This window comes from Dreissena polymorpha, chromosome 6 (assembly GCF_020536995.1).
Source record: "Dreissena polymorpha isolate Duluth1 chromosome 6, UMN_Dpol_1.0, whole genome shotgun sequence".
Classification (NCBI taxonomy): domain Eukaryota; kingdom Metazoa; phylum Mollusca; class Bivalvia; order Myida; family Dreissenidae; genus Dreissena; species Dreissena polymorpha.
The window spans coordinates 108,597,817-108,669,905 of record NC_068360.1 but is presented as its reverse complement, the minus strand read 5'-3'; the positions used below and the strand labels follow the sequence as shown (position 1 = coordinate 108,669,905).

The 72,089-nt window shown below is 32.0% G+C and overlaps 1 protein-coding gene across 1 annotated transcript; it reads left to right on the top strand.

The window, feature by feature from the left end:
* Positions 1-29,046: 29,046 nt before the first annotated feature.
* LOC127835351 (peroxidasin homolog) lies at positions 29,047-65,727 on the top strand. The gene is made up of 7 exons (XM_052361732.1): positions 29,047-29,559; positions 61,500-61,630; positions 62,633-62,852; positions 63,183-63,206; positions 63,353-63,652; positions 64,354-64,383; positions 64,942-65,727. The coding sequence occupies exons 1-7, from the start codon at positions 29,457-29,459 to the stop codon at positions 65,064-65,066; spliced, it is 933 nt and encodes a 310-aa protein (XP_052217692.1). The 5' UTR covers positions 29,047-29,456; the 3' UTR covers positions 65,067-65,727.
* The last annotated feature ends 6,362 nt before the right edge of the window (positions 65,728-72,089 follow it).

Genomic DNA, 72,089 nt, shown 5'->3' with positions numbered 1-72,089 from the left:
CAATATTACTGACAAGAAATTGCCATCACTTTACTGGATACCTAAATTACATAAGACGCCATATAAAAGTCGTTTTATCGCTAATTCAGTATCTTGTACCACCAAACAATTATCAGTGTATCTTACATCTGCATTGAGTGCTATTAGATATCATATAGCTAAATTTTGTAATAAAGTTTATGAAAATAGTAATATTAACCTATTTTGGTCAATAAAAAACACCTTAGAAGTTATTGATAAAATTGAAAATAAAAAATATAAGGTGTCACAGGTAAGTACTTATGATTTTTCGACACTATATACAACGCTTCCTCACGCTTTAATAAAATCCAAACTTGTTTATTTGATTGAAAAAACTTTTGCTAGAGAGAAATGTTTGTATCTAGCTTTAAACACTAAAACAGCTTTTTTTACTAATCAGATATTAGATAATTACATCATTTGGACTGGTCTTGACTTTTGTGCAGCACTTACTTTTCTTTTGGATAACTTGTTTGTTGAATTTAATGGTAAAATATTTAAACAAATTATTGGCGTTCCTATGTGTACTAATTGTGCGCCACTTATAGCTGACCTTTTTTTATATTGTTATGAAAGCGAATTTATGTTAGAATAATCTAAAACTAAGCATGTAGATTTGATTAATTGTTTTAACCTTACTAGTAGATACATTGATGACATACTTAATTTAGATAATCCATTATTTGAACAATATATTCACAAAATCTACCCAAAAGAACTTGTCTTAAATAGATCATGTATATCCAATACAGACGCTGCGTATTTAGACTTACATTTAACTATTAATAATAATTTGATCAAAACTAGTTTATACGACAAACGGAACGATTTTAACTTTGAAATTGTGAATTTTCCGTTTCTAGATGGCAACATCCCTAAAGGACCTTCCTATGGTATTTACATTTCGCAGTTGGTACGTTATGCCAGAGCATGTTCGTGTATTAAAGATTTTAATGATCGTAATCTAATATTAACTAAAAAATTGCTAAAACAAGGCTTTTTGTATCATAAACTAAGAAATAAATTTGCTAGATTTTACTCTAAGTATGGTGATTTAATTTCTAAATATAATGTTTCTTTAAAATGGCATTTAAATAATGGAATTTCCCATCCATCATTTTACGGAGATGTTTTGAAGCGTGTCCGCAAATTAAAATATGTTAAACCAAATGTTCATATTAAACTTTCCTATTTAATTAACTTGTTTTTATCAAAAGGATCCGATGCTTATGTACTTAAAAACTCGTGTTTGATGGTTTTCGATTCACTATATCTTTCTTCCCTTAAAATTTGGAATCATTAGTGATATTATAGGCATTTTTCACTGTTGAATAAAATTGTGTCATTGTGTCGTATGAACAAATCTGCATGAATACTACATTATAGGCATTTTTCACTGTTGAATAAAATTGTGTCATTGTGTCGTATGAACAAATCTGCACGTAAACTACATTTGGACTCAAATCGTACATCAAATCATTTCTGTCTTCAGTTGTCAAAACACCTATATACTGTTTGATTCCAATAATGTTGCTTTAATGGAATTACCACTTTTATTCATTTGCTTCTTAATATTAAATCAACTTGTTTTATTAGTAGCACAGCCCCATTAATATTTTTATTTAGTACTGCCCTTGGAATTTGTTTACGTCATTATGTCATTATGGATTTTTGTGACGTCATACGACCGACTTTCCTAGTTGTAATCTACATGCATAGGCCATTGGGTTTATAACGTTCCATTTTATTTATATTTTCTATTTGATAGTCCTTTCTTGTTTGATTTAATTATTTTTAATTTGTTTAGCAGTCACATAAACAGCCAAGCTATGTAATATGGAATTTTTACACCCATTATTGCTGCTTCTTCCTGTATTTGCGCGATGATTATCTGAGATATTAATTCTATGATTCTATATTCTCAAATCTTTTCTATAAAGAAGGAATGTAGTTGACAATTGTTAATAGTTTTATTTGATCGTTCGTCAAAAAGTTGTAATTCTGTTACTCTTGTATCTTCAATGCAATTGAGTAATTAAATAGTAATTAAATTGAATGCGTTTTAATACCCTTTTATTATTGTTTAATTTGAGTTCCAATGCTATGACGTTAAATTTTATTTACACTTAAATGTATTATGAATATTGCTGGGCCAAGTGTGAGGTTGAGCGCTCTATAACCAGGTTTAAACCCCCAATGCTTTGCATTGACCGTTCCAAGGCGGTGACCCCAGCTTTATTCATATTTTGTGTTTATGTTGGTTTGTATTGTGCTGTTTTGTACTGTTTTGGCAATCGGTCACTTGCCTTAAATAAAGGACCAACTAATTGTTTTTAATGAAAATTCAATACTGCTCCAGCAGCTGGAGTTTCACTTCTTTATATTGCATTGCACAACAGTTTGATGTGTGCTGCGTGGATGCAGTAGCGTGTATCCCCGTACATATCTTCGATGTTGTTATATTTTCAGCCTTCAGACGCTGGTGGCGGTATTGTGTTTTTATTATTTTTTAAGAAACCTTGTTTAAGACCTTTCTTATACTTAGATTCTTATACATTCTCTGTACTTATAAAGTAAACGTGTATGTTCATCAATTGAGAGTTCTGCAGGTTATACTGAATTTTACAGATCATTATCTGACAAGCTGCCTCTTACTCTTTTATGTATGTTGACTTGGCAATGTGTATTAATGTGATTATAAGATTGGTGGTTTCGCCAAATAAATAACCTATGGACAGATTGATTACAAAAAACCCGAAAGTTGTTCTCTCACCATTGAGAATTCCGATTACACGTAGTATTCATTTGCCGTTAAATTATAGACAAATACTTTTTTATAAACCTACAGGCAAATTAAGTTTACTTCGAACATCTTTCATTGGAGGTACAATGCGGCTGGGTTCTAGTTCGCAGCGTTATTTAGCTCCGTGTAATCGGTATCCTACAATAAATAAGTGCAACTCCAGGAAGTGTTTATGTTGCAAGTTTTTAAATATGTCCTCTTTTATTCTTTCATCGGTTAATAACCGCAAATTTTCAGTTAATATTAAATCCGATGTCTCATGAAATTCTATGCATGTGGTTTATGTTATTGCTTGAAATGTACACTGTTGTGGTGCGCAATACGTTGGGCAGACGGGTAGATCACTTAAAACACGTTTTAGGGAACTTTTTTTTTTTAAATTAAAACAACAATAAATTTTATAACAGTTACTTCATTTACCAGCACTTTAATAAAACAGGTCATAGCGTAACAAATATTTCAATTCAACCTGTGGAGCAACTTATTTTTAATAATAGTACTTCAAGTCAGTGCCAATTAAAAGCAAGGTGCATGTCAGAATTTGAATGGATTAAACGTTTGCAATCAGCTTACCCGCTTGGATTAAATGATAATATTCTAAATGTTGGAACTATTTCTAAAAATAAATCGATTAACTCATTTTCTCTGTTTAGTAAACGTCTAAGAAATAAACGTTCACATGGCATTAGGAAAAATGGTAACTTTAGGCGTAAATTTAAACGTCTGCTTTCTTTAAATGATTGCTACACAGTATTACAAAATGGGGGTAAACATAAATTACTAAGTGCACTTTGCTCTCTTTCTGTTTCTTCGTTGGCACATATTGATAAGGAATGTAAACTTATTTTACTTCAATCTGACCCTCTATATGAATGTGCTTGTATTATTGAATCTTTCACTGACTACTATCTTAAACCTTTTATTGAAAATGTACTTAACAAAACTAGAAATCGTATCAAAATTGAGTTTTGTAACAAAGGTCTTGATTTAATTGACCTTCCTAAAATATTCAATGATAAAAATGAACGTCGGTTGATTCCCCCTTATTTCCGCAATACTGAATCACCACTTATTTGCTACAAATATAGTAAACCTGTAAGAAGTATCGTTTTTAATTATAATTCTATTTCCACAGATATAAATGTAATAAGAAATTGTCCTACATTATGTGACTGTACTAGTTCTAAATATATATATGGTCCAGTTGGACATGTTATTACTGGGGACCTTACTTTCATTCAAAATAAAAACCTTAGAAATTTGCTACGCAGAGGCCCTAAGTACAGACTGCATATTCCTGTTGATTTTGATGACTGCATTAAGAATATCGTAACATCCTTACATGATTATTGCACTAAATGGTGCAGGAAGGAAAATGCTGAAATTACTGCACTCAATGATTGGAAAACAAAAATATTTAGTATGGCCATGAATAAAATATGTTTTTATGATACACATCCTTTGGCCCTTCCACATTCACCTAAATTTAATAAACAAAATCTCTGTAAATTGCTTGAAGACTTAACATCTAAATTCGTCTTAGTTCCTGCTGATAAGGCTGCTAATAATGTTATCATAATATGACGAGTGTTTTATGTTCAAACTATTTCACAAGAACTTTCACAAACTACATCATATTGTGAGTACAATAAGCAACCTAATGAAATTTTTACCGACCATATTGCCCAATGCATAAAGTTAAATGTAATAGTCAATATTACTGACAAGAAATTGCCATCACTTTACTGGATACCTAAATTACATAAGACGCCATATAAAAGTCGTTTTATCGCTAATTCAGTGTCTTGTACCACCAAACAATTATCAGTGTATCTTACATCTGCATTGAGTGCTATTAGATATTATATAGCTAAATTTTGTAATAAAGTTTATGAAAATAGTAATATTAACCTATTTTGGTCAATAAAAAACACCTTAGAAGTTATTGATAAAATTGAAAATAAAAAATATAAGGTGTCACAGGTAAGTACTTATGATTTTTTGACACTATATACAACGCTTCCTCACGCTTTAATAAAATCCAAACTTGTTTCTTTGATTGAAAAAACTTTTGCAAGAGAGAAATGTTTGTATCTAGCTTTAAACACTAAAACAGCTTTTTTTACTAATCAGATATTAGATAATTACATCATTTGGACTGGTCTTGACTTTTGTGCAGCACTTACTTTTCTTTTGGATAACTTGTTTGTTGAATTTAATGGTAAAATATTTAATCAAATTATTGGCGTTCCTATGGGTACTAATTGTGCGCCACTTATAGCTGACCTTTTTTTATATTGTTATGAAAGCGAATTTATGTTAGAATTATTTAAAACTAAGCATGTATATTTGATTAATTGTTTTAACCTTACTAGTAGATACATTGATGACATACTTAATTTAGATAATCCATTATTTGAACAATATATTCACAAAATCTACCCAAAAGAACTTGTCTTAAATAGATCGTGTATATCCAATACAGACGCTGCGTATTTAGACTTACATTTAACTATTAATAATAATTTGATCAAAACTAGTTTATACGACAAACGGGACGATTTTAACTTTGAAATTGTGAATTTTCCGTTTCTAGATGGCAACATCCCTAAAGGACCTTCCTATGGTATTTACATTTCGCAGTTGGTACGTTATGCCAGAGCATGTTCGTGTATTAAAGATTTTAATGATCGTAATCTAATATTAACTAAAAAATTGCTAAACAAGGCTTTTTGTATCATAACCTAAATTAAAATATGTTAAACCAAATGTTCATATTAAACTTTTCAATTTAATTAACTTGTTTTTATCAAAAGGATACGATGCTTATGTACTTAAAAACACCTGTTTGATGGTTTTCGATTCACTATATCTTTCTTCCCTTAAAATTTGGAATCATAAGGGATATTATAGGCATTTTTCACTGTTGAATAAAATTGGTGTCATTGTGTCGTATGAACAAATCTGCATGAATACTACATTATAGGCATTTTTCACTGTTGAATATAATTGTGTCATTGTGTCGTATGAACAAATCTGCACGTAAACTACATTTGGACTCAAATCGTACATCAAATCATTTTCTGTCTTCAGTTGTCAAAACACCTATAGACTGTTTGATTCCAATAATGTCGCTTTAATAGAATTACCATTTTTATTCATTTGCTTCTTAATATTAAATCACCTCAACTTGTTTTATTAGTAGCACAGCCCCATTAATATTTTTATTTAGTACTGCCCTTGGAATTTGTTTACGTCATTATGTCATTATGGATTTTTGTGACGTCATACGACCGACTTTCCCAGTTGTAATCTACATGCATAGGTCATTGGGTTTATAACGTTCCATTTTATTTAAATTTTCTCTTTGATAGTTGTTTCTTAATTGATTTAATTATTTTTAATTTGTTTAGCAGTCACATAAACAACCAAGCTATGTAATATGAAATTTTTACACCCATTATTGTTGCTTCTTCCTGTATTTGCGCGATGATTATCTGAGATATTAACTCTATGATTCTATATTCTCAAATCTTTTCTATAAAGAAGGAATGTAGTTGACAATTGTTAATAGTTTTATTTGATCGTTCGTCAAAAAGTTGTAATTCTGTTACTCTTGTATCTTCAATGCAATTGAGTAATTAAATAGTAATTAAATTGAATGCGTTTTAATTCCCTTTTATTATTGTTTAATTTGAGTTACAATGCTATGACGTTCAATTTTATTTACACTTAAATGTATTATGAATATTGCTGGGCCAAGTGTGAGGTTGAGCGCTCTATAACCATGTTTAAACTCCCAATGCTTTGCATTGACCGTTCCAAGGCGGTGACCCCAGCTTTATTCATATTTTGTGTTTATGTTGGTTTGTATTGTGCTGTTTTGTACTGTTTTGGCAATCGGTCACTTGCCTTAAATAAAGGACCAACTAATTGTTTTTAATGAAAATTCAATACTGCTCCAGCAGCTGGAGTTTCACTTCTTTATAATGTATAAAATGTTGATAAACCATACTAAATTCAAGCAGTAAATTCAAGTAATCAATGCCTGACGTTGTAAAGGTATGTAAAATACAAAAGGGCTCTAAATAGTAGAAATAATAAACTGTAAACAAGACAATACGAGACTCGAGTAGTTGTTGTTAATAAATTGATAATGTTGTCGATACCCGATCAAACTTGTATGTTCATCGATAGGTAAAATATGTACTTCAATATCACATCATATTTCAAAACAAACACAGTTTCGGTGTTAATTTATTTGAAAACATTATTCATAGATGAGTTTTGTTATCCAAATTTGCATAACATATAGTGTATTATTAAAAATTTCGATAATTTGAAAATAGTATACGAACTAAAAATAATATTTTTCACTGTATATGTTTAAGTGCGTTAAATGTCGTCTCAGATTATTAAGAAAATCTGAATCGACACTTTTAAAGAATGTGTCATCGTATGAGAAGTTTTTTCTCAACACAAATCTAGTCAATTTTTATTTAAAGTGAATATCGTTTTCCTTAAAGCATTACCCTAGTTATGAACGTATTTTATGAAAACCAGGTACCTTACAGGTGAATTTGGGATTTGTTGTAAGTTATAAAACTCATTTTTTTAACTAAAATACGCTCAAATCGGTATTTCTTGAATAGATACCAATACTTAAATTAAAATATACACTTATGACATTAGTGTTTATAATTTCAATTACGTGTTGTGTACTTAAAGTGAATTAATTACACAAATACAACACAGTTCATACGCGCATAGTATTAGGATTGCAGTTATTTTACATTGTATAGGACTTTACTTTGAGTAAGTATAAGGCTTAAGGCATACCCTCGGAATAAACGATTCAGGTATCACAATTAATGATGTTTCCATGTGTTACTGTATTAACTAGATTATTAACTATTAAATTACAAATTATGTATTCATTAAATAATGCATATATATATATATATATATATATATATATATATATATATATATATATATATATATATATATATATATATATATATATATATATATATACTTTTCGGACCAAATACATTCATTTACAAATCGTTGTTTATGTTGTAGTTTGTAACTGCTATTGCGCCAAAAGCACGATTATAGTTAAATTTGGATGAGATAAGAATGGTTCATCCGTAGATAATGACATCATCATGGGTATTTTCATAGTGATAGGTCATCTAGCAGATTCTACTTTTATACCTTTTGTCACTAATTTTTTTTTTGAATTTAACTAATATTATTGCTATATATGAAATGAAATCGTGGTTATGAATTTACGTATATTTGCGTCTGAAAATGGAATATACCTGGTCCTTAAAATTATTACCTTACGTCAAAGCCAACGTATTGCTCGATACTTTTTAGCTACTGATAAGTGGAACATTTTGTTTTACAAATATGTATATAAATATGCACTCATAAATGTGCATTGTTTTTGTAAAACGTTTAATAGAACGCGGCGTTAAATAAACAACCTAGTGTAAACCTATAATGAAAATTAACAATGGGCACATTAATAATACACCAACATTATGTCAATAAATCTATTATATATCCTTACACTAATACACGTTTTATTTTAAATAATGATCAAGTGATTCAACCTATAGTTATCTTGATAATATATTATAACCCATTTGATAAGTTACGAATAAAAATCTATTTTAATACTAACAATAATTGAAGGAAACAAGTAATCATACGCGCATATGAACGCCAATAACGTACCTGATCTTATTGTAATGATTGCGCCATAGAACGGGTCGTTAACTCATATGAACAACCAATTACGGCTTACCTACATCGAGAATGATCTGAAGCAGGAAAATAGGGTCCATCGCTTGAATATTGTAAATAAGTAAAGTGAAGCATTTATTGTATAAGAGACACACATTTCTTCGCACAGTGATTATTATCAAGCCATACAGCACAGTTTATGCTCGATAATAAGTTAAAACCGATTTGATAAGTAACGATTGTAGATCCATTTTTAAAATAAAAAGACTACAAGAGACACATAGTAATAAACAAACGACACATCATTTGTGTATCATATTGCAAATAACGACGTCATGAAAATATTAGAACACATATCTAATGCGCTTTTGTATGCATCGTGTAGTAGATAACTAGAACACATGCGACAGCCTTGGTCATTCTTTGAAACATTCAAATGTATCCTTTATTACCGGAGAAGGTTGTTCACATCGGTTTGCAAAAACTGTCTGACTGGAGCAAATCGTTGACACCTGATGATTGCTATTAACGGATTAAGCGAGTGTTTTCTGAAAAAATGTCAATGAACCGAATCCGCTTGGCGTAAAATTTGAACACTAATTTCATCTTTCTTTGTTGAGTGTATTGTCTTAAATATATTTAGTTTTTTTAAGCAACGAATTATACTACAACTTCACAGCATATTGCACTTAAACTTAACTTATCATGCCACGTTTTGATATCATTTACTTATAATTACCATAGTGATGAAACATTTAATTATTGTTTCCAAATCATCGATATCTAAACCTCGAAAACACGAGACTTTAGATACCTAAAGCATTAACGTCTCCCTGACATTAATCCCTAGTTAAATAAGTTTAACTGTATTGTATCGTCTTTTTAAAATAATTTTACTAAACACATTGGTGTTGTTTTGCACTAACAGACCTAACAGCGGAAAGTCGTTCTTCTACAATGATTTAAAATGATTCGTTCTATACCCGCCATTCATGTAAGTTATTTATAATAACTGTAGCTTTCCTTGTGTATAGTATCCCAATCAAAACGAATACATGTCGCATGCACTTTATTCCCACTCTTAATTGATTATAAATAATTGTAATGCGTATGCTGTTTTTAAATGTGGAATAAAACAGTGTGGTATCATTGACCTTTACATTATCTGTTGTTTAACGTTTCTTTTATGTTGTGTCACGAATACGATATGGTAATATGGTTAATAACTTAATACATACATTTCGGGTCTTGACACAAATTGACACTGTGTATATATTTGGAGTTTCAATTATGTTATTTAGAGTATTCAATTATAATTCTACAATAAGGGATGTTACATAAGGATATATGTTATTACTTTAAAAGAATAAGACATGAAGTATTCGTTTACTGTGTACAATATATTTACATTAAGATGTTATCTTCAAATGTGTTATCCATATTTGTATATACAAAGAGTTTAACTTCAATGGTTGAATCAATAGACACGTTCAAATACCTTTTAGAAATGCAACGTCCACGCATAACGATCTTTGTTAAGCTACTCTATATTGTTATAAAGAATGATTTATTTGATTCTTTAACTTAATAAGCTTGGTCAGATAATCATACTTACATTAATATATACCTTTCACGTGGATTGAGGGGCTAACAAATATGCAATAAATACTCAACTGGTAAATAAAACCAGTCTTCAAATTGTAAAAGTAGTAGTTGTTGTTTTTGTGGTAGTTTTTGTAGTCGAAAAACATATTGACTAATGTAGCTTAAGTTATATCAGGACAGAATTTATTGTCATAATACGATAGTCCTTTACTTTATATAATTAACCAGTTATACTCAATACGCGTAATGCTATTAATGACCTCATTATACTCGGTATGTATATTTGTTAATAGGAAGTCAAATATATAATACAAGGATATATCAAATTATATGACTACGTAAAGATAATGACAAGTATAAGTATACCAATCCGCTACTCTTTAAGTGCATATAAGTAACATTTAACACTATCGATATGATTCTGGTCGTACGTATACTATATTATTTAATTATAAATTTAAGTAAAAATGAAAATGATACAAATGATAGGTTTATAAAATAAAATAGAATTATCGAATAAACAAGCCCGTTTACCCAAAGTGTATGTGACACACTTATACTTAACTATTCTCCAACCTAATTTAAGATCACATCGAACATCTAAATGAAAATGCAAAAATTATAACACGCAAATGGGATACATAAATTACTCGGTAATAGAAGACACACTCACAACCTTGTACTGTTGTACGAAAAATATTGCTCAAATAGAAGCAATCAAGCGCTAATGGAAAGCATAGAATAAATTGGAACACTTCGTAAAAAATATATATTACAGAAGAGCGTGAGTGACGTTATGATTTCCGAAGAGACACGTTACCTTGATAAAACTTTGCTTAGTTAAAAAAGGCCAGGTTAGCATTATGAACGACCCTTATTCAACGGAGGTCAAATGTCAGGTTGTTTTACTAAAAATAGAACAACGCTCTAAATTATTATTCTAAAAGACCATGAAATGAAACCTAGTGAACAGATTAAGCTATATATTTTCTTTTTATGTAAGCTGTAATTTAATCGGTTCGTCTGTGTGTTTTGCCACCCAAACACAAGATTCTTGGACAAAACTTGATCAAGGGCCATGTTAAAATTATGCAATTACGTTCTGTTTTGACCAGAGGTCAAAGGTCATAACATCGTAAGCTCAAATAGAACGAATGGTATGAACAATGCACGCGATTTATTCGCATTATTTACTTTCCTTCATACAATAACGCTCGTAAAAAATACTATGGTAAAATGGGTTTAATCGCAACATTGTAGCCATACATATTTTTATCGATTACACATACTCAGGTAAAAATAAGTTATTTATTGTTGGTCATATTTAACTGTACCTATTCAAAATACATGTGAATTATGAGAGGAAATGAAATATTTGACATACCATGTTGAGTATTTTTCTAATTGAATAACTTCTTATTTTGTTTAATTAAACGTATATTGTTTTTAAACAAAAACCGAGCTTATGTCGTTACGGTAGAGCTGAACGGCCTTATTCATGAAACAACAAAATAAAGCAGGTGACTGGGTGGAAATACATGAACTCTTGTGTACTTTTTAAAAATAACATCATTAGTACAGACATCCACTTTGCGTTATTACTACCGTTTTCAAATGATGGAATGCTTATTTAATGAGCATGAACACCATTACACCTAAATTTATTATTAGTTTTAGTGCAAGTTATCATGCAACGTATTTTATTCGTATACTATTGTTATTGAAGTCCATGCGTACATTGTTCAGGGCTACAAAAGTATGCTAAACATGTTGTCGAAATCTGCGGAATTTCAATCATTTTAGCTTTATTCGTTTGGTTTTAATAATTATCACACAGACACTATTTCTAAAAAAATTCCAGTTTAACGCCTTGATACCACCATAACACACACATTTACTGTATATAATCTATATAGAGAAATACCCAGGGGTTGAAACGTACGATGGGTTATAGAATTTTCGCGCCACAAACCACTTACTTGCGTCGGAATATTATCAGGTTGCATACTTGATATCTTAAAATCAGTGGCAAATGTTATTATTAAGAGAGCTTTCTATATCATCATGAAATGATTGCAAGTTAAAAACTGTAATTTTGCAAGAAGTCTTTACCGCGTTTTAAAGTTAATTATTCGCCTTGAAATAATTATACGTTCTCATTCCGGATATCGAAGATTATATTCTGGATGACGTAATATTATAATTTGAGTGCGCTCGTAAATGGTGTAAACGTTGTAACGGTGGCGGTGCTGTCGTGTACACTTCATTTACAAATAAAATACTTTGGTTAAAATTCGGTTAACGCTACACGATTTTAAATTATAGTTCAGTGTGCATAGTTTGTCACATATATATATATATATATATATATATATATATATATATATATATTACATTTTATATGAAGCATACCATATTTAAAATGATTATATTTGTTTCGTCCATAGAATTAGAATAAAAAGCACAATAATGTGAGGAAGGACAAACACAACATGTATTTAAATATTAAAATTCCAGAGTTCTACACTACGGTTTGATTGTTTTCCTTTATGTTTTTATCATTCGTTTCACATTATTTTAACTGGTGACATCTTTATTGTTTAAGGCTTATATATGAAGTCAGTGCTAACACTCGGAATGTATGGCACCTCAGTGGGAGAAAGTTATGACAAATATGCATCTATGCTGTATGTGTAAACATTTATATAATTTCATCATAAGCATCAACATTTAATTTACAAAATATGCACCAACTATTGGCATGCAATGTTTGTAAAGTATAAAAAGATTAATTGGTGAAAATGATGAATTTAAAAAATACATGTTTGTTTCTCTCAATATGACGCACATAATCTACATAATACTAACCAGCTTTTTCGGAACAGGACGTTAAACAATCGTATACTTCACACAGCTAACGATATATCGCACTGGCCTAATTTCTTATTCTTAACTGGGATGTATTCATCATGTGTATGAATTATTTACTTACTATTGACGTATTCAGAGGTGAATAAACGCATCTCGCATTAAATAGGATCTTTGAAATTTTGTTAAGAATTATATGTTATATCCTCCCGTAAGCTTTTCTGTGGTAAATGTCCAATTGGCAATATATCAGTTAATACAGAGAACAAACCATTTAATATTTGAATCGTTTTGGGTATTTTCTAACAATTATACAGAAAAAAAAATCAAGAATAATTATGTTTTGTGAGACTTTTAACCGTAAGAAATTTTGTCAATTAAAAACAAATGGTTGTTTGCTGAAACAATACAAGATAATCATACGATGCGTCATAATACATAAAACAATGATAAACGTTAGGTTGTAATATATCGCATTCTTTGTCTTATCCACCGCTTGTATAGAACACCGACTATGAACAGCATATGATAAAAACAGGGATCACCGCCTAGAAACGGTGAATGCGCTGTGTCGCGAATTTGAACTACTTAAAGTGTACAACACGAACGACACACTTATCAAAAGTTATCAGCACAAACAAAACGCACGTATAAAATGATCCCATTCAAGTATTTAATTATTTTGATAATTGAATCTAAAATTTTTCACTGCATTGTGTGCTTAGTTAAAGGTAAACGTAATGGACTTAAATTTATTTCTTTATCCATGAGTATATAGTTTATGTTTATTCAAGTCCGTTAAATGTGTGCGATTGAATTTCACCTTACATGATAATCACTGATTAACGTCCTAACTGGACAGGAAAACAAACATGTATTTGCGAAAGTCTGAATCGGCATGAGCGTTTTCTTCTGTGAATCGATTATATAACAAGTCTACATCCAATTCTATTTACCGCTTGTTTGTCATAAAATACAAGCAGCATAAAATGTAAGAAATATTTGTTTTGTGTGATGGCTACAATAGTCAACGATGCCATTATAGATATTGTGCGCAAGTAGATATTCAATTATTCTAACAGAACAACGTATTAAAACGATATTTGAGGATTTGGCAGTGCTCAATCGTATGCATTTTTGTGAACCTTCGCATTCAAACACAATCGGAAAACAAGACTGATAACGTTGTGGTCCGTTTTTAACGCATGCGCAATATTTTTATATACGATATTTGTATATTCAAAAGTACATAGTTTTCGACATGTCCCCGAAGTCATATCGTTGACAGTAGCATACAATATTGAATTTCTTGTCTATAGTGCGATATTAATTACGTATCATATCGTTCAGCTAGATATAGAATAAAACAATTCAACATTTTTTTAAAACTTCCATTTTATAAAAATACACATTTGTATATTAATAAAATCGGCTCAATTGTACTTTAACCAAAGTCTTGCTCAAATGTATTGTATCTTTGTAAACATAATGAAAATACAATTCTCGATACACGGCTATTGCTTGGGGATGTGTTATTCCCAGCAAATGTTTCTCCTAGTTTATTCACTCAATGTATTTTTTAAAACCGTCAAAAAAAGGAAAATTATTTCAGAAATGCTCCAACAGTAAAGTTACATGTCCAATGTCGGTTTTGTTAACCCGATTAAACATTTCACTGCGTATTTTTCTGTTATGAATGCGGAAGTAAAGCTGATGAAATATTTTACACAAATAAATGTTTCTCTAAGTGTTAATACATATATAGCAATTATAAAGCTCAAGCAACCTAATAATTCATTTACCAATATCTTGTACAAAATATAAAAATACATATATTACTTAAATAAACATAAACTTTCTTAGAGCCGGTGTAAGTCCTTTGATCGGTACATGTAAAGAATTTTAAACATGTACCAACGTTTATAATGCAACACTGATTGCATTTACAAATCATAAAACCGTATAAACGACTGTTTGGTTAACGTTCTACATGCTGCAAGCAGCGGTATATAACGATATCATGATATATGTTCTTGTTGCCAATGCGTAAATACAATTAATGACAAAATGAAAGGAACCGTAATAAGATGCAATTGAGTTGGAAGAAAACAGACAGTATAATTTCTGTAACATGGACCATTCATTTTGTATGAAATTTATCGAGCATACTTCCGATAGAAACACAGATTCCTTTGTATTTAAATTAGCCTCATTTCTTGAACATTTCTCGCTCGTATTTGTTGATCAGTTTCGAAAGAGTTATTGGTCGGGTGATACTTTTTTCTGGAGAACATGTATAATTTGGGAAGCTCTTTTCTTGACGGTAGAATTGTAACATAAAACAAGTTTGAATTTGATTGAATTAAAGTCAGTGTTCTGAATCATCATGTACGTTCTTTTGGTTAGATATATAGCCTATAGACACAATAACACAATTATCTAGCATTTCGAAATCATATCCAAAAGAAAGTGTATTGTAACTAACTTTATTCATGCATTATATTATGTTCTAACTTTTTATTATAGGAAAAACAGTCAAGAAGAAACTGGGGTATATAAGAAAATTAGAAAAAAGGGTCATTTTAAAGGGCCAATGCCACAGATGGAGTGCTTACAACTCACAGTTAAACTCGAAAAATGAAACTTTCATAGTAAACAGTATGAACGCTACACAAGAAACACAAAATTAAGGCTTTGACAATAGTAAACGGACTTATGTCCAGTTAGCGTATCAATATACAGAGTTTTTAACACTCACCAAAAAACCAATATCGGCCTTAACCTCTGGTGAAAATTGGTTTAAGATATTAACTATTGACTTGTTTATTAAGATCAATGATGACATATTTTGAATCGTTAGAAAATTTTATTATTTTGACAAAAAACAAGTTTTGGCTACATTGGACTTAACCGGTACGCAGTTGTTAACCACTAGTGCGCATGCCCGAAACAAATTTAGCAGGTGCGCGTTTCGTTGCTAAGAATAGGATAAACAAAAATTGACCGCCATTTTGTTTTATCGAGTCGATCAACAAAGCGGGAGTTTGGGGGCAGTAGCCCCCGATACTAAGGAAATAAATAGGATAAAAAGGATTTAAAAAAGGATTTTCTTACTTAGTCATCAAAAAAGAACGAGACTGGTGTCTGCGTTTTGATATTTTTCGCTTGACACCGGCTTGAGCGGCTTCCGACTTTGACAGTGATACACGCGTTATTAAACACAGGAACGCGTGAAATTTGTCCGAAACCAGCATGTACTTTTTTCGGATCACATATTCAACCTAATAGCTGTCGTATAGCTGCTTTTGCGTGCCTGAGTAAGGAAAGCTTTTTTACAGCGTGCCAGGTGCTTTTCACAAGGTTTGTACAGGCACCGGTTTCTGTTTTTTAACTCTTTGGAATGAGTAACTGTTACATGCGTATAACCCTCTTTTACCAATGAGCTGTAGGCTTCTTAACAGTCACTAATTATCCGAGTTCCTGGTGTTTGTATTTTTTTATTAGAGGAATTAATGTTTGCGCTGCAAATGCTACTCAAATCGTCGTAAACAAAAGACATTACTGCCAAAATAATACTTTGTTTACGTTTGATATGGTCGTTCTGCATATCATTAGACGTTAACCAATTAAATGCAACTATTTAGTCACGTGATAAGTCATATGGTACAGCGTCATCAAAATGGAATGTCATTAATAAAACGGATGTGATAGCAAGCAGGTTGGTTTAAATATCGTTTTCAGTTAATAACTTCGTTTTACGTGCCGGTAAAGTTCAATCGTCCCATTTTTACTCTTTCCTGATATAGTTTGCCTATTTTGCGTGTATTGACGTCAAAAAACTAATAAACAGGAAATAACGTCAAGACGTTAAAAAGGAATTGACGCAAATAAGCGCCAGAAGCATATGCTTATACAAAGTCACAGTTACCATAATAATGATAATGAAAATATAATTAGTTTTATTATTGGGTAAACTAGTTTTGAAAGCATAGATAATAATAATAAAAATAATATGTATTGAACCATTAACAAAATTTTCAACAAATGAAAAGCAATATTTTGAATATTTTTTATCATTCTAATCATATAGGAATGCTATCAAACACACAGAACGTGACATTACTTATTTTGTTAGTGATAACTAATCAATGGTGAAAGAAAGAACATAGACAGTTGAAAGAAAGAACACCGACAATAATTAACTATTTTGAAATACTTCAAAAATATTTTTATTTACTTTTTTAGTGTAGTTGTCAAAATTATTAAAGACAAATCATCGGTTGGATAGGAAAATAATTTATTTTACTAAACATGTTGCATCATACAATATTGATACACACAATAATCGACGTTCATACTATATCATTATTCAAGTTACCAAACACAAATCCACAGATGCCAAACATTTAGGTTTTAACGGATTTACAAGTGCACTACAAAATGTTTAAACTAATATTAGCCTTGTAAGGAAATTTTTATTTGCGATGGTATATATATATCTGTTCAATTATAAAAATATTCGACAATCAATACCATTAGGAGCTTGTTATCTGATGGGCTTATTTAAGCAGATTCCATGAACATTTGAACATGTCGTTTACACGTGGAACTAAGCTTATGTAAGCACGGAAACACTAAAACAATGCGTGTGAACCATTTGTTTTATGCTGGCAAGCTCTCGTATATTTGTACTCGGTTTTGGTTCGTCAGTATGCTTTTTCAAATATGAAGATATAAAAATAAGCGACATTGATATGTTATATATTTTAAGTATTCAATGTCGAAATTAATATATTACTGTTATTTTGAATTTCATTGATAAGGTCAGAGGCAGGTAAAGGTGTATATTCAAGGCAATATCAGTGCAAAATATCTTGTTTTTTAAAGGTCATTCGTTACGTGCTTAAAATAAAACCCTTGCTTACGGCAAACGTTTTCTTTCTGTTGACAAGTTTTATAAAAATCAATTATTTCAAAATGGCTAACATGCGTATTGTCATTAAGGTGTCAAAGTATGTTTTAATCAGTTTAAAGTGATATTATGGGCATTTTTCACTGTTGAATTGAGCTGAAAAGAATTAACAGGTCAAAAGAGATAGTAAAAATGTGGTTACTGACCAATTATGTGCAACTCATCTTGTTACCAGTTGTTTATAAAAATATATTTTAGATTCGATTTCTTACGTGACCCACCCAGTCCCGTAAGGCAAAATGATCCTTAAAACACAATTATGTCTTTGTGTCGTATGAACAAATCTACACTAAAACTAAATTTAGGTTCACATCGTATATGCATGACCAGTTGTCAAACGAAAGTACGGTTGATATTCAAATGCATTATTTTTCTCTTTCCGGGTTATTGTTTTAGTATGTTGATGCTGTATTAACAAATATGAGTGTATATGAAGTGAAAACACCAAAAATAAACAAAGGTTGCGATAGACACCTATAAGCTGTTAGATGCCCATAATATCACTTTAAGTCTACAAGTAGGCAAAAACGTACATGTAGGGATATTGGGTTAACAAAATAAAGTTTATGCTTATTAACGTTTAGTTTTGCAATTTAACTCGCTAAATTAAAAGCTAACGCATCCACACACTAGGACAATTCATTTTGAATAGTAAGCTTTTCATAAACGCGTTTAAGAGAAATTAATTGTTTGTATGTCTTTCTCATATCGCGTTTCATATGACTAGAAATTCCCAGAACGTTAAATTGTATCATTATCTAACACACATACGCAAAATGTTATGTTATTTTTGCGATTTACCCACACTACACTTGTAAGGACTTATACGTGTTTAATTGATACGCATATTCATGCATGATTTGATTGTTTGAGATTAAGTTTTGATTTTAAATGGTCATACTACTTAACTAATCGAAGGGTTTCGTGTTTTGTTTGATAACAGAAACAGTCTCGCCGACATGATAAATAGTCCTTTACATCCCAGGCAAAACACACTTATAAACAATCAATGTTTGGTTTCACTTCTTTATATTGTAAATAGATAAACGGAATTAAATACACCGATGCTTTTGATAATTTTGTTAAAGAGCAACCTATTACAGCCTTGCTGCCTTGCTCATATAATACTAGTGGTAGATGTATAGCTTTTAATACCACTACAAATTTCCGTATTCATATGTCAACATGTCTTCATCTGTGTTCGCCTGTCCGTGTTCCTGATTTTCCACTTTTTCGAGCGACAATTGTGCAATCAATTCGAACAAATTAATATTACAGATATTAATTTTTGCCTGCGCCACTAGAGTTAAAGTGAACATTCGGACACAAAGGTAATTTGTTGTGTCAAGAAGCTGCCAAAAGTCAATATCTCGATTGTATGTATGCCTGGTAACTTTTATTGCGTTTGAGGATTATAATATTAATTTGAAATTTTACTTCTTATGACCTGATGATTTCTCAATTAGATGTATTAGTGTCCTTCGTTATAGGTCGAAACACCATTTAATTTCAAGGTAAAGGCACTATTCAATTTATAAAGTATTAAATGAAACTTTCCGCTAGTTAACTTGTTATTATTAATTAGTTTACACCAACTTTGTAAGTCATTGAATAAGTGGTTTACTTCCCTCCTCATTTCGAAAAGCATGCACGTTGCTGAAATTTGGCATAATGGGATATACATTGTTGTTAAACGAAACGGATTATATAAAAGCAAAACTGTCAAATTTACAAAATTAATTTACTTTGATACGTTAAGATGCTTGAAAGAATGTCTGTTTCTTCTTTCTTAAAATTTGCGATTTTCACTGTTATATCAGCATTGTCAAAGCATATGTTGTTAGTTCGTTTGAGTATTTGTGTACTTATATATTGAGACTTCATCTGATTAATAATATGCGTTTTTCCAAAACATTTCGATATTCAAATAAATAAATAACAAACCATACATAAAGTGCTTCGTTGCAGAATACTTTATTTCCCTTTAGAGTGAAGCTTATGTTAACTTTCGTTTTGTACAAATAATGTATTACTTGTGAATGACCTTTCTGAACGATTATTAATATTTTGCCAGTTGAAGCTTATTTATGGTATCAGCACAACACATGCAATTAACAATATTTTTCACGTTTTCCGGAAGGCACAAGGGCTCTAATTTACTATATAAATCAAATGTTATATAATCGTCTGAGCTGTTGACATACTTGTATACCTAAGAGAATGTGAGTAAACGTTCAGTGTAAGGCGATGACGGATATATTTAAGTGCATTGACGCGTTCAACGTCTGCAATAGCCGGCGAATTAAATCATATAAGAGTGCATGACATTTCCTCTAATGCCATCTCATTCACTTCGGTTACATCTACACTGTATGCCCAGTTTCTCTCCTTTACGAATATCAAATAGAATACGATTTATTTTATTACTTATAGCAAATTAAGAAAACAAGACTTACATAAATTGCAATACATGTTCTTTAAAGCATCTGGACAGTCTGATGTCTACATCAAACTTGACACGCATCAACATGGTATAAAATTCAACAAATATATATAAACACAATTATTGTTATCTACATAAGAAAAATTGCATTTATGCACATGTACAATATCCGCCTATGTTGTGTTTTATCTATACGTCAATTAATGCTTAATTATTGACTAAATTAATTAATTAAATTCGAAAAAATATTCATACTGCAGAACTAGTTAAAATACAAAAAAAAGAACGAAAACAAACACAACCTTTACAGTGCGACTTTCCCAAGCTGAAAACCCTCAAGACACACCTAATTTTCTCGTGTACACATTCAATTTTATTGCTGTAATATGGACATTAAATAATGTATGATAGTTGTCAAGCATATTTTGGTGGAGACATGGATTCTCGTGTGTTTGAATAAGTCTCATTTATTGAACATCCGACGCTCAAACTATTTGTGGTTTGTTTTATGTGTTTTATAACTGAGAATATTTAAATGTTTGAAAGGTCCTGCTTTTGCTAACATAATATTATTGAACTGAATTTAGTGGACTGACCAGCCATATTCGTTCTTTTGTGCTCAGTATTGCTTATAAGCATCACTGTAAACTAACATACTATTTATGAATTATTTACAAAAAAAGCAAAGCATGTTAAAGCTTCCCGCAACTCTTGCATTTTAACACGGGTACGATTTAAATTGCCTACATTAAGTTGTAGTTAATGTAGGAACTGAGTAAAGTTGGTGTTACTGTAAATAGTTAATGCAAAGCAAAACGCTTGAAACTTCATCAATCACCGAAATTCATATTTTACAAGATAATCATGGTCGCTACACAAAATACACAAATAAGGCTATGACAGTGCAATACCTAAATCCTTCTCTAGTCGTGTGAAACCCCTCTCAGTTAAAATAATGTGAATTTTCTTCATATTTCCTGTTATTGACATTCTTAAAGATCCGTATACACTGCCTAATAACATTATGCTAAATAAAAACGCCCAACAACAAAATGCTTAAAGAAGGCTCATTACAAAAGGCAGATTCTGACACAAGTAAAATTGGTGAAAAAACGCTTTAAAACAGTATGCAGCTCTCAAGAATCTAAAAATCGTTTCACGATGTCACATTATTTCGTTTAACGGATAATATCGAGTCAGGATCGGATTGTGTCAGTTAGAGTTATTTGCATTATATGGATATCGCTTTATTTGATTTGGAAAACAAAATAATTTTCATTGCTATATTGCCAATGGTCAGATACTCTGAAAATATGTTTATCCGTGGTCGACAATTGTTTGTCAATTTGGCCTTACATTGACATTGGCTTAGGGAATGACAGCTTGTTGATACAAGGCAATGTATTTTTCAAACCGAAATGAATGAGAAATATTTATGTTTTGTTTATTTTTCTTGGATTTGTTATAATACGGAAAAACAGATTAAATTCCTTAAACTTTACATTAACACGTTTCAAAGGTATTTTACACCGATGAAAGTACATAAATACATAAACCGTAAACGAAAGGTCAGATAATCACGTTTTTGGTATTCTGTTCATAGCGTTTATGCTATATAATTTCTTTGTAGCAAATCGAGTACGAATAAGAAACCAGTAAATTAGGTTTATACTATGTTCAAACTATGTATTCAATGCAATTGGCGTTTGGAAATGCTGTGACTTTGTTTGATCGAGAGAAACTTTGATAGAACAGTTTTCAGGATGCATAGAGCGTGACGATTATGTTGTCCTTAACAACCTCACCCTTTATTTAACTAGGTGATGCATATAGTAGTATTATTAATTAAAGAATAAGCTACTTTCACCGCAATAAATATGCGTGCCGGATATATAGTTTTGCCGTTGTCATGTAAAGAGGACATTTTGAGAATTTATTTTATTTTACAGATATATTTCGCAAGTATACAATCATATGATAAATAGCTGAAAATTTATTTTGTACGTTATTCGAATTAGTATTTCAATTCAATAGTATTCGTACAATTACTTAAATGTCATAGTGTTTGAGCAACATTAAACGAATTAAGTATCCAATTTAATAAACAACAATATACTACTCTGTTTCGCCCATATAAGACTTTTACTAATCATCTCTGAACGTGGCATTCGGTCATGTCTAATATTGTTATGCATGTGGACATCTCTAACAAATGGAAACAGCTATACTGAGAAAGCAATTGAAAGATGTAAATAACGTAGAAATTACTGAGACACTCAGCACATGTATTTTTGGTCCGTTGGGAATATTGTCAAACGTGTCCTGTCAGTAGCAGGGTAGGATTGAATAAATCAACTGAACATGAGCATTTGTTAAGGTGTTTAATCAATTATTGAATTTCAATTTATAGTTGTGATGGTTAGGCACAAATAAAACCGGTTTTAACCTCAACACTTAACCTGGACCATTCCAGGGCGTTGTCCTAAGATATATTTATGTTTTTGTGTTTTCCTTCTTCTCTTGATTAGTTTCGCTTGATAGAAATAAAGGACTCGTCGCAAACACGCATTTCATCGTGATTGAACAAGCGTTTAACTTTGTTAATATTTTGTGAGAACACTCTTAATAGTTACGGAAGTGACTTGTTCTAAATAAATGCACATATTTATTCAACACATTACTTAAATAAACGGTGTGTCGTTTCTAGCATGCTTTGCTTCAATTGCAAATTATCGCTTTATCTCAATAAAAGGAGTGATTTACGATCGATTCACATGCTAACTGCGCAACTGATAATTCATGAACTATTCGTAAAATTATTTATTTATGAAAATCTTTTGTGCGATATTAAACAACGCAGAACAATGACAATACTATAGTCCCTCATCAATTACGTGGCAATTACTTCTAACTGATCACGTGAATTGTTGCTTGGTGGCAGTATTGCTACATGTAGAGGAGAAACAGTGTATCGTTTATTGGCATGCAGCATCAATTTAAGCATTAAAGAATGATGTTAACATACATGGCGTTATAGTAATTAATATGAACTGTGTATTAAATACAAAAGAAAACATTGTTGACAGAGAAACAAATCAATTAAAACTCATAATAATGATGTAGATATATATTATTTTATTGTCTTTTCAAAAATAATGTGGTAGGTATCATGGTTAACACTTCTTTACGTCACTTCCACCACCAACTGAATATAATTTTACACTTTACATTTTAATTTCTTAAATATGTTTTTTTAGACATATTAATTTAGTTTTCGAACATGACTCGTGTGTACCGTCCTGGTTTGTTATTGAAAACGCATTTTTTGGCTCACAAAGGAATTTAAATGAAAAATAAAGGGTTCGATCACCGTGATGGAATAATAGATTACTTCCACACCTGATAACGATATTTCATATCGTCTTAAAGTAAATACTTGATTATAACTGGTTATGTCATTTATATTTCGTATTGTTGTTACATGAGGAAAATAACTATTCCAATGTAAAATAAGTTTTCCCGGTAAACTTCTCTCCACATAATGTTGTGGAAACATGATGACGTTTGGACACGTTCTTGTTTAAGAAATGTTTAGCATTTGAAAAGGTAAATTTAAGGAACACGGAGGGAAGAAAAGCATACTTGTTTAAAGAAATATGTCTAATTGAATGGAATTACATGATTAAGACGAATCAACCAATTTGACTAGGAATTCGTAAATACATTTTAGAAACACAGTTGCACTTGCTTTGATAAAAAAGGCGCATACATTTTCACCGCAGATAAAAGTCAATTTTAACCGCGTTTCAATGGTGTTAGGTCTAGTGCATGTATTCATTTAAGGTTACATATTGCATAAGAATTACTTATTATGAAGTAATAAACAATAACACCAAAATGGTAACAATTCATTTTACTTGTATCAAGAAGACAATTAAACGACAATATTATGTTCATTAAGTTGTTCTAAACCGTAGAATAATTGCGTATTCGTGGAAATAAAAGTTCAGTTTGTTTAATATCAGTCATGTATAAAGCTACATAACGTTTTACTGGAACTGTCATTTCTTACATATATCAAAAATCCATTTCATGTATGTATAAGAAATCATTCGGCCTTCTCCCTTTTTAACAGGAACGTGCGCGACGCATTGACACAAGTGAATATTCCACGTCTGTAAATCAATGGCCATGGTAATCATGATGAACATCCCCACTGATCAATAATTGAATACTATCTCTGAAGCGCACGGTTCTCAAGGATTCATTGGCGATTTTACACGAGGCATTGTACGCCTTAACCTAATTCAAACGTTCTGCCGTCGAAACTTAATGATTCTATTCTGGAATAACTGCCGTGATAAAGATTTTATGTTGTCGTAATTTCAAACCTATATCGCTTTAATTAGAAATTAGTTGATTTCCGATATTTGGAGATCCAATTAGGAAGGCGAGATTGCTGTTTACACGATATTAAATTATTGTTAGGTCTCCCAGACAGACTTCAATTACAGCTAAAATGAATATATATATACGTAAATCCAGCTTATAAGTCTCACTGAACACAATGCCAACCGAAAAAGCGAATTCTACCTCTGCTGTAAATACGGTTAAACATATTCTTAATTAGGACTTCTTTTTGTGTACATCCGTGTCTATTCTAAAATCAATACGACCTGCTTTAAATGCGTATGAATATGCAATAGTAACATCATTGCTTCATTGACAAATATCAAACAAATCAAGAACTATGGCTGCGTTATAATCTATTTTTATTGTGAAACAATTGTAGCAAAGACTTCAAAGAAATGTGTCCACGGATAAACTAAGTAACAAAATGTTAACATAATGTAGTTTATCATTAAAGTGTTTATTTCACATGCATATACAGTTTTGCATGCTGGTATAATCTCCATCATTTTAACAATCGAAAGTATATATTACTGGAAATCATAAATGATGATTCGCCTTTGATATTCATTGATGACCGCTTATACTTTATGGTCGACAATTGATTTAACACTCTCTTCATCGTAGTGGATTTCCTGTGCAATGTGACACATGCTCCAGTGCATGATAAGTCAGAAAACGTAATCTAATGAAAATTTCACTATACATGTATTGATAATTTGTGTTTTTATATTCAAAACTCACATTTTATTGTATTTGAACATACAGGCGTGTTCTTTTTTTTAGCATCATCGCAAATCAGGTGCAAAGCTTAAGCCGTTATCGGCGAAACTTGATTAGTAATTCAAGAACACAACGAATAGTCTCTGTTCAGGCAAATAGTGTTTCACATCATCCATTGATTATCAGTTTTTTGTCTGTTTGTACAGTCACTATATTGAAATGGGCGTTAACAATAACAGTTAATAATCTTCACTGTCTTTATATTAAACTGAAATGATTTATAATAAAACACGGTTCCGCTTGGATATAAAGTTTGAAACGATTTGTTAAAAATTGTCAAACTGGAATAAGCATTGAGCATTTTTGCGCCTGTTTCTTGTTGACAAGGTTTAAAAGAGGTCAACTATTTCATGACGCACAGTAGGTTGCGGTTTTGTTTTGTATGCGTTCAACTTGCGATCGTGAGCCTATGTTTAGATAATATCAAAGGGTTTAAGGCTTTTTTTATGAAGTTTTTAGATCTATATTTAATATGGCAAATAAAGAAAATCAGAAACGCATTCCAGGAAAGAAATAGTAGTTTCAATGGTTCAACGACTTAAAACACTAAAATGAATCACACAGTAAACGGGCGTCTCGAAAAGACAATCAATTACGCCTTGTAATTGTGATAATTTATGACATATTGACATTTCAGTTACAGAATATACAACATGGAATTCGTTATATTAAGAAAGCTTTTGCAGACGTATAAAAGTTAATCTTACGAGTGAAAAAAGTAAGGCTTCGGATAAATTATAAGAAAAGCCATGTTGATACAACGATCAATAAGACGACTATCGAGTAGGCTGATTGATTGTGGTCCATTTGTATGGTCATTTTTAACGTGTTCTGCGTTGGCAATTAGTCATATGTGTTCGGAAAAAAACATTTGAATTCGTTCTAAACGCGTTCTTACTCAATCTTGTTGCAAATTATTACATAAATATGGTGCAGAAGATCTATTTTTGCAAGATTGTTAGACTTAAATGCATATTGTATCCGTTTGAATTATGTTTAGTGTTTCAATATTATTGCAAATATGATGTTTTAGGTAATTAAGGTAATTATGGTCGTCTGAAATGGACGTAAAGTGATTTTGAACGTTTGCACCAATAACATTTTATTCTTGTTTAGTTCGTATGGGATGTTCATAAATTGCAATGTTGACATACATTTAACCGTAATTAACATGTGGGTCGAAGTATAATTTCATTGTTGTACGCCTTGTGAGAAGGACATGTGCAATGGAGTGTCATGCTCGCATTCAATTAGAGTGACAAGCCACCCTCGTGCAGGCTCAGATTGGCCTTTTGGATGCTAATCTGGCCATGCATCTCCTTGCTCAAAAGAGAGCAAGGGGACGAAGGCAGCGCAGATGGTGGATCAGGGCTTGGCTGGGTCCCGAGCGGAGGCGTCAGTTCAACCTGTATGACCTACTTATGGTCGAACTACGACGAGAGGACCAACGCGCATTCATCAACATAATGAGAATGCCACCCATACGCTTGGTGCTATTGATGGCAAATGCCCACCAAGATCCGGGTCTATGTATTTTAACTACAAGAAGTACTTCTCCATTGCCCTGCTAGCTCTGGTGGATTCTGACTACAAGTTCGCCCGGGCTGACATTGGAGGCCGTAGTGCTGCACAGTTGTGGAACGAGTCAGACCTGAAGGCAGCAGCTGAAAACGGAGACATTGACCTGCTAGAACCTGAAGCTTTGCCACATGATATTGAGGATGTACCCTACTTTTTCATCGGAAAGATAATACCAAAGTGTTCGACCGGCCAAGATTTATTTATTTATTTATTTTATTGTTCGCGTAAGTGTACATAAACATTCATGATAAAGAAACAAACAAGCAAATGCATTAAAACAAAGTAAATAAAATTATGGTACTTTAAAAATATAAATAAAGCATGACATAAAATGACCGTTTTTGTACGTTGGTGTTCGGTACTTTCCGTTTGTCTCACGTTGGGAGAACGTTTTGTCCGGTACTAATGCGCTACACAGCCGTTTTATCCGGTAGAAGTCCGTTACTCGCACGGTAATATCCGTAAGCCGACCGTTGATTATCCGGTACATATCCGTTTAACGTACGTTTTTTTCCGTTACATCACCGGTACTTGTGCGGTTACTGTGTGTTTCCTACGCTTCACACACCGATTGCGAGCGTCTTGAGCGGCAGAGCAGGTCAATTTTATCACCGGATAACTACAGTCTGCATATTTTGTCCGTTTTCTCTCCGTTACATATTCGTTAGTCGGTCTGACCGGGCCTTTATGAACGAGTCTATTAATTCACAAGAGACACCGCAAAAACTAATTGCACAATTCACCATAACCGTAAATCATTAGCCGCGATTGCAGCGGTTATCCCTGTAAATCAAGAGTAAATCTAATATGGTGTGTGATAACAAGTATACGATCAAGGATCAAGTTTCCTTGCAATAGTAATAAAACGTTGTGCGGCGTTATGATCGTTCAATGCTATGTATTCAATAATGTTGACTATGCCCGTTTTGGTAAAAATGGATAGTATAGGAATCTATTTGTCTTGTTAAACACGCATTGGTATCGCTTTATGAACACATACATTATTACTATGTAACACTTAGTCAATTAATAGTTCAAAGAAAGAAAACATGCAGTTGAAAAATACCTACCATGAACGTTTGAATTCTATCAAGGTCTATACTGGGTTACTACTTTGCTTAAACCAGGTTTTACCTGTACGCTTCCAAGATATACAGAAATAGATTGTCGTTTGTAGTACGACCATAAACTCATACACTCACTTTGTTATGCTTTATTTGTAACGAAACGGATAAATGATCCCATTTTACCAGCAACTACCATGTATTTAGTTTATTGTTTCTGTTATTTGTATTTAAACGAATATTATAAATATTATCATTTACTTTTAATGCTCGCAGATAAACTATTAAATGATATGACACAAAGGACAAATGCGCACCGTAGCCGTGTAATATTCCATACGTCTTGAGTAGGTACATGCCTGAAATAAAAGACAATGTCGAATTAACAATTTTTATTTTTTCATATGTTTAATACAGTGCCATGCTTTTTCATTATTCATGTAAGTGTATTGACCGTATTTAAGGACTTCATCATTTACTCAAGATTATCCACAGTTTTATAAGGGCATTGTTTTTATATATTATTATCTGGCATTTAAGCGGAATATACATAATTTTGGTAGCAAGGCATTTACTTATTCTGCACGTCGCGAGTAAACATTATACAATTATATTGACAACTTTAAAGCGTAAAAAAATACTTCTATACCTGTTTTGTCGTTACAATGATCGAAAGCAGTTACTCTCACATGACCAACGTTTTATACTGGTCTTCTTTGCTTCATTTTTTGCAGCACGGCTTGAGTGAAAAGGGGAAGAACATCGGTAAAACATTGAAGCCTCGACTATCGATAATATATACTGCTGACGCTCTGACGTGCTTCATTTGCCGATCGCACAGACATCTGTGTTGGAACATATTGCTTCATATCGGAACTAGGTGGCGGCAACAGAGGATGTTACAGAGATAATTGCGTACTGATTACTGGAAGGCTCAGTACCGCGTATTTAAACATAGTAGATATATATAGTTTTGCTTGAATTATAAACTGGATATTTTCAAGGAATACACGATAAAAGTGAAATAAAATGATTCGCGATGATTCGGCTTGTACATATTTTGATCTTGACGTTTTATGAGAAAACGTACATGGTATAACATTTATACAATGGATATTTTTGTTCTAAAGTGCTAACATGTGATAAACCATGTACTTGCGATGGACAATTACCAGAGTGAAAATTAACGTGGAATTCTGTGTTGTGGTTGGCGTGTTGTTGTCTATGATAATGGATGCATACGGAATCACAGGTTAGATTAATTGTATTTCTCTTCATTGTGTGTTCTTTGATGTTTGTTTACACGTGGTTTATAAATAGAACGATATCCTTACAAAAGACTGTACTATTACTTGTGTAAATAACAACGTTTACAAATCATGGGAAAATTGCCGAACAAACGTTTTTCGCAATCTTAAACAATACCATTCTCTAGCCCAACAAGACCTCTGTAACTATTAAAGTTTTATAAAGGTATATATAGTTATTTCCGTTGGCTAGAAGGGTATAACAGAAACGCGTTCTACTTTTGTTTTATTAATGTTTATATTGATTACAAATATTTGAGAACGACCGACTCAATTGTATTTAGGTTATGTTAATACTACAGTAAATTTTTGTGTTTAAGACACTTCGTACGTAAAGACGAATAGTTTAATTAAAAGTTATACACATTTAAAGGTTTATGTATCCGTTAAAAGAAATAGGCTTGGGTCTTTATTTTAAAATTAATGGAACGAAACTCTTTGCTAAAATAACATGAATAAAAAAAAATTACTCTAAGATTCATTATAAAAAAATAACAGCTCTATTGTGCCGCGCCTAGATCCTTTGCTCATCGTTAATAACTAATCAAGTATCACATCGAACGGGGTCTGAAGAACCATTCATACTCAAAAGTAAATAAATCAACTATTACCAGTATATCGTGTTCAGGATCGCTACTTTAAGACAAATGGTAATGGAAATGGTAAAGCACGTGCATAAACACCTACTGCTTGTTTAAGGGACCTTTTCACAGATTTTGGCGTGTATTGAAGTTTGTCATTCAAAGCTTTATATTGATAAATGTAAACATTGTATCTTAAAAGCTCCAATAAAGAGCAAGAAAAACATTTAAGAAAGAAGAAAAGTAACCCTCAACTGGGCTCGAACCACTGAACCCTGTAGGAAAAGTAAAACGCTTAGACCACTCGGTCACCCTTGCTCATACAATGTATGTTGTATTTTATACTTTATATAAGCAATCCTCTTAGTGTCAAGAAATATTACGACAACAACAGAACTCTCCAAATTATTAAATCGTTTCGCGTTGCAAAGCTTTATACTTTTCATTTTTTAAATCGTCAAAATATGCATATAATGGATATTTAATAGCATGATAAATCCCCAGTATTACTGATTTCTCACAAATATTATTAACTACTACAACGAAAATTCGCGAATCTGAAACATATTTTTATTAATTTGTCAATTTACCAAAACGTGAAAAGGTCCCTTAAAGGAGAACATCTACCATATCCAGCCTTTATAAGTATGCAACTGCGGTATAGATTTTATTTTTATATGCGAGACAAATAAATCTCCTATACATAAACTCGCCGACTAGTTACAGAATTTAAATAACAATGGCGCCTTCGTTCCGAAACACTAACTGTTGATTCCTAAAAGAAGGAATATAATGCATTATGATTGCTGTACACAACGTGTTTTGTAAAGAATGGGAAATCAAACAAAGCCAAGCCACATGTACATGAGCTAATACAAACAACTCTACATTAAATATAATAATGTGCTTAACATATTATTTTAATATTAACCATGATTATTTGAGAACACATAATTAATCAATATTGTGAAAGTAAAAACCTATTTACTGGAGGTACGAAAATTTTAAATAAGGTTTAGACATGCACTCAATTATGTTTGTCCGGAATAAGTTTTTTTAATCTTAAAATATGGGTATTTAAATAGCATATACAATATAAATCGTCTTAATAATAATATAGTGTTTTTTTTCAGTTACTGCTTTTCAAAACGCCTTTTTAAAAATCCTGCCAAAAGTGTTGGTTAACAGTATACGTGTATATGTGTTCGTTAAAGTGAAGATTGCGTAAAAGCTGAATGTTAATATATGCATTATATGTAAATTTGATTTTGTTTTATTAAAATAATTAGTTGTAAATATACTAACTGTGTAATAGTTATCAGGTAATACACACTTGCTTTGTCCTAAATACTCGTTAGAGTACGATTTCCGAGTGAACAAGTGTACAAGACATAGATGAAGACGACCATTAATCAAATTGGCATTGTCCAACTGGGATGTCTGGTATTTTTAAATGCATAGCTAAACTATTGATTATGTATTCTGATGGATGCGATCTAAATGTTATCGCATAAGGGTTATTCGTCATGCAGATTAGTAATTACATCTCACTTGCGCCCATTTCTTGGAATATGTGTTGTAAAACGACATTTAAAAGTCAGAATTAAATTCAATTGGTTTCAGCATCTTGTTTTGTATTATATTTTTATATAAACACACGTATCTAATCGCTTTCAAAAAGATTTCTCTGACCAAAGCAGTTTACCTTGATGCATACATAAAATATTTTTATACCAATAAAAGACACAATCACAACACTGTTGCACATAATTAACTTCTTTTCATGACAATTTTAGCGCCTTATATTTACGATAGCTATCGTGCGATATGCATGTTTAAGGAATAATATGAAATATCAAATACAAAAACATCGTTAAAAATAATGGTAGTTGTTCACATAAGTCACCAGTACACACAAACACGATTCGCTTGTAACTTTGATTTTGCAAACCTGACCTAGGAAACTATAAACTCTAGCCACCCTATTTGTTTATCGCTTTGTAAAAAAATCACATTTACATAAATACATTAAATATACACATGGTATTATATCGACGGTATTTTATTCAACACATTTAGAATACATTAGGGCAATGCATGTTTTTTTTGCAAACATCTTAAAATCTAGAAACAATGTTATATTGATGACATCGTTATGAACAAGTATCAAAAGTGCCTAACAATATATGTTCGATAAACAGGCCTAATGGGATTCACGCCTTCCATAATTGCTTTCTTTAACGACAACATTACAACACTGACACCCCGTTTTCGATAGTGCGCATCTGTAGCCTTCATTTTAATTAAAATAACATTTCATAAAATTTACTACTGCTACGTATTATGCTGTGGCTGTTAAAAGTAAAGTGCCCAAGTTCATACAGTTGTGTTATAATCAGAATAATAATTTAAATCAGCCTGATATGAAGAAATATTGATATATTAATATTTTGAAAAAAATATACCGAATTAAACGCCTATGGTCGCCTTAAACCAAATAGCACCAACGTAGAGTGGTGCAAATACGATAGATACAGATTGACTTCTGTTTATCATCGAGTGCAATTGTTCGCTCTAGATACCCGATACAGTTTTCTAGTATTGCGTCATATGCCATATGCCTGCACGGCATTAGTCGTATTTCATTGCAGCTGAAATGCTGGTTTATCAGACAGACAGGCAGACAGACAGAATGTTTTATTGACGTAAACTTTACATTTTTTGTCATTTACAAATAGTTAAGTCATTTATCAACATAAACTGATGTCAACGTTAACATAATTGCATTAAAATATATATAATCTTGATCGCGTAAGGTTTATCACAAACATTATAATACATTTTGAGTGATTTTACACCAATAACAGAATATGCAACTGTTATAAAGAGTCTTGTTCGACTTATAAATGAAAAGTCAATTTTTGAATATATATACATGTAATAAATTCAACAAACACGTCTTTGCAAATTACAAAATATGCATCTACAATATCAAGGTTTTGCGCGACAAATAAACACATGTATAAATGCTGGAAGTGATGAATTTAATTCTTACATTGTACATAGAATTTAGAGGATGAAACCATAAACAAAGTACAAAATTAAAAATGAGTTATACAGCGTTTTGTCAGACAAACTAGTACACTAAAGAATAAATTGAGTTTAAATATTAGGTAGCACAAAAAATTGCGTTGATTTTTATGCGAATATACTATTCGATAGTTTCACAAAAATGACGGAGGATGAATACAGTTATAAGAACGCTAGACACGTGGAGTCGGTAAGAAAAAACAACAACAACACAACAATTACAGATGAAGAGGAAAAGATAGATTAATATTTGGGCAACTATGTCCAGGATGACTTATGTTGGATCATGTGCTAGGGCTCTACAGATATACTTGCTCAGGTTTTTCATTTGCTTTTTGTTTGACGAACCCATTAATTCAACAAATTTAAACATCCTTGGTTTTGAGAGGCAAAGTCGCAATTTCCTCGGCAAATAATCAAGATAAGGCTTCCAACGTGCATTTAAATAATTTGTAGGTCATTAATGACATTAATGTTTAAAAACATCTACAACAGTGGACTTAAAAACGATATGGAGGTATCGAGATTGACAGAAGAGCGATTGAGCCAAACGTATGAAAACCCATTTGAGTCCAGAAGTTTCTTCACATTTAACAATAGCAAATCTAATCAAGCGTATAATTATCCCGCTTAAGGCAACCCTCATGACACATTTGCATGGAAACCGTCGACGTCGTTTGACACAATCAAAGTTTATAGGACATGCAATGTAATTAACTATGGCAATCATCATTTCTTGAAAACGTTCTTCATCATTGAAATTCAAAATAAAAGATATTGCGAATTGATATAAAAAATACCAACGTTAGAGACAAAAAACATTATGTGAGGCAATGTTCAAAGCTCGTACGAATTTCATCATAATTAAATGGCTTAGTAAAGTGTGCTCGAAAATATGTATGATGTATACATGATTGTTTCATATTCATTTACGAGGAAGAAGCATAGAGCATATAGTATACCTAATGAATAGTTTTCTGTGTTATAAAACAACATGACACAAGACGCTTATACATTGATTGGGTATAGTTATGGATAAGAGTACGGGAATATCGGTGAACGTTATAAAACACTGGCTATATTTGTATCAAGCATCGTGTTACTTTTAATTTTCGAAACGCATACAAAAATGTTAGTTAAGGTATAAATAAAAACACATTCAAACATATCTGCAGCAGAGAAGATGTTTGTTACGACAACTCGCCCCGATTAAGCATGCCAATACTAAACTGAACATAATACTATTACAAAATTTAACATTCATAGCAGCGTACTAGTGGAGTTGAAGAACATTTGTAAACAACACAGTATAGCTATCGGTAAGCAAAGAGGTATGGCATCAAAGTCCATAAAAAACGTATAATCTTTGCTCTGAATTTCGATAGACATTATGCCTATACTACCAAGTGAACAATATCCATAAAAGTAGACCCCGCAAAAAAAACACAAGAAATACACATCAATATTCGTCGAATAACAGTGCGTGACAAAGCCTTCGCACGGTGAACGCGAAGAAATGTTGATTTTATTAGCATTAATGAATACGAAATAAAATGAAGTCCTAAAATCGTTATCAAATATATGTATGTGCAGCATTTTTAAAAATAAAGTACACTTGTTTTTATTTAACATACTTACTTAACTCCTATTTCATTACCATATTTAGTTTCGAGTGGAGATAATAACACATTGCGAGTTATTGCGTTCGTTGTATCGTATTATTTAATAAATTAATAATACCGCACGATATAATTTCCATTTGCAGCGCAAATACATTTCAACGGGATTTAATCAGCACTGTCCCATGACAATATCGTCCTCAACTGGATTAGCAAACTCGCCTGGAGATTTATTTTGAACAATGAAAAACCCATACTGAACCAAAGGAATAAAATGTAAGGAATATCTTCCTTAAATGTCATACCATTTTATTGAATTGTTCAGAATGACAATACTGTCGTTTCATTTAGATTAATACTGTCGTTTTATATAGACTAACTACGAATTATTCTGATAAATACATGCTAATGTTTATTTGTTCGGTAAAATAAAAGAAAATTTGTACCTTCTTTACGGCCACAAGGCGTTTTGTCAAAAGTCAATATACGCTCCCGTACGCGGCTAGACTATCGGTCGGCATTTTTTTTTAAACAACACAAAGTAACCCTCAAAGAAGTTGAACTTTTAAAACGGGAACGAAACAGAGGATACATTTGTATATTTGAAGTATGTTTTGTCCTTAATAAGTAATACACTCGTTTACGTATTTACAAATAGAAAGTCCACTTGTTGCGTATAACGACATAATCAAAACGTTTCGCCAGTGGCTATGTGTACGATTACCGTTGTTACTATTATTCAAACGTTTATAATAAAACGTAATTTAGAAAATAACATGTGTGATTGATTCAGGATTATTAATCACACTTACACGTACTGGATACACCATTTCTCGAAATTGAATTTGCTCCTGGTGTTATTTCTGGTATTGACAACCTAGTATGTGTGATACAGAAATATTTATAGCATGGCCTTATACTGAATGTCTTGAAACAGAAGTGTGCAATATAATAACAAGTCCTATGGGGAGTGCGACACAAGTATAACTGTATTATTTGTGTCGAACGTAAACTACGATTACTGGAAACATGCAAGCTTAAATCTACCACCCATATTTGTTCGCAGCCCTTATTAGGAGCTTCAATAAGCCATTCAAAATATGTAACCATTCATAAGAGGAGTGTGTCTGATGCCAGTTTTAAAATGCATGTAACGACGGGATGAACTCGACAATTAATATCAGCATTTATACGTGCTAGTATACAAGATATACCCATAGATTATTAAGATAGAGCATGATACAGATTGACATTTAATATGAAACTACAGAAACATGCATCAACAAGAACAACACGTTTGCAGTGCTAGTGCGACGTTATCATTCAACAGGGCCGATTTCCAAAATAAAGAGAGTGTAGCACCAATATATGTACAATGTGTTTTAAATCGTTAAATGTGTTTTGATTAATTAGTCGGTAAAATGTTTCAGACACATTATACATCTTTTTATTTATAAGCTGTTATACGATTTACCATAATTTCATATCATAGTTTCATAGTTTTTAATATCCCCGAGACAACTCACAAAGTTTATTTGCATCACTAACTATTGTACATTTATAAACTTAATTTAATCACGTTCTAATTTGTATATATGCTATACACAAAAGTTATCTGAATTATGAAGTTCAATATGTACTGAAATAAAAACCTGTATACGATGTTCATACCATTGCGAATAATTGCACCAGTAAAATTGTTTAAATAACTTTCCGATACTTTTGCAATAAGCTTATTACTATTTAATGGAAACGAAGATGTGATCCGTTTTATTAGTCGTATATTGAATGTTAATTTTAAATATAAATGTTAGTACTAAACTAGACATCATCTAAATCATAACAGTTGATCAAAGAAGTAAAATACAAGATTGTGTACAGAATATTTGTTTTACTGATAAAATGTATCCCTACTTGAGGAAAATGGGAGTGATTTAAAGTACTTATTTTCATACAGCATGCGAAAGTGATCTATGGTCAGTACATTGTTTTTTAGAGGTTCGTCAGTCGTAATATGTTACAATAGGAATTCAATATTTATATCAGTTCATTTTAAACAATGTTCACAATGTTGAGTGCATCTTACGACTTTGTTCCATAAAAGGAACATGGTAATGTTGCCATAAAGATCGTGATCCGTCAAGTATTATAAAGAATTGAAATAGTAAGGGTCAATTGGTATCAATACTCAATTCAAGTTAAGGTCAGTCAACATTTGTAATAATATATGCCATGTGAAACAAACATCATACGCTAAAATAACTTAAATGAATGCCTATTGGGTTATAAAAATACACCCGCGTATTAACTAATCAAATGGATTAAACACATTTATGGAAAAAAAGAGAGTGTCGCTTCACGCGTTCATTATACAACCGGGGTAATTGCAAAAATGTGTTCGATCAGAGGAATTAAGTTCTATTGGTGGCGCCCGGTTATTTTCCAATAATATGAATGGGGTTATTTAAAGATCGCCCAACCATTCCCTATGATAAAATAAAAAACACTTCTTCTTATAAAATGTTACTTTGTCAAACCGTTCAAGCTCGTGTTGAGTAATGCCTTTTTAGTCAATAACATCCAACAATTTTCACATTTTGACATCTTACACAACAGTCGTTCAAAATGCGTTTAGCAAGTTATTAATAATATAAATACAATAATACAATTACCTTATTTATTATGCGTACTCTCTGGACAAGTTAATTTACAGAGGTGCGTGCATTGAAATCATGGATTTTAGTATGGCATAATATTTATTAAAATGTGTTGTCGTTTAACTTTGTTAAACATTAAAAATGTTAAAGTTGAACATTTTAAACGTGTAAAACGTTTTTTAAGTGTATACTACATTATTGAACCTCGAATCTGCGTACATAAACATAAAAATTGATAGCATGAATCAACTATGTTGCGCTACATTGTTTGCATTACCCTTTTTTCTTGCAATGTTGTATCATCCTCCGGTGCCATTTTCTAACAAGTTTTAAATTGTATCAGAGCTGTTAAATGCCCATTATTATCAAAACAGTCAATGTATAATTCAAATGTATAATCCTTTCAAAAGTTGACATAATAATCATTTTAACTTTGCGATTGTTTTGTATTTGGCAATGACTCGAAATCGTTGTTGGAATTTCGGATAATGGTCTGCATAAATGTATTATATTTGATATTTCATTAATAAGTATAATTTAGCTTGGTGATTTAATAATTGTAATCCAGAATGAAAGCGTCCTCGCTTTTCAGTCAACATATACTTAAAAACGTCCAAGGTCGCTTAAGACTGCTCCATTTGATATCTATAATTATTAAGAACATTTCATGTATATTTACCAAATGAATGATGTTTATTTACTTGGAAGTTGATTCTATGAATTTGATTTTATATACACTTACATGTTATTTTTGTTAAGAACATGTGCGGTCCGAGGTTGCTAAAAAGCTAATTTTACTTTCCGTTGATGTTATTAGCAATAATTATTCCAAGGCGATAGACCCTTTTCATACATTGTGGCTGTTTAGTCCAAATCTGCCGATATTGAAGGTAATTTGTCAAATGCCATACAAATGACTTTGATGGTGAATCTTTTCTCCTGCTGTTGCAACTGATTACATATTTGTTTACTTTAAAATCAGGTGTGATGTCAGAAACAGACTATTAACAACGAAGTCTGACTAAAATCGACATTGTAAAGCTAACATAGACTGTATTATGAATGGCATCTGTAGTTAGACCGTGCTTATAGATTGGTTGGTCTGGTTAAGTCATTACTTAGTTAATTAGTTTCGACCGCAATTTGATTTACCGTTTGCCACGGTTAGTTTAGAAAACGTCTATTTTTTTGCTCATTCTCTTTTATTCGAGACAAACGTTTCTTTAACTGTCTATGGGTATGGGTACGTGTGCAAACTGTGTTAAAATATATTGTGCAATGCCCCATGTTAAATTCTTTCGTATAATAAACTATACATTGATAAACATAAATGTTCGTTATTTTTCAAAAGGTTATGCCAGTTAATTAGTATCAGTATATGTTATGCAATATGAAAAAACACACTAATTTTTAAGTTTTATTATTCGCTATAAAATGTTTTTTTTATCGGAAACTCAATTTCATTGCCTCCAAAATAAGAATTAATATTAATAATTAATTTAACATGTGTGTATAAGAAATAATTGTATAAATACATTTTAATATTCTTAGTTGATTACGAATAGAAAGATGTTTGTTATGCGCCTGGTAAATTTTGTTTAGAATGATTATCGTTTCGAAGCATATAAAACATGTTGTTTCTGACTGAAAGTTGGGTTTAAATAACTCTAGGGGGGCTTGTAAATATCAGTATATTTCAAACATGAACATACATTCACACACATCCGATATGTTGCTAGGTACATTAGTATCTGTCTTTCCGCAAAGGTTGTTCTTCAGCGCATTAGTAAAGGTGCAACCATCTTTTACTACAAGGAGCGTCTTGGAAAACACGTTTTGCACACTAGCCATTAATTATCGTTAACTATCCGGACCATTGTGCATACAAACGTTACAAGAATGATACAGATATTGATTGGTTGTTGAGTAACTTGCTAAACAAACGTTTTAATGACTATTACAATGTCGATGATAATGCAATGCTGTGATTAAAAGCTCTTGTTCAGGTTGACATGTCATTAAAAACTAGTGATAAACCCTGTGCATTTAACATAAAATCATATAGGACAATAAAGTACCAACATGCGTCTACAATGTAAATCTAAGACAGTTGTTTGAACTACGTATTAAATTACTCATGCACATGCACAAAACCCGGATTCTAACATTGCGGTGTTTAGTTTGATGCATATTAATATGATAATTATACAAAGAGATGTCTGCTAAAGGCGTGTTAATTATACTCTTTACCAAACAAGATTGATTACATTTTATAGCGTCTAAAGTGCTCTCAGTACGCGACAAGCGCCCTTTGTATACGGTTGTTTCTAACACATGACTATTTATTATATAAATAATCAATTAATCAAAACTAAAAAAAAATATTGAAATTCAATATATAAATATTTTTATATATTTATTTATATATTTATTAAATTTCATGTTGTTGTGAAAGTATAATAAATTAGAATACTTGGATATGACATTACGTAGATGACGATACAATTAAATCAAATAAACTTAGTATAACGTGTGTAAGTTTGCACAACCTTTCTATTTGATTTGTAATATAATATGGCATGATCACCCTTGATTTAGATAGTGAGCCATTTAAATTAATGATGTCGGGTAAAAACGGGAGTGCAGTGTTCGTGCTAGTTTTCGGACGGGCTTCATTTGCCAGTCTCATGGATAAACGAAGGCAGATAGTATTACCCTAAAATTTTAAAAACCATTTGGATGTTTGTTCAAGAGGCATGCATTTCAGTTCGTCCCAAGGGGTACTTATATGAAATACATTACAACTAAATACAATTTGTAAATACAGGTGAATTTATGATTTTAGATGATGTGTGTATTCTTGCAAGCGATATTAAATTGTTAGTAACATTAATTCATGACAAGGCGTTAACAAATAAAATAACTGATTATTTCAATTAGAATTTTGTAAAGTGTGCTATTTCGGATATGTGGACGTCAAGGGTAATTGATATTTACACAAACTCTTATAATATCAATATTTCCACAAAAAAACAAAGTTTGACAGAAGAAATATTGGATTCACGCATTCAGTCGGTCGGTTGGTTGGCTTGTCCATTTATGATTGATTTAAAACAAAGCTTAAACATTTAAATTGTGTTAACCATTTTACTGTTGGATATCGAAGTGTACTAAGTCAACGTATTATATAAATTTCTTGTTCAGACGTTGGCTTTATTTCAAGAGAACTCCAATTGATAAAAATTGGTCTGGGTTATCTAACACATATTGACAAGCAATTGTATATGTACAAAAGGCATCACTCGATAATAAATCAAATTCATTTTCTTGTTCTCATTTTCTGACATCTAAGGTGTTTTTATTTCTTGGTATCTATTATCAACATATTCACTTAGCAAAAATGTATAATTGGAATCGTCGTTGAGTTTTATGGGAAGCAATCGTCTTACAAACGTCTTACGAATGCATATATATTGCATTAATACCGTATTTAATCGTATTGAACCTGAGAAGACATTACTTGTTCTTCAGCTAGGGCTAGCCCATGGTACTATCAAAGCTTTATTGTCTTCTCATACTATCGTTGAACATAAGCTTTACCACAGGTATGGATGAGGTTTACCATTTATGTTTCAAGATTTGGCGATTTGATAAAAATTAAAAATGTGTTTGATCACTGATTCATTATTTGTCTGCTCGCGATCTTTAGTTGGGAGGACCGCCAGGTACATTACATAAATGTTTACAACGATAATGCGTTTCAAAATGTGTTAAGCTATTTTACACATGAAACAATGTGTTAAACAAAATAACATATGTCATTTACGAAACATTTACATTTTTTATAAAAAGAACAAATGCTGTGAACTTTGCTTGAAGGCCCGAGGACCTTTATATTTGTTTTGTAAAATGCATGACGCGTTACAAAGCCGATTTGCCTTGTTAACTAGTAAAATCTAGCCGATCATCATTCTTATCACGTAAGAACACATAAAATATATGACATGCAACATGCGTTTTTAACGGACGTGTTCACATATATTGGCATATTTTGAATTGTGTCCAATTAAACGAAATATATGTCTGTTATTTTTGCAATAACTATGAATATTATGTTTTGTATGAGTTAGTAAATATTTTGTATATTCATAGAATCCATTAACATATCTAAACTCGAGTTTTAAATACGGATGGGTATATATAACTTCCATCTCTGGGATCAACTGCATTAGCTTTTTACAAGGCTATGATGGTAAAACTTGAATCAGTCATTTTTTGTTTTTATTGTAGAGTATAGATATTTCGTTATTAGCCTTAAATATACTGGCTCAAAATAATTTGTATCTTGATAATGTTTCAAAAGTTTCATTATTTATGTATTGTGATTATGGGTACTACCTTGAATCAGTCAAACAAACTCCCCAGTTATCTTGTGGACGCAATACGTTGAACTTTCCCACCATATACAGTTAAAGCCAAACGTCCAAAACACTATGTTATATAATCATTAGCGTATGTAATTATAATCGTCATGCTTGGGAATTGAAATCAATCTTATCATGTTCGTAATACTAAGTCCTCGGATAATATATTCAAAGCACATGCTGCTGAATTGTCAGAGATATCCTAGAATATATTTTAGCCGCGCTCTTGAAAAAATACGGGCTAAAGAAAGTGCAACTTTGTTAATTATAGTCTAATATAAGTAAATGTGCATTCCGCACAGGCTATTGAGCTTTTATGAGATTGTAAATTTGCAAGAGGTATCGTCTTTACAAATTCCAGTATAGGATAAAAGTTTTGTCACATATTAGCCTGTGCAAACTGTTGTTTTGCATACAATGCATTTAAATGAAGTGAACTAATTACTGATCAAACAAATATACAAGTGAACAGAAGCTCTTTACAACAGATGAAAGCTGAATGAAATACACTGTTTATTTGATTAGAAAACAACAACGAAACAAAACATGGAGATCAGTCTCATGCGATTAGTGAACGTGGTATGCACCTGTTGTTCGATCTCATCTTCGCTGACAAAGCGAATTGCCAGATAGAAATGTTGATAAAAAATGAGTATAATGATCCGAGGAATATAAAAAAGATTGCGGTCAAATACTTGGATATACAATGGTTTTCCATATTTCAGACGAAAATACAACAACATTAAAGGTATGTTAGGAATCATTAATTTATTTAATAATCAGTTTGAATCTGCTCCACAATATAAATCTTCTTTTCACTTGCGTTTTTGTTTTACTCTAGGAGTATTACAATTATACAAATGCTAAACGTATCTTTGTTAACGATCTAATTCTTTTTGTCGTAAACAACCACACTACAAACAAATATATGAACTAAATACCAAAAACAAGTTTCTTAATGAACCTATACAAATATATAATTTTAGTATAATTTAAAACAAGTATATGTTCCTTTCCAACTAATTGCGAATTGTTTTTCTATCCTGATTTTTTCCAAATATGTACATTGCTATTGTTAAGTTTCAAAGCATAATGTATACCACTGAAAATGTAAAAAATAAAATGGTTGCAAGATTATTAATAATATTTAATAAACACTCCATTTTTATGACTTTAGGTTTTTCTCAGGGCAATATTTTTGTTATTGACATGACATAGAATAAAGGAACTGATACATTTCGATAGCAAACAATATTGCCTGATTCAATTTTCAAAGGGCTTATTTAATTAATTATTTATTTTCGTTCTATACAAAAACACGTTGTACAGAAACACCCGTTCATTACTTCCAGTGTGTGTTTCGTATTTCAATAAAAATACAAAACACGTATCATGTTAATATTAACGATTGGTGAAACTGTCTGCTAATGAAGGTTAAGGTAAAGGTTTTGAAATCAAGGGGTGTTACATACCATTGTTCTAAATACTACAGACATTTGCAATTCAGTGTGCAACCACTGTTTATTTGATAAGATTGCTAACTGGCAATATGTGGAAACAAATACTGTACGGAAAAAAACCCTTGCTTATATAACTCGCTATTTTCACAAGTTGATGATACATTAACCCCTATGCATGCTGGGAAATTTGTCGTCTGCTAAAATGTCGTCTGATGAATTTATAAAATTAGCATTTTCTTCGATTTTTTTTCAAAGAATACTATCAGAATAGCAAACAGTTTGGATCCTGATGAGACGCCACGTTCTGTGGCGTCTAATCTGGATCCAAACTGTTTGTTAAGGCCTTCACAATTCGGTTCCAGCACTGAAAGAGTTAAAACTGATTGGCTTATCTAACACTCAAATCTACCCCCTCTCGTGTGTTATCATCTGCGTTTGCGTTTTCACCAAACGATGATTGTATTTAAACGTGATATTATCTCAATGATAATAACGCTACCACTTTGTTGAGGCACTCATAACGATTTTTATATTATATTTCTCTGATACTGTTATTTTCTTTGGCGAAATGTTTAGGTGTTATTTATTGCTTCTCAGATATGAGGGTTTAATGGCACATATTATAGTATGTAAGAATTATTTTTCTGGATTAAAAAAAAATATCTTAACATCTCTTCCTTTATACTCAAACATGCAAATATTAATTGGTCCTTAAAGGAACTATTTGTGTTTATCAATATTTTTATTTTTAATTCTAAATTAAATCAAACTAGACCCATTCATAAAGCAGCAAAATGGTATCAGCCTTGAATTACCATGCGCTAAATGTAATTAAAAATTATTGTATTGACTGCTAAAGGCTAAGAAGCGGACCTAGTGTTACCTATTTTAAAATATGTGTGGTATTGGACTTATAGTTTCAATTATTTCAAATATTGTCCGTATTGTTATGTAAAAGCTGTTGATGGTAAATGCAATAAATGTCATTGATAAATGCATATAGTTATTGCAAATCTCTGCGGAATGTAGTTTAATGTTCTCGGATATTACATATCTATCTAATTGGAAAACAAACTTTATTAAGTGGCGACAACATACATTTTAGTCATTTTGAAGATAACATTATGCAATAATGTAGTGAACAAACATGTCTCGGAACCAATCTGCTCAGGTTCCGCTTCACAATTATCACAGAAGGAAACCGTTTCACATACTTGGGGTGTCATCTGAAATATTTTGTTTGAAGTTGCCATACCGGTCCGTTTGAGTATTTTTTTTCCGGGAAATGCGACTTTCCAACCACAGACCACGCTGATGCAAAACTTCAATGGCCTTTAAAGAAAATCAAAGATGTAATATAAAGCTTTTATTTACAACGTTGGTAAATGTAATATGTCACTAAGGTAATAGTGCTGGTATTACTTTTAAACTCGTTAAATACGAGATAATTCAACAAGGACATTACAATTGATCATACACTAGCGAAAAATTAGACCATGTATCAACTTATTTAATAAATCATTTTTGTTCTTATATTTAATCGTAATAGGCATATATCGCCAACTTCAATGAATGTTCGTTCCAATGTTTTACGGCTGTCGTTTTAGAAATGTGCGCTATTATTAGTATTTAGTAATTTATTTTGAATGATAAATCTGTGATTATGCAATTTGTTTTAAATTTGTGTTGTCCTTTTGAATAGAATTTTTATTTCACGTAAACATATAGCATTGACTTTTACCGGGTTAGGTTTTTAGTAGGTTTTACCGGATGATCTGGTCTTATGAATTAACGTTTCGGTAAAAAGTGTATTTAGAGCATTATTATATAAGATTTGTTCACATACTTCCAAACCACATTCGCAAAGATCTTAATCGAAACTTGTCAAACATAATCAGACGACTGGGCGTACTTCCAAAATATTGGAATTTTATCACGAGTGCCTTCGAGAGATTCGTGTTATTATACATTTAGTAGGTTCTCAAGTGATATGCATTTTTATACATATTTCAGAATGTTGTGTTTTTTTAAGTTCACAATTTGGATCAATTGATGTAAACCATCTTTATAAAATGAAGATGATTTTACTTTTTTTCATTTAAATGTAAACCAAACCAGCCCAAGAAAAATATTAAAAATTTCCTCAATAACAGCACTCAATATCCTTGAGAAAGAGTTTATGTTGTGAAAAAAGTTGCAGGTCAATGTTACTGGCTGAATTAACTCTTAGGTACAGAACTTTAGGCCAGGTCAACGCAAACACTGTTCTCCAGATGTGCAATTTGTTCACATGATAACTTCACAATTGGTTGCACAATACGAAAATACACCTAAAAATTAACTAAAATTTATCGACATGACTATGACTGCTGTTCAGTTTGGAAATCGAAAACATGATACCACATAATACATATTTGGGATTATTTGAAGCACTGGCTAAAACTCAAACCTGTAAGACATCTGGAGATAAAATGGCCCGACAAGAGGCTTTACATTCGGAAACATTACCACAATATGAAACTGGTATACCTAAATAACCGATAGCCCCTACCTTATCTTTAACATTAATGAAAAATGAAAACAGTAAATCACAAACCGGATTGAAAAGTTGCTTGATCAGATGAATGCCTCACATCTGTTACATATGGTTAAATCACAATCATTGACTGCATGATTGCCGCAAGGCAAGCTTAACTCCTAGTATTTGTATTTCCGGGCCAAACTGATACCTTACTTAATGAGTGGAGCAGTATTATACTACTTTGCAATGATGAAACAGTGGTCGAGACAGGAGTGTCGCATAATTGGTGTATTTAAGGTATATTCCTTGTTCGCTATAATGCAAACCCTGGGGCTACGTCAGTGTTGCTGGGGACTAATTAATTTGTTGACAGCAGGTACACGCTTTCCACTTGCTACAGTCCGTCTTAATTACATCACTATGGTCGAAACTCATTAATTTGTTGACAGTAGACGCACGGGTTCAGTCCGTTTAAAGTGTAGATCATGACAGGATTACTAGGTTAATGAATGTTGTTTCCGTATGTGCATTTCAACAAATTGGTTTGACCCATTAAATTGACATGTTTATGTAACGATTCATGTATATAAGCGATACGTTTTGAACACTAAAAATAAGAAGGATTTAAGACATAGGAGAAACTCTTCATGTTATTTTCAGAACCCAACCCCAAGTGGGGTGGGGTGGGGTCCTGTCTGGGTGGATTTGCACGGATTTTGTCAAGTCTTGGAAGCGTTGTTAGTTACTTTGAGAATTACATGGACTTGGAAGTTTTGCATTAACAAACTTATTTACAGAATTATATTGACTTGGAAACTTTATGTTAACAACTGAATAAAGAGTAAAGAACTATCCATCGAGTTTATTAGTTTGTGTTGCTACGGCACAGGAGGTTCAGAGCTGTATACCTACCTACATGGAGAAATATTTTCTTAAATTTATTCCAGGATCTAGTGACCAGAAAAAAATAACAACTAGTTCATGGCCACACATAACACGTTCACTTTGCATAACGTAATGGGCTGACTGACAACATTGATATTTCATTCTACCCTCTCCTCATTTCAGCCACATCATTAAACTATTAAACATCAGCTCCCTCGAGACTTAGATTTTATTATATGGCACCCTCTCACACCAACTATAGCGCGATTCAGCTGTCATAACACGCTACTTTGTCGTGCATGAGGTTGAATCAACACAGGTTCTGCAAAACATCATCCCTGGTTTGATGTGTATTCCTTTTAAATGAAGATGATGTCATGATCTAACTTACATGCCAGCTAAAGTGTTTCATAATTCCAAGACATTAAATACAATTCTAATAGGCAGACAACTTTAAAGATTGTATACATATGAACAGCATTGACATGTTTAAACAGAAAAAACATAACAGACAAAACAAGTGAAACACAATCAAAAGCAATAAACACATAATAAGATCTAGAAAAAAGACAGAACGAGCAGATAATCAAAACAAGACTAAACTTAACCAAATAGAAAGCTAGCAACAATTAGGTCTATCGTTCATTTCCCAACCACAGCCCTTTTTGTGAAAACCATGTCTGACAGGGTTGATGAAACAATTTTCCAATGAAGCTGTCATGCAATTGTGCTTCAATAACTTGTTAAATGGAAACAGTTTGACAATGTAACAACTCAGTACATCTTTATTGTGTACGCAAATATTATTTCTTAGAAGAGGATCAACATGTATGTATTAATGTTGCTTAAAAGCAGAATAAAAAATAATAAGAAGAATACACGTTACAATCAAGTTTACTAAATGGTCCAGTTTATATAGTACAAGTATGTGTTCTGTTATTCGTTTTAAGTTTTAAGTATTGGTCTATTGTAAAATAGGCCTTATGTAGACCGCAAAATAGATCCTCTTCTTCCTTTGGTACGACGTCATCGGACCTAGGCCAACCATGCGAATTAAAAAAACTGTTTACGTTTATTTGACACCGTCATCTTTTAGTATGGTTAAGCATAAAGCAAATGAACACAATTGAAATGGGTTGATATAGAATTTCGTAACAATTTATCGTGCGTTGATTCGCTGTTTTAGTCAGATATTATGTTAATTGTGTTGCTGGAATTCAATCCTGATGATCAATATTGTTGTAATCGGAAATGATTTTTACTTAAAACAGATTCTTTCGGTAAAATTTTCAAAATCAAAACGTTCTTACTTTAATATATTGGTCATCAAACGTGCATAATAATCATTTTAAGAAATGTCTAGTCATCACTTAATTTGGATTTCATAAGACAAATGCAATGCATAAGCAACATTTACACTATTGACAATTTCGTTCAATATGCGGCATGTTTAATATCACTATCCCAAGGCTCGGTAGTATGTTTTTAACTTACTTTTCCATTAACATAACCACACATGCTGTAATTGTTAATGCTTTTATGTTTCATGGGAGTGATTACTAAAAATATGAATTCAAGATGGCATTAACCAGGTATCACAGAGAGTTTTTGCATTGGACATGCTAACAAGCACACAAACGCACTTTATCAATTGAGTATGCTCAAAAAGTAAACATACTATTGGTATTTATGCAGAAAATGTAAACCCTTTAGGACCTAATTTAATTATAAGTCACAGACCGACCTTAAAACGTAACTGTTTTAAAACAGCGTAACAGGCGTTTGAATATGTGTATCTCATGCGTAAAACCTTGCTTGAAACAAAAACCGCTATTAAAAATATCGAATTTTCAAATTGAGGAATGTTGAAAAAAATGTGCATAAAACATTAATTTGATTCTCATTCAGATCGTGTAAAGGGTGTGTGTGTCAAACTTGCACTAAATTATCATCGGAACTATTTTTTTTTATGTTGGTTGTTTTTGTGTGCCATCCGCGACATCTGTAATAAGCATTCTATAGCATCAGCACGCTACAGGGAGTCGTAAATTACGCGGTAATGGCTGCTTAAATTAAATTCTTGTATTTTCGTTCTCGATTTATATACCTTTATGAAAAGCTACGCAGCGCTTATTGTGAGAACGTAATGAATAAATAACGCACATTAAAATGACATGATTACAAAACGTGAATGACTTTTAATTTCCTAGGAGGATAGTGTTTCCCGGCCGTGGTACCTGAAATGCAAAATTATACATGTGTATTATGAATCGCATTATAATTGTGTTTTAAGAGACATTCTTTAATTTGAATGAAAGCGTTCGATAATATTGCTTATAACAGTCTAGTTATCTTGAAAAATGTATAATTATTATAATAATAATAATAATAATTATTATTATTATTATAATAATAAAAAAAATAAAATAATAATAATAATAATAATAATAATAATAATAATAATAATAATATTATTATTATTATTATTATTATTATTATTATAAATAATGATGATGTTAATAATAATCATACTAATAATAAAAAAATTGCTTAAGTTTCGAAGGAAAATCCAATCAGAAACACATAACTTTTAAAATGTCATACAAACATGATAATTTTTTCGACATTGTCCATGTGAAGGCTTGTGATTTATTCGTGGTAATGTGTTAAGTTCAGTTACCCCCATATCTTTTTATAGTTCCAATGCTTTGTATGTATATCTCTCCATGGTGGTTGTTCCGGTGTTTATCGTTCTATTTTATAGAAGCGATGTTACAACATGAATTGTAATAACGACCTGAATTGTAAAAAACTTTATTACATTATTACAATTGCGTGACAACCAGAATTGTAATAACGCCCGATAAGTGTAATAAACTTTTCTCTTGGTTTAATATTGCATCTGATCGCATTTTTTCAACACAGATTATTACAAAGTATAATGCATACATGTATATAGAATGTATCTTAATAGGGCGATACGACCTATGAATGACAAAAAAGTTGGTCTCATACAACTTAAATTGTAATACAGTTATTGCATTATTACAATTGCTTGAAAACATGTACAATTCAAGTCGTTATTACAATTCAGGTTGTAACAAAGCGTTACTTTTATGTTATCGAGTAGTGGGAAAGAACGCGAACTTCACGACTAAACTTTCTAGAGTTTTAGCGTCATTATTTTATCCTTATGAACAAATCTACGCAGAATAATATGAATACAGTGTTTGTGTCTTGTTTGAATAAAGGAGATTCTGATATACTGGATATTTTTTTATCCTAGAGTTAAACTATGATTTTTTTCTTGTAAACTTCAATTATAGTATGTTTTATTCCACAATTGTTTAATTGCTTGGATCAAATAAGATAAGAATTATACACGTACTGTGTTCAATAACACTCGCTTGATGTTTTACCTAATATTCTGTTTATAATCTGTTTATACATTTTGCTACAAAAACTGTGTAACAGTTATGTTTTACGATATACATGAAACAAATTTTGCTTTTCACAACCAACTGTATGGATTCTTCTTGTTAGTGTAAGTCGATGTTCGGAATGTTTATTTAAGTGATAAAATGTCTCTGATATTAATAGTGAAGGCGAGATGTAGTACATACTTGTGTTTGTTCATTTACAATGTTATGACTATTTTGCAGGTTGATGACATAAACATGTAGCCAAAACCCCAGCAATCCAATCTATACTTATCGATTAACAAGATTTGTATTCAAAAGAACACAAACTTACAATCCTTCGATAACATCAATATTGGAGTAACCGAGTCAATAATCAGTAAATAACGCTGAACACGTTTAATCGTAAAGCACTTCCACTATTGTTACATCAGTGACAGGTTAAATGAATTTCCTTCACCACATTGAAAGCGTTCAATATTGGTCTGTATTATTTTATAGAATGCTTCGCAGCTTGAATGTAATGGAAAAGACCATCGGTAAAACGAGAGAAGCTTCCACTATCGATGATATATCCTGCTGATGTTTTGACGTGCACCATTTGCCGATCTCACTGACAATGTATTAGACCATATCTCAGCATGTCGAGACGGATCGTCAGAAGATCTGAGCTACTTTTTGTGGCACAGTTGAATTGTATAAGATAGTGTATCGAACTAGATTCCGCAAAGCGTAAATAACAATTATTGCACGGATACTTGTACGGATTTTTCGAAAAATGGATATTGGCATAGCAATACAACTATACACGCTAATTTAATTCTTTTTAAGATGTTTATTTTCGGATAACGCTGAAAACGGTGTACCAGAACGTAATGTTAATAACAATGTAATGCTTATTTTAGTGCGATAGTGATGAAAATATGATTAACCATGAACTTGAGATGGGCAATATATAAACTGAAAGCTAGCGCCGGATTTTATGTTGTCATTGGTTTATGGCTGTCAGTGATAATGGATATTTACGGATACACGGGTAATCGTATTAGAGTACATTTTAGTACATGAATTATTTCTGAAACTAAAACTGGTATAATCAGTTTCCGCACGAAAGTTTAAAATACACTGAATGCAAGTGATATGCACCATAATTATACATAATATACAATTCATTTTATTTAATTGAACGAACAGCATGAAACTGATCATAATTAAAACGTTGACACCCTCATAAAAAAGTATAGTTTTTATATTTGGAATAATAAAAACAAAACAAATAAGAAAATACGTGTAACAGTATATAAACACTTTGAAAAGATTATGTATAATGGACAGCTTACACAAAGGCCCCATGATTTGGTACAAACAACTGTTTTGGATCATCTGTGTCTGTAACTTATTGTATGTTTATACTAAGCCTCACCCTAAAATAAAAAGCAAACAATAAAAAACAACTACAAAAGAGCACAAGCATCTGAAAAAAACAAAAAGATAGAACACAATTTTTACGAAATTTAACATACGAAGGAAAGCAACAAAAAAATTAGATAGTTGTGTGAAAATACTTCTAAAAACATTGAGCATTTTAACGTATCTATAATTATTGTACAAATCAATAATTAGTATAATTTGATACATGTTTGAAATCAGATTACATGGAGACGTGTTTGTTTTTCGTAAATACACACAAAAATAATGCCCAAGTGTTGTGTTGCTGTCAGTTTTATAAAGTAAGTATTGATGCAAACCAAGAAGTGGTTGCCGTAGAAGTATCAGGACAAGTGATGTCAATAGTGAAATATTAATCCATTTGATGATTTCGTTAAGTATTACGTCAGAATGAAACGCCCACACATATTTTCAAAATTTATCTAGTTTGTACGTCAGACTTTTACTAGCTTGAATATACCGGATCATTATATTATATACAGACAGTTTGGCAACCACTGTCAATTGAAAAATTGCATGGACTAACAGCCATTGCTATGGCGAAAAACGTCAACGTTTCAACAACATAGCGAAGTTAGAAGTACAAAATTCAAAAACACACTGTACGAGCCTCCGCCCCCCCCCCCCGCCCTCTCCCTGGACCCACTCGTATATGTATTATTTATCTCTCATTAAGTGTAATGTTCTTTATATTGTTTATACACATTTTATTTCTTCATCAAACGTAACGCAGTATTGATAAAGGAGAAAAACGTTTGTGACGGAGTAGTGTTAAATATGTCATTAACTACTGCATTCAAAGATTCATATAGCTATATTACATTTGTTGTAACGATAATGACAAAATAATCTTCTCATTTTAAAAGCTAAGCTCAAGAATTGGAAAGGAATGAATTGTGTTTACATTTAAGTTTGAAGGTACTTGTATTTACAAATTGCATGCAATCATGACGCACATTATTAAACATTTCTCTATGCTGCGAACATGATTTTACTCAGAGATGTGCTACTGTTGCATTTGGGAAATATAAACAAATTGTTTATATAGACTATCTTCATACATTTTACAAGTAATCATGTTCATATTTAAGACGTTCAAATATCGCGCAGTTGAACTAAAGTAAACCTTTAATATTACACAGTTTCGTAACGTTGATGATAGTGTCTTAAATATTCTGTACTCCACTCTCATCATTTATTAATGGTGTTTGCCAGTAAATCAGTTTCAATGGTGTGTGGATTGATATTAGCCAATGCTCTTATCGACCAATTAGATGACTATGCACACAACTATTGCAAATATATTTTCATCTTGAGTATCTGAAAATCATGGTACATATTAAACGCATGAATATATACACACGTTTATGTACTGTTCTAAATTTACATGAGCTAAAAGTAAAATTTAATAATATAAAATAATGCCAGTTAAGATTGTACAATCAGCAATTCATTTATACGTTATGAATGTGTAATATTGCTCACAAGCGTATAAAGCCCATTATATTTGATCACGCTACTAAACGTTCTTCCATATTTTCTTTAACCACTTAAACACGTGTCTGTTGATTTCATTGTTATAAAAATGCGGTCTCTTGCGCTCTTGTGCTATCTTGCTGAGAAAAAAAAGCTGGAAAATCTGGTTTTCTCGACATAAATTGTATCCATAAAGAGAACTTCTGTCATATTAGCTCAATTGATAATTTTTAATAAATTGCAAACATAATCATTTTCTTTGCGAAGGATGCCGTGCTGATCATTTTTTCAATTGTCGTTCTAAAATGTGTGTATGTAAGATTAATTGACGAATATTAATAAGACAGTGTTCGCATTTACCAAATTTAAACGATCAGCTGTCGGATTTCAATGGTAATGATGTTGGAATATTACGATATAAATTGAATGCTTACTCATTAACGGTTTTCTTGCACTTATAATTTGAGCACTTGTTGTTACAGTGGTGGTTGTTCACGTTAAATCAGACGTGTTGTATATTGGGTTACCGCGTTGGGAAACAATATGCAAATTCGATAATTGTACCATACCTTTAATTTCTTATTATCTAGTAAATCTGTGTCTTATTCTACACGAAAGAAAGAATTATTACACACACACACGCACGCACGCACGCACGCACGCACGCACGCACGCACGCACGCACGCACGCACGCACGCACGCACACACACACACACACACACACACACACACACACACACACACACACACACACACACACACACACACACACACACACACACACACACACACACACACACACACACACACACACACACACACGCACACACATATATATATATATAAATATATATATACTACGACATTTGCTTACAAGGGTTATCACAATTTTGATGATTATGTTTTAAATGCATTTCGAATGAAGCTATATTAAATGACACAAAATTTGATCGTAATTCAATACGTTTCGTTATGAATAAATATCTCTATATCGAATCAACTCTGTGTTATTAAGCATGGATGTTCAATCAAAGATATGAACGAAAAAAAGGCAATAATTAACTTAATGTAAGGTCAGTAAAAAATGTCATCTTTTACTAAATATAGTTTCTCCTCGTGCCCATCGAGCCATTTGTATGAATGACAAGCGCGTAGGACATTCGGTAATATTTGAAGGGCGAGTGGGGGGGGGGGGGAGGGGGGGGGGGTTTACCCCACCATAGAGAATTAAAACCTATTTGAATGCACGTTAAATTTCAGAAACAATATTTAAATATCTGCATGGTTACTGTACAGCCTATTGTAAAAATAACCCATAATTTTACGAACTGCCATGTTTGATACATGCAACAACATACCTGTAGTTTGTACTATTTCAAACACGTTGTTTTGTATTTAATTAAATAGTTCGACTACCTCGTCAATATGTTCATGTATCTCCTGGGAGCAGCACTCCATTAATTCATGTCATTGAGGTAAAAGACTCAAATCACAAATTATGTCTTTCTCCGTGCCATTCACCTAGGGAAACGTGTTCGTGGTAATTGAATTGAACCTTAAAAAAACAATTACATTATTAATGTTTTAGCACAATCGGTTAAAACATTTCAATGCAAATTCAAAGAACTTTTTACAGATTGAAACGCGACTCTTGCGATGATTTTGCAAAAACATCGTTCGTCCTAACATATAAGCAGTGTTAGACTTGATTTGTTATTATATGTTTCTCAATATATACATTACTTATATTTGATGGAAGTAATGGTTATCAAACGATGTGAATAATACATTGCACTTGGATTTCCTCCCTACATCAGTAACGGTTATCTTATAACACCCGACTATCACTATTTGTAACGTAATCGTAATCATTACCTTAAACTCGACATCAATTAGGTTTTTACACTATTGAATTATACTATCAAATGTAAATTATTTGTGTTATTTCAAGATTCCGAAGACAATATTTTACTTGAATGTTACATGGTTTCCGAGACTGATTTAACCGTGCTTAAGTCACGTCTTGATAGAACCTATACAAAGTTGTACCGTGTGCATTAAATATGCAATTGGGCATTGATGTTGCTTTATTGCATAATGCTACCATGTGCTTCTAGCTCACCTGCGTACCAAGTGCAAATGATGAGGTTGTTTGATTCTTCTTTGTCCGTCGTCCATCATTCGTTGTGCGTCATCCACTACACACATTTATATGTTGAAGACTCTCAAATTTATCCGTCATGAAACTTATCCAGAATATGTGACCATATGATAGTTCGAAACTAAGTCCCGTTTGAACACACGACTATATCTGTAGGTCAAATGTGAGAAAACACTTTAAAATACTTTACAGGGTACATTCATCGCGCAAATCTTCAAAAAACGTTATCAGAAAATTAGTACATACGATATCTCTGCAGAGCTGGAAAATGGGACACGTGCGTTCAAACCCCAAGGTTCCAGATGTGTTTAAAATTAAACATGTCAATACAGTATTTGCCAAATATTCTTGACACTTGATTAGACCATTTGTCCTCACAAACTCTCATTAGTGTTTGATGCTGTGTATCGTAAGGTTAAACAACAGGTCATACAGTAAAATTAAAGAAAATGCTTTTGAACACTCAAGCGGCCAAATGCATTTCAATGCCCAATCTTATCTCTATCAAACCTGGTTATGTGTTCAAATACAAATATCTACCGAATTCGAACCATGGATACATCGAGTCAAACACTTTGTAACTAGGTTTAATACAAAAAGCTGCCGATACGGTAGAGGCCACATGATTTATTAATATTCATAAAAGTAAGTATACATGTATATTGTCATGAGATGATTTATGAGAAAATGTTCTTAAAAGATAACTTCACATTGTTTTATTTTGTTAAAACGTGATAATTTTTTCCCAAAAATACTCACTGTCTTTTAGCTTCAATTTCCATTATTAATGTGTTTCTTTGCCAACTGTTTGTCTTTCTCAGAATCAATTCCCGTCAACACTTGGAAAGGCGCAAAAGCTTCATGAAACAACTTCAAGCGAACTTCACAGCCAATACAAATAAGACTGTCTGTGATCTCAGCACATTTGCATAGCTGAATCTTGAATTATATTAACACTTTTCATATTTGTTATCAAGCGTTGGGCCTGTTTGATATAATGCTTGGATTTCTTTTAACGAAATACGAGATAAAAATAACATTTAGTGTAATGAGAAAGTCCTAATGTATGTTATAATAATGATAGGCGTAGGCTATTGTAATATACCTGGGCCAAAATCCTCAGTTTTAAGGGTCTTTTTAACAAATGATGTATGTCAATTTAAAGATTATGAGATAGCACATCACATCGAAAACATGATATGAAAATCTGAAAGATCTTTGTTGCGTTAACGATATTCATGTTATTCAACGACAAACACCAAGAAAATATTTAAACACAATTCACCAAAAGGTTTGGTATTTAAATATCAAGGCTGGGACGATTTGTATTAAACAGATTCCCCCCAGAACGGCGGGAAAAAGCAGTATATAGTGACACATCCCTGTGACAAGAGGAAAGTGTGTTCATGGAAACTATGTCGATAAACATAAGTCTTTGTTTTCCAACACTGGTACAGTTCATTACACAGGATCCTGTCGTCGGGAGTTGAACTCTGTACACATTTGACCTAACCGACTGACGGTGTTCTAAACGCTGTGAAGACCCAGCCTTGACGATGTATGCTTCTAAGGGAGGTTGTCAAACTCGCCAATACTGAAATTTAACAAAATCTGGCAAGCATCGTGTTACAATAAGTAGTATAGGGGGAGGGAGGGTGGTTAAATGTAAAATTCATAAAGCAGTGAATTACTCGGTTTCATGGTCAGCTCGAAAAGAAATGACCACGAGGAAAACAATCGGGTTATATAATTGGACGAGTCTAAGTGATACAATGGACTATAGCATTTCATAAAGAGTTTTGTTTTTAGAGTTACAGCGTGGAAAATAGCCTTTGTGTTGAATAAGATAGTTTATTCTTAAGCGAATAAACATTATTAAATACACTGTTATATGCTCGCACACGGAAAATACAATATTTGATACGTAAACCAATAGTTAATGTTAGTAAAATGTCTGTGTATAGAACCTACATCTATGTGTTTAAACGCGTTTTATGAGGAAACGTTTTTATGTGATAATGTTATACATTAATGCTTGACAATTATGCCGTCAATTAGAACATTTGCACAATTTGGTATGCTTATGTATTACATGTAGATAACAATCCAGTTAACCTACGGGTCTAAACCAACTATCCTTAATTGTGTTGAACACTTGGATGCCAATTAACATAGTTTACTTGATCACTTATTGTTTCATACACACAATTATTTCGCAATAATATTGCAGTAGTTTATTGCATCGAAAGTATTTGGTTTTATGAAAATCAAGACTATACATGATTTTGCTTGTTGACCAATAAATAGTTGACAAAATGCTGATCAAAATAAGCATCTATTATTTTGATGTAATGATAAGTGTTTTGTTGTTAATAAATGGATAATAATTATTTGCGTTATCAATATAAAACTGTATTCACAAAATAATTGTTTTGTTAGTTAACATCCTATTAAATATCGACTCAAACAATGAATATAGGAAATTCAAATATATTATCACAAGAGAATTTCCTGTTTTGCTCTAAAGTCTCATATTTATAGAGACTGACATACCTAGTGTGCCTATAACATCCAAGACAATAAGTAGATTAAATAATAAACCTACACTAATTAAAACTGAAAATCATTAACGGCTTTGATGGCTAGCCGTACCTTACACGATAATGCCTCAATACAAAATGTGTAGATACCGATACATATCTTAGCATCGCGATTCAGATAATTTAACACATTTAAGCCTGGTGGACTGTCCCATCCTTCTGAATTGGATCAATATATTTCCAAAATTAGGGATGTCAAGTATATTTATTTCTATATTTAGAATATTTCTTACAGAAATTCCTTTAAGCAAACAGCGCAGACCCTGATGAGACGCCGCATTATGCCAAGGCCTTTTTTTCTAGACGCTAGGCTTAAATGGGTTTGAAATGAAACAACCTAGACAAAATTAACAACTGAATGTTACATATACATAACAGCACCATATTTATAATGTTTGATGGAAGTCAAAGGAATAAGATGTGAAAGCTAAAATTGTAGAGTGAACATTTTAGACACATCCAATACGATGAACCTGTTTGACTTTTTTTACAACGGAAAACATGTGAATGGCGTCATGCAGTGTGATACGTAATTGTATTAGTTTACAACGGTGACCCGATATAAATGTATATACATATTGACTTGGCAAATATGAGTGGTAGACCCGTCAGAACAACCGAATCGTAAATTGTCTACGACTAACAACTTCCAAAACGCATATATCGATACTTGCCTTCCGCTATCAGGAACTTTGGCAGATATCCAGAACAATGGCATTAATCAAGAATATCTATACATTCTTCTATAAATACTGATAAATTTCGCAATGTTTAGTTATAAAGATGTAATTTTGAAACAACTTTAAAACCAAAGAGTTTTCATCTATTCAACGCTTAAATCTCCAAAGCGAAAAATGATCCCACAGCTTTGGACCACATACAGACAGGCAAGCTTATTATTTACAGTGTTCCTATTTCGATATACGATATTGGTAGTACCTTCAGAATTCATAACCAATTGATAAGACAACAACTGCTTAACAAAACAAGAATCGACTTAGTTCTTTTAAAATCTGGACAACGGCGCAATGAATGTATATAGGATATGCCATTAAACTAAACACATATATTTCTATGTATAATTTGTGGTTAGTTTTATTTTGCATATCCAGATTTAAGTACGAAAGCAAATATGCAGTTTATAAACATATTTGAACAGCATATTTGTTTTGTTCAGGGTGTATGTTAAATAATTAAAATTAAAATTCATTCAATCAATTTACTAGATGAAAATTGTATGCGATTATCTAAATATTGCTTCATGAATATTGCAATACAGGGCAATTTCGACATCTTATGTGTTTAAAGCATTAGTACTTCATTATTTGGGAAAAAAGAAACGTTATCATCGGGGTCAAACACATGCTGACAGCGACATATTATAAAACAGTATATGATGATGATTGAGTTGTCGAGACAAAGTTTGCGCCGCTGATTACCCCTGGAGAATTAACACATTATTAGCACGCATACCACATGAGTCTCCTTTTTATATTGACATGCACACACGCATTTAAATATACGACACTAAGATGAAATGATGTTTGTAATTGACGATTTAAAAGGGTTCCATTTTCTCTATTTAAAAATAAGATTAGTCGACAAATAAAAGTACCAGGCATGGACAGTATAACGAGTAAGTGTTCAATGTATGTGCACGTTTTAGCACAGATAAGCGTAAAATATACTACGTTATATCACCTCATATGCATACAAAAAATTACACAATGTAAGAGGAACACACTTTTTCCTTATCCAGTTGCATACACTTCTTTAAATATGCTTTACGCTATTTTATGCATCAAATAATTACAAGTATATTACTTGTACTATAGTTATGCAGATAAAAGCCGTTTAAATGGTATAATTGTGTCTCAAAACTAGTATTTAGCCGTGACAAAGGAGCATTTCACTGCCTTGTTTCGGCATGGCTTATTACTATAAAACTATTTATCCATTGCTTTCTCCCTTAAAATATTAGTATAATTTAAATGTTCTTCACCCGAAAATAATTTTATTGCATTCGTATGACGCTCATGACTAAAACAAGAATACGTGTACACCAACGAATAGTTAATGTTTGTATATATCAAGCGGTTTTAAAAGAGATTGCAGCAGACAAGCTTTGATTTGTTTGGAATGTACTGCGAAAGATAACATTGCGATAGTTATCAATAAACATTCAAACTGTAATATCAGTTATGTGTTCTGTTTTAAAAGTGCATATCTAATAAGTGGAGCAATACAATAATATTTAAACTCAGGCATAATCCAGGATATGTGTTTATTATTTTTCAAATATGTGTTAATATGAGGCCTTTTGTGTATTGAACCAAATATGATATGCAAAATAGTGATATTTTATTACAATTAGCATTTACGCCTTATATTACAAGTAATTGCCAACACATATTTTGTAGAAACAAATCCCCTTGATAATATTGATTAGTCGTAAATACATTTCATTAAGCAATTATTGTGTTACATTGCATCCTTTGTTGCATTCTTTGTAACCTTAGTAATATTAAAACTTGTAAATATATATCGATATACATGTATGTACCTGGAATGTGTCTTCAAGCGTATGGGTTTTACTAGACATCATATATGCTCAGGTATGATTAGAACACACATGACAGTTATGTTATACATGTCATTAAAGTAACTGACCGTACCAATCATTACCATCTTATTTTGTTTGAGTAACGCTGACGTATATACATATAACAAACAAGTGGCGTATATTAAGACATGCACATACAACATTAATTTATGCTTTTTCTTAATTGAGTTTGTTTACCAATGCGCCCAGTATAGCTTATCCTATCGAGTGAATAAAATCTTAAAATGAGATATTTAATACAATGTAATCATAATGAATTCGAAACTAAATGTAACTACACGTTACATACAATACAAAATACGATGAGAAAACACCCACAATATTTTATTATCAAATACATGCGCAAATACAGTGTTTATTTACAACTCAGAAGTGCCGAAAACATCTCAACATTGAAAAATGGTGTGGTATTTAGATTTAACATAGGTTTTCAAATAGTCTGTACTGATTTAGCAATCAAAAACCCATAGGAATTATTAATTACTTTTCTCCGACGAGTTGTGAAACCTGCAAAATAAGCTTTGTATCGCTTTATAGCTTTAAAGTAAATGTTTGTTTCGATAAGACTACTGCATACTGTTTATTAATGTCCGTTGGCCGAGTAAATACATTTTATTCGAAGTTTCTGTACTAATTCAAAGCCCAACACCAATTCTTAATATCTATCCATGTATAACTGTCCTGAAGTATGTATGATATATAATAAAATATGGCTCATTGAACATTATGGCTCTGAATATGCCATATGTTACCATTTCGGTCATCACGGTCATCTAACGGTTAGTTAATTAGAACAGCTGTTGGAACGACATACCAGTATACAAAAAACATGTTTTTGCAGTAACGTGTATTTTAGACGATATAATAATGCCATTCAAAATTCCATAATTATAGCGATATTATGCGTTATTCATTTCAGAAGAAAGTACGCGGCGACCTACCTCAAGACAAGCCATTCCAAAGTTCGTGCCGACTCCTATTAACGTAACTGTCCATCGAGGAGACTTGGCGGAGCTTCATTGTCACATAAAAAACCTCGGTCCGAAAATGGTAAATAATGTAACATTAATAAGACTAATATGAGTTAATTTTAAGCACTATTTCCAAATATACTACAGTAACGCTGATGCAAACACATTTGTCTATATATATATATATGTGTGTGTGTGTGTGTGTGTGTGTGTGTGTGTGTGTGTGTGCGTGCGTGCGTGCGTGCGTGCGTGCGTGTGTGTGTGTGTGTGTGTGTGTGTGTTTATGCAGATGAAGTAGCATTTTTATATAAATTGTTATCGTGTTTTAGTGTTGTTCTATTAAATAGCCAAAGTATGTGGTTAATGTTGATTTAAACGCTTGTGTTTTGTAATAAGTTCCCTTTTAAAGAGAGATTTTGCGCATATAAAGCGAATTAAGCTCAAGCTTGCATATATAGACTATTCAACAGCGGTGACACCGCATGGTGTTTTATGTCACAGTTTGTGGTGAACATAGTTTCATTATTTGTAAAATTACAATTCGTTATTTGCCTTTACTTAAACAAGCATACAGTAATTAGACACATATTGCTTATCTTATTGATATCCGATATTAACTGACAATATAAATAAATAGCGTTTATTGACAATTTACTATAATAGCAATGTGTGCATACTTTAAACGCAAATGGAATAATTTATGTTAAAAGTATAGTTGCAAGGTCATTACGTATTTCAAATGTTCGCGCCAAAACATTGCTCGTTAATTTCTTCACAAAGTTATTTTGTTCCGAGTTTTGATTTTGCAGCTACCTTAATATTTTACTCCGTACTGCTTCTATTACTTACATGTATGTGTGTATGCATTGGCATGCAAAGTGACACACTGTGATATTGATTTAATGAACTTTAACAATGAAAAGTACATTTACCGATCAGTACTTACAGCAACTTTCATAAAAGGGATCAGAAAGGTACATTCATGGTTAATGGAAATAAGCTTAACGCGCGTTTTGTTGTGAAATACATTTTAAACAATAGTTTGTATAACCGTTATGAAATTGTTTGGTTGATATCGTAGGTAGTGTGGCGGAAGGCATCCGAGGAAAATCCCCTAACTCTCGGGGAGGTCGTCTTCACTCCGGCGTCGGAAATCAGCATCCACCATGAGCAGATCTCACAGTCGGACAGCCGCTGGAATTTGCTCATCAAGAACGTGCAACCAGAGCACGCGGGCGTCTACGAATGTCAAATAAGTGCCACAGGAATATATACACACTATGTTGCGCTTAATGTTTTAAGTAAGTAAATTTGCTTCTTCATAAATTATCATTGTTTTACGAAATTGATATTGCCTGGCTTGTTTAGCTTGTGCAAACGTTACATAAAGCTAAACCTTGTATCTTCATTTATTCTTATGCTGTCATTTATATTAGCGTCGAATTTATTTTAGTTCTTGCGGTGAGAATTTAAAAAAATAATAAGCATATACAATCAATATTTATAACATGTTCACGAACAGTTTTATAAAACATAATTATGAAGCGGATTATTTTATGTAGTAAATATATTGGAGTTTTCAATCAAAATATTGTTTACTGAATCATAATCTCATTGTTTACGTATTTCAGATTATCCAGCAAAAAGAAAGCCTCGTAAGTTATACCAAAATTCGTATTATATTATGTTGTTTTATGAAAACGAATTTTCATAATGGCATTGGTGTGCAAAACTTGCATTACTATAATTATGACCCAAACTATTGAAATTCAATTATATGCATTATATCCGTTTATTGCAGAAGTGACAATATATGGAACAGAGTATGTGAACGAGTACAGTAACATTCAATTGACATGCAACGCAAGCGGTGTTGACAGAGCACCTGACGACATTGATTGGTTCTTTGATGGAACCAAGCTGACGACGTCACATCCGCATTGGTACGGGCGGCTAGAGATTACCAAGCACAGGCCACTTCCGGGGTTGTCCTACATCAGCGAGATAACAATACAACACAGCACCTTGGGTGACAGCGGCAACTATGTGTGCCGGAGCTCCGATATTGAGGTCGACAGTCTCACAGTTCATGTCCTAAATGGTAAAACACTTTTTGTCATTTGAATTTAAATACATTGACTATTATTAGTGTTTATAGTTTTGGTAAGCGATATTTTATTTAAAAAATAATGAACGTACAGCATGTGGCTGATTCACCCAACGAGTTATTACAATCTGTACTGTACATGCATAATATTGGATTTTGGTTTGAAACATAGGCACTGGATTATGTTAAAGCGAAGTCGTTAAGTTACACGTGTATATAACTGATTATATGTCAATGTCATATAATAATGATTTGTGTTTGAAAAGATAAAGTGTACGTAGATGAAGTTTGTCAGCTCTCTTAGTAGGTAGACAATACATATACATAATGCAACTCCAGATACATTACTTGAAGAGACATTCTTTATAAACAACCCTGATCTTTTATTTAAAGTGAGTGAATAATTGTCTTAACAATTACGTACAATTCGCATAAAAAACGACATAAAACATAAAATAGAATAAAGCTGTTGTTGAACCTTCAATACATCGCATCGATGGTTTCAACCAGTTAAATGACGCGTCCAACCTCACACTTATACCATAATTAATAACTAACACACGTGTAAATATGCAATAACCTCATTGTTCACTCACGACTTACATAACTGTTATATTGCGTTGCATTCCTATCAACATATATTATGCACGACAAATACATATACATGTAGGTACTATTTATTATATTTATTTCAGTAAATAAAGACGGCAGCATCGTTCCAAGGGGTGAGAACTTCATTTTTATTTGTCAGTTCAGTCAAACATGCAAGTTTCATATTGTTCATTGAGAAATGATTTACATCATAACGACTACAACTTGAGAATAAACTTACCATTTGTATGAACGCATACACGTTTTAACGACAAAACATCTGTACACCAATCAATTATTCACGTAACAAGTCAATGCAATACACGTACTGCTTGTTATTTATGCGTGTGTATACTATATATCACTATACATAAAATAGCTGTGTTGATATATGAGTCGTGTTCTGAGAAAACTGGGAATAATACATGTGCGTAAAATGTCGTCCTAGATTAGCCTGTGCATTCCGCACAGGCTAATCAGGTACGACACGTTACGCCTAAATTAGATTATTGCTAAGAAGAGACTTCATTTAAACGAAAAATGTCATAAAAGCGGAAAGTGTCGTCCCTGATTAGCCTGTGTGGACTGCACATGCTAATTATGAGACGACACTTAACGCACATGCATTATGCCCAGTTTTCCCAGAACACGACACATATCATTCAAAGGAAATTGTTCTGCTTTTTGCGCAGCACCAGGAGAAGAAAGCGATTCCATAAGGTCAGCTGAGTCTGGAGCGCACTCTGCAGCCTTCAATCACAAGGAGCCGCAAGTGTTACTTCTATTCCTTATATTGACAGTAACAGCGTGCGTGTGATTGTTGTAGAACAATGTTGTTTTGTGATATTATTGACTGTAATAAATGTGAGATAATTACATTTCTTTTTTAAGATCACGACGGCATATTTTTGTCGTTGTCGGTTATAGTGATTTATCACATGCTATACCCTGTTTCCCATGTAATACAACCATTAAATTTTTTTTTTATATAACACATGTGTAATACATTATTTTTAAGCGTTTTCATTGGCTTAGATTTCGTTTATTGACCAATCGCATTTTGTTATTTTGCTGAAATGACGTTGCAACGTCAAATGACGTCACGAAATGTAAACAACATTCGGGATTTATCATTATGTTTACGTAAATATTTATTTAATTTGCTCATTTAAAAGCATGTGATAAAAAAGATCTGACACACGTTGTCATATCATACCATATTTTATTAAACTCGTCCAGGAAATTCGTTAGTAAGCTCGCCAAAGGCTCGCTTACTAACAAAATTCCTGAACTCGTTTAATAAAATATGGTATGATACGACAACTCGTGCCAGATCCTATATTTCTGTAATGATATTATGTCATATGGCGCTTAATCGCATTTAAAGTAATTGTGTGATCACATAATTTTTAAAGTACGTGTGATTCATATTGTAAATAGATCATCCATTATTGTGTTAATTATACAATAAACTTACACGATAGACGTAATACATATTTGTTAATACTCTGAGTTGTTGGTGGGTTTCGAAGCGTTAGCTCTGGTCATAGTTTGCAATTTCTTTAACGCATGTTGTTTTTTAAATGCACATTTCTCTGTAAACGCTACAACACATAACGTTAGCTTTAATACATTTTACTTCAAGGGCGAGATTGTGAGTGTGCGTTTAGCATTCCGATATATACACAATGAAAAATGCGTATGATAAATTATTATTTAACCCGTTTATGGCTAGCGTCTAGAAAAAAAGGCCTTGGCAAACAGCGTAGACCCAGATGAGACGCCGCATCATGCGGCGTCTCATCAGGGTCTGCGCTGTTTGCTTAAAGGAATTTCTGTGAGAAAAATTATAAATATAGAAATAAATATACTAGACATCCCTAATTTTGGAAATAAATTGATCCAATTAAGAAGTATGGGAGAGTCCACTATGCATAAATGGGTTAAACTCACATACAGCTAATAGTAGTGAACGTTCTATATCTAAGGGAAAACTGCCGTGAATTTTAAGAAACTTAATTGTAAGGTATTGCTTCGCATGGCTGTTTGACAGTTGCTGGCACGCAATAATTCGCCAGCCTGATATAACGGAACTATTCCAATAGTATTTATCTTTTTGCAAGATGCATTAAAAAAGCATAACTTTTTTATGATGATATCATACATCAACGTAACAAACCAGATATAAATAATTGTTAAATATAGAAAAAACATGTTACAACAACTGTTCTTCTCTCATATGTTCTTTTCTTCGGAATAATGCAAATGCATGATCATAAGTTACACTGTTAGTAACTGATGGTGTGTGTTATAAATATCTCTAGTTAATCCAGTGCCAAGTCCCAAACACCAGTAGTACTTTAATAACTAATGAAAATACTAACGCCGTTTTGGCTTCATTATATTTTGTCAAAGGTTTGCGCATTCTCGACACTTAGTTCTTAATAATACTAATAAGTTAAACAACCTTAAATCGGTTCTACTTTATTAATAATAAAAAACAATTATATTCAACAGCGGCGATTTTGTTTGTATTTATGTGTTTTTTTTTGCTCTTAAGCATTGTCGTATGGAAAATGCCAAAAGACTTTTTATCGGACCATGTATTTTTCTAGAATGTATTATATGAATGTATAATTGAATTTTTTTTTTCGTATTCAGACATAAGAAATATTATTATCTGCACTTTCAGTCGATAAAATGAGCTCGATGTTTCTATTTTACGAACAGGACACATTTATCAGCACATTTTATGGTCATGAAAGTAGCATGTAATGATATTAACATGCATCATATTATCCATCCGACTTTGCTTTGGTTATGGTCAGTACATTTTTAAATGTATTAAAAAGAGGCCGGAAGAAACGCTGAGAAAGACGAAAGTTATAAGTGTTAATATTCAGCTGAGACACGGTCGACTGTATGATAGTAAAACGCTCACCTAACACACACACTATGCCACGAAATAACGTAAATGTCATATATGACGGTTTAAATTTTAAATGTAATGGCCTCTATTTATTAATGATGTGCTACTGCAGAATATTTTGTCGATGTGTTAATGTACTACGATAGTAAAAGTGTTCAAGAACAAAAAGCCGAGTACCTCGTCGTATTTGTCAGATAAAGCCTATATTTATATGTATGCATACTCAATCACCATTGTGTTGCAAATATGTTATCCTCATGTATAAACATAAGGTGTCAGTTGTGTGCGTCTGCTGAGGCCCAGCGTTTAACACGCGAGTTGAAACTGCAATTTATGTTTATTTCCTATCTTTATTTTTCCCTTTTGCATCAATTAAGCGTTTGTTTTTAGTAAATATTTATACCTGGGCACATTATAATTTACATAGTCGGTATACGATTATTGGAAATCATCATACGTAAGGCGATACGTAGGATTCGTTTTTCAAGGATATGTGTCGCTAAATATTAGTCACGAAGTCGTTTTTATCTGGATAAGATACATATTACAAGCATCTGTCAATGATCATTTGGAATATTTATTTAAGAAGAATAGTCATCTCTAGAAAAGCGGTTGTATTACATTCTCAAAGTGTTGTATTACATTCTCAAAGTGTTGTATTACATTCTCAAAGGACGATATATGCGTAGTTTGTTTCAATATAAGAACGTTGCTGTCACAAAAAAGACACGAGCGTACTCAAGGGGTAACTAAAAAAGATCGGTATAATTCTCCAATTGATTCTAGATTTCTCGTGTAAGAAGTGTCATAGAGAGGAAAGATAGCGTTCCCACTTGGGAAATAAAAATATGTATCTAAAAACTTAACAAACTATGCGTTTAAATAACGTTATAAAAAACGAAAAATGTGTAAAGACACTTTTTATGATGTTGTTGGTGCTGTTGATGATGATGGTGGTTATTGTGTTATTTAAATTTCAAAAGTTTAGACAGCAATACATAATATATATCAAAAAGAAGATCTAGGTTGCTTTAATTAACAAGCATGGTAAAGGAGAACCGAAATTCACAAACGTCACTACCTGTTGTTCCTTTTAGAAAGCGAATTTATGATAGAATATGCGATACATGCTTTTGATAATTTATGGATGTCTCCGTGCATACAGTTACAATTAATTGTTTCTTCAAAATCGGCTTTCACTTGGTATTTTTATTTTTTGTTTTTCCATGTTTAGTTTTTAACTCGCATAAGTTTTTTATTCCATTGTATATGATAAGAAAAACAGATATGAGTATTTTTTTTAAATCGTGTATTGACGTATTTTAATATATGAACGCTATTAAATTTAAAAAGATAATCGCTTTAAAATTATTTTAAACGCAACTCACGCAAATACTTTAATAATGCTTAAAATCTTTTAATAAGAATAAACGCTTCCTTGAAAAAAAAAACATCTAATGAGATTAGCTTCCATGCGGAAAATATGCAAAATTGTTTAATCCCTTGGGAAAACCAATTTTGCACATAAATGTCATACTGAAAAAGACGAATCGTAAGTGTTAACCGTTTAAAATTACTTCACTTACTTTTGCTTACTTTATCTCAAACAGGCAAATCTGAAAGAAAATGGGTACTTTAATTTGAGAACATTCAGTTTGGCAAAGTTTTACGATGGTCATTGTAATTTGATCAAGTTTCTAGGCAATCTCCATCTACTTTTTAAACAATTAAATGAAAAGTGAATTGAAATCACACATAGACGATCACCCATAAGTTCACAAATCCAGTGTCAAAAATTAAGGAATTGGTATACATGTACGTACGTATGCAAATTAATCGTGAACACAATAATTCAGTCCTTTTTATGACCTTTTACCGACACTCTGCAACACAAAGAAAGGTAATCCAACCGTAAACTTTAACACGTGTTTGCACGAAAAAAGAATGCTTTCGTTTAACATTAATTAACTCAGCTTAGTTGATCATTTTCTAGAATATACGGAATATTAAAAGTACATCAACTATATTAGATTTCATTAGCTATTGCAATTCAAACGCAGTTTCTACCTAAATATTTGTAAGAAAAAAAAATATCAATATTCTACCACATGTTTTGGATTTAAATATATCTCATATAATGAGTGTGCATTAATTTCACGTGCCAATAATATACACCGTTACCACTATGATGTGCAATAAAAACTTCTCACCTATCGTTAAAATACCTTAGTGTTTACACATTATTTTAAATTTAATTAATGTTTATATACGACTCTGACGCAGGATATATTCTTAATTTATATACATTACCACACCATAATTATAACTAGAAATATCTATCGAAACTTTGAGCGGCATGTTTACCATAATATAAGATGAATACAGTTTTGACTAAAAACAACAAGAACAGCACATTTTAGAAGAAAGGCAAATACCTAAACACAAAGTGAAACTTCAGCTGCACAGTCAGATAAGAAACTGTATTCAACCATGAACATTTTTATTTATGGCAAGAACATTGCACACATAACAACTTTACTAGCTCGAAACACTCGCTCATAACTGACAAACAAATAAAACTGGGATTATCGCTCTGATAATGTCCATTCAAAAGCAATCGGGGTTTAAACCTCGTTAAAGGCGCTCGAAACCAAACACTACTTCAGATAACATTTAAGTGAAGATAAAAGGTATGCTCTAAGCATCACCATTAATGATAATCGAAGCAGAAATACGGTTGTAGAAGGTCAAAATACAAAAACTTGGTTGTGTATTTCTATGTTTTTATGTAATTAAAATGAGGGTAAACTTATTTTTTAAGACATATCCCGTATTGATTTAGCTTTATGATAAGCGCACCAATATGCTGGTGAAAATCAGAAGATCGATTTAAATCATTCAAAATTACTGTTTAAAGTGTTATAATTGGAATACCGCTAGAATAGGTAGAGGCAACAGGCAAGCGATGTTAATAGCGATTGATAAGTTTGTTGTTCCTCAGTGCTCGGTCCGGAGTTGTATGTTCTACATCTATTCATATTTTAATACTGTACTGTACATAGAACGGGAAGAAAATTTCATTCATTATAAAATCATATCTTTTTTGGCGTTTACCTCAGCGTATTAGACAATGAAGACCATTTTTAATGATAGCGTATTTTTCACAGAGATTAACTGTGGCTTAGAGGACTTGACACTATTTTAGGTCCATACAAATAGGTCTAGATAGTTTTCGCAAAGTTAATTATCTCGAGGGAATGTTGTAAAATTACAGATTGCGTATTATTAGCCGTTTATATACCCTACTTATTGTCATGCACTGAGGGCGTAATGAAATTGAAGATCGACGAAATAGGATTACCTTGACATACTTTTACCACCATATTTTGTATACATATACGACATCGTTATAATTCCCGAGAAACGTTTTATTTTGTTGCAGCAGTTGCAAGATTTATTTATAACAATGTATACTACACAATTTGTAAATGGTAAAATCACGACATTTTGAACAAGGCTCTTTGTGAAGCACTGTGTATATATTGTTTAAAAAAAAATAGTTTTATCATTCTAATAGATATTTACGTGTTAAGACACATCTATTAAATGATATGAAGGTAGACGAGAATTCCATGTATTTTTACTTTGAGATTTGTTTTATTTTATGTAATTCATTATTTTTTATTTATTTATTTGTGTCAGTGTATTATCACGTCAACTTTTGAAAGATTCACTTAATTTGTAGAAGAAATCATGTGTAGGATCATGTCGATTCTATATTAAGAACTGAAAAAACAATATATTTACAGTCACTTATAAGATCTGTTCGACTAAATCCAGGGACCCCGTTGGAAATAAGCTTTTTCATGTTTACATGTCTAAGCTTTACGGGTTATCCTGTGTAAACATCATGTCGTAATCTTATTTGGATCTTTGATAAATGGCACCATTCATGTAATGCATGTTTCTGAATATGATAATAATGCAATATATACGTTATTTATTGCCTTGATTGCATTGAATTGTAAATTGCTTGACATGTATGCACAAATAAAACAAACAAACAAAATACGTTTGAGTAATTTTAGTCTGGATGTTCTGTCAGCGGTTAAGGTAAGTGTCATTATTTAATGAAAGTATTATGCAATCACTAATCCTAAATACGGGACCTGGAAATCATGATTAAGAGGACATTTGCTATTTTAATCATTAGAGCGTATAATTTAGTTTTGGTCGGCCAAAAAAGGTTATTTTCATAAGAGGCTGAGATACAGGGATATCATATGTGTGTTTGTTTCTTATGGCTATAAAACAATGCTATCAACAAGTTTTGTTTATGCTTTCGTTCAATTAATTAATATTAAGAATTTGCTTTAGTTTCATAAAATGGGGTGAAACTTAAAATGTTTAATATGGCGTATACAGGATCATATACAAATCGATCTGCTCTTTAGTCAGAATTAGTTCATAGCCTTCAGCATCATTGTGGCTTAAACAGTGTATTATATATTGTATTAAATATTTGTCTAATCAAATGCAACTAGAGCAGCAACCCGGTTTTATGTGAATACTAAACAAATAGTTTATGGGACAATGCAATGTAATACAATAGTTCATTGTGATTAAATTGAAACAAAAGACCATCGTAGTTTATTTTTTAACTCTAGCTGTTATAAGAACGTTGTTTTTTAATACATAAATTCTTGCTCAAAAGCCAAAAACACTTATGCCTACCAAGTGTTGATTGATTGTAAAAAAAATCAAATACTCAATGCTTTTGTAAATATCAGCGGATAAGGCGAGTGATTGAACTGGCTCCCTGAAGAAGAGAAACAAGGAGAGCAAAACAAAATAACAATTGACGGGCAAACATGTTACTAATTAATCATACCAGTCAGATAGATTGCTTCG

Bases quoted from the DNA above. Each gene is read 5' to 3' on its own strand.
- LOC127835351 (XM_052361732.1), top strand. From the start codon at position 29,457: ATGTACTTGCGATGGACAATTACCAGAGTGAAAATTAACGTGGAATTC. The intron at 29,560-61,499 runs GTTAGATTAATT...TATTCATTTCAG, and splicing joins GGATGCATACGGAATCACAG to AAGAAAGTACGCGGCGACCT. The intron at 63,653-64,353 runs GTAAAACACTTT...TATTTATTTCAG, and splicing joins CACAGTTCATGTCCTAAATG to TAAATAAAGACGGCAGCATC.